Raw genomic sequence first — 72,089 nt, 5'->3', positions numbered from 1 at the left:
GGTATGAGAGGTATGAGAAGGTAATGGATCAGTAAAAATTTGAAGATTTTGGTTAGGAGGAGCTACAGATGTGTTGCCTTTATCATTCACTCCAGAAACAGAAATAGTATTATTATCAATCAAATCTTGAATTTTACCCTTTAAAGAAAAACATTTTTCAGTATCATGCCCAGGCTGACGATGAAAGTGACAAAAAGATTTGTGATCAAAATAAGGTGAAGTAATCTTTGCAGGATCAATTTGTCATATAGGAGGAAGAGTAAGCACATTTTGTCCCAATAACTTATTCATAATATCATGCAATGATTCATTCAAAGGAGTATACTTTCTTTCTTTCCTGAAAAATTTAGAAATAGGAGGCACGCCTGATGCTGCATTCACATTGTTGTTGATGATGTTTTCATTGAATTTGATGGAATCTCTATTCGGTTTAAACTTCCCAAATGGTTGTTGACTGCTATCACCCTTATCACTCGGAGCCATAGGATGTGATTGTTCCATTTGACTCACAGTCAGTTGATAATTGTGAAGAGTGGCACACAACTGTTGGAAAGAAGTAAACTCAGAAAACAGAAGTTTGTCTCGAATATCTTTTTGCAAATTAGAAATAAAGATTCTTTGAATATCATTATCAGGCACTGGAAAAGAAATTTGAGCATACAAATGCTTATATCTACCAATGAAATCAGTCACTTTTTCTTTAACACCTTGTTTACAATGCATTAAATCAATCAAAGTAACTTTAGGACTTATATTGTTTTGAAATTGTTGAATGAAAGCATTTGCAAGTTGTTCGAAAGAAGTAATAGAATAAGAAGGCAACGAGCAATACCATTGTAGGGCTTTGTCTCTTAATGTTCTGGTGAATAGTTTTGCAAGCAACCTTTGGTCATAAGCAAAATCAGTACATATTGTTTGAAAAGTCTTAACATGTGTTAGAGGATCTCCTTTACCATTATAAAGCTCCAAATGCGGGATTTCAACATGTTTAGGAGGAATAGCTCGAACAATATCAAGAGAAAGTGGGCTCGCAACATCAAATGTGGGCACACTAAACTTAGATTGATTCATAGAGGCAATTTGTTGCTGTAAAGAAGAGACAGTTTGTGCAAGATTATTAATGGTAGCTTCAGTCGAAGAGTTCATATTAGGTGTGTTAGATTGAGATGGAGGTGTGATGTTATTGAAAGAAGGTAAAGAGTAAGGTGGTGGGACCCTATGATAGTCAACCATAGGGGATGATTGGATTGGAGGAACACTACAAGGAGGAATGGAATGATTAAATGAATTGCCCCCTTGCATCATGTTCATTTGTGAAGATGTAATAGGAACACTTATTGAAGGAATGAATGAAGAAGTCGGATTGAATGAAGGAATAGGGTTAATTGAAGAAGGAGGATTGCCCCCATGACTAGTGATCACAGGAGGAATGTCTTGTATAGAGGTAGCCATGATGTTTGATGTAAAGGTAGGTATACTAGCATCAAATAGTTGGCCTGAGGCTTGGCAATAGTAGTTCAAAGTTGATTTTAGGGTGTTGGCTTCCTTTATAGCCGTTGAGCTCAGCAGAACTATGTCATCGACAAATTGTTGATGAGAACATACCCTATCAGTCGACAATGGTCTGACTCCTTTTAGATGACCTTCAGAAACAAGCTTACTGATATATCTACCCAAACTTTTAGCCAAAATAACAAACAAAATAGGGGATATAGGATCCCCTTGTCTGAGGCCCCTTGAAGATTTGAAGAAGGGGGTAGGAGAACCATTGACAATAACAAAGAGAGAGGGGGTATAAATCAATTGGAATATCAGTTGAAGCACTCTCTCCCCAAATCCAAAAGCTTTAAGGGTTTTGAGAAGAAAATACCAGTCCACCAGATTATAAGACTTCAAAAAATCAAGTTTAATTAGGAATCCTTGATTTTTTTATTCTTCCAGATAGTGAATATTCTCATGGACTGTAATGATGGAATCAAGAATTTTCCTTCCAGGAATGAATCTAGTCTGCCAAGGAGAAATTATTTTAGGAAGAAGGGAAAGCAACCTTAAGGTGAGAACCTTAGAGATAATATTATAGAAGGAGTTACATAGGATAATAGGTCTGAATACCTCTAGAGCATTAGCACCCAAAATCTTAGGATGAGGACAAGAAAAGGGGCATTAATTTCTTTCAGAATCTTCTTAGAACCAAAAAATTCTTTAATACCCTTGACAATATCCTTGCTAATAATATGCCAAAAATACTAGAAGAAGAACATCGGGAAACCATCCAAACTAGGGGCTTTATTGCCTTCAAAGGAGAAAACTACCTTCTTAATCTCATCTTTAGAGGGGATTGTAGAGAGGAATTTATTCTAGTTTTGCCTAATCATATTTGGGATAGCATCAAGGAGTAAATCTTGAGTCCCTTTATCTAAATTTCTGTCAGTCGACAAAAGAGAAGAGAAATAAGATCTAGCTTCCCTCCTTATTTCCTCTTCCTCAAAAGATAGGGCCCCCCTATAGAAATTTTTGAGATTCTATTGGTCACCTTGTGTTTCATGGCAGTCATATGGAAGAATCTAGTATTCGTATCTCCCTCCTTAAGCCATAGAGAATGAGAACATTATTTCTAGAATACCTCTTTTTTTTTTATGATATCATGATATTTAGATAGAATCTCATTCTCAGAGGTAATAGAGACCTCATTATACCCATTAGCATGGATTTTAGCCTGAATATCCTTGATTTCTATCTAGATAACAGATTTGGAGGCAAAAATATCACCAAACTCTTATTCCATTTCTTGACCTTATCCTTAAAATGTCTTAGCTTTTTAGCCACACGGAACATGGCAGAACCATCCACTGAGATATTCCACCATTCCATAATTGCCTCCTCAATCTTGGGATGGACCATGCACATTTTATCAAATCTACAGGGGAAATTTCTCCTCCCAGAGATAGGGTCTACCACAAAAGAGATTGGATAGTGATCATAACCTATACGGGAAAGAGCATTCAAGGAGCAATTGTAATGGTTGAACCAATCATTGGAGATAAGGGCCTTGTCAATTCTCACCTGTATAATATCAAAGCCAATTCTTTTGTTAGTGCAATTATAATTAGAACCCCAAATATCCACATCATGTAGGGCCTGATTACCAATGAAGTTCATCAGATCCTTTCTACTCTCAAGCTAGGAAGGAATTTGAAGCAGCCATTGGCTAGGAGGGACCTCAAAGAGATTAGTCCAGACCAGTCACCAAGAGTAAACACAATGAAAACATAGGGGCATGATTGAGGAAATGTAGAACAGATTGAATTATATCATGAAAACTGATTACAACCAACCGATAACAATCGAGTAACACAAACCGACTCACAGGCATGCTAAAACATGCTCAAAATACATAACGGGTCACAACCAGGACCTCAAATCTAAAATATATCTTCTATGCTTAGTCTAACTTATTCATTGCATTTTAATGTTGTATTACAATGACTTATACATTCCAAGGGGATCCAGTCAGCCCAAATAGGGATCAAAACCCGGAGAACAAGACCTAACGTGTAAAACCAACAAGGTCGACCTCCGCCAAAGAAATTCCTCTGGAAAATCCAAAGGATGAAGTGTAGATCATGGGGAAAGGTCGGCCACATGCTAAGGAACATTGGAATAAATTCTCAAGGATCCGCAAGCTATGGAAGGGATCTGGTAGATCACCAATGCAAATAGGTCTAGGCAACTAGTAACAAAAAATTGTCATGGAAACTGGTAGTGATAACTTGCCGAAAAACAATCCAAATGCTCCACAGTTTAGGAATAAGGAAGATGATCAATTCTTGAAGAAAAATCCTTTTCCATGGGTTCTGGTGAGCTAAATCTGGGACATACGAAAAGAAATGTTGAAACTGCCAACTAAAAGAAAAACTGAAAGAAAATATTTTTGGTTGATGCAAGATTGCAATGAACCAGGGACTCTCCTACATTAGACATCTGAGGTTGTTGAAAAAATGAGTCTCTCACTTTGGTGGGGTCAGAGGAAAACCAAGGTGGTCTACCTCTTCCTAAGAAATCTAAGATGAATCTTCAACTGGTTTGTCCTTCCACTTCACAAGATACTCCTTATACTAACTACTTCGGGTACTACACCCAATCCTACTATCCAAAATGTCTTCAATCTGATCTGGTTCCTTCTGGGGCAACTATTTCTCCAAGTCTGCAATATTGTCCTCACTGAATTTTGGTTCATGATACTCATGAAGATTTGCAATGTTAAACACGAGTGAAATACTCAAACTATCTGGTAACTCCACTTCATATGCATTCCCAAAACTAAATTTTCTCAAAATCCTACAAGGTCCAAACTTTCTCATTTGCAACTTGCTATAAGTTCCAACAGGGAATCTTTCTTTTCTCAGATACACCATCACTTCAACACCAACTTCAAATTCCTTATGTCTCCTCTTCTCATCTTCTTTCTCCTTATACTTATTGTTCATGTCCTCCAAATGTTGCTTAACTTGAATATGCAAGTCCTTCATGTGATCTTCAAATTCTTCTTCTTCTGAACTTCTCTGATCTTCACTGCTAATATCTCTTAATTCTAATATACCTCTAGGGTGTGCTCTGGTAACAATCTCAAAAGGTGTTCTTTCAGTACTCATGTTTACTGAATTATTGTAAGGCAAACCTTGCTTGTGCAAGAATCAAATCCCAACTTCTGATTTTATCTCCAACTAAACATCTCAACAAATTTCCCAAGCTCCATTTAAGTACTTATGTCTATCCATCACTCTGTGGATGAAAAGTAGAACTGGACTTCAAATATATCTTCATCTTCTTCCAAAGTGTTCTCCAAAAATAGCCAACAAACTTAGTGTCTCTGTATGAAACTATGCTCTTAGGTAATCCATGCAATCTCACTACTTCCTTGAAAAATAGGTCTGTTGCATGTAATGCATCTGATGTCTTCATACAAGGTATGAAATGAGCCATCTTTGAGAATCTATCCACTACCACAAATATAGAATCATTCCCTCTTCATGTTTTAGGCAATCCAAGTATGAAATCCATGCTTATATCCTCCCAAGGTCTTACTGGTACTGTCAAAGGTTTATACAATCCCATATTCTAACTACTACCCTTTCCAACTTGAAAAACTCTACAACTCTTGAAGCAGTTGTCTACTCCAACAATAATAATAATAACTCTAATTGAAGTCTCAACCCGAAGTTTGGAAATTCATCTAGTAAAGTTACTATTTTCATGGCTAGTGCTCATTTAGTTATCAACCCAGGGATGTAGTACTTGAAATGGGTCTGCACTATATATGCACTAAGTTCCTTCAATGGCTATTCTACGTTACTGTAGCAACTAACATTATGCAAAAAGGAAAGGCAAGAATGGAAATTATGAAAGGGTATAGGAAAAACTTATAAAAAATAATGTTGGAAAGATTTAATATAGATAACAAAAATTACTCTGTTCTGGCTTGGCTGTAGGACCAGTCAGTGGATCTGTTTCCAGTGGCTGCAGGAATAGTCAAAGCAAGAACTTCTATTGCAACTAAAGAAAAACTAATTTCAATGATCACACACAGGCTCACTCACCAAGTGGGTGCCCTTGGATGAGTGATATCAAGCTTCCAGAAAACTACCTTTAACGGATCAAAACAACATGATTTTTATTCATTGCTTCTGGAAAGTGATTACATGTTTTTGAAAAGAAACTTAAAAATGCTTATTAAAAATCCTTTGCTCTATTCCTTTCTCTTATGTCTAACCTCTGAGAAAAAGGAAGAGCTTATTAATAAATAGAAGATCAACTACAATAGACAACACAAATCATGCCCAGAAGAAGAGGCAGATGATTGACTGATAAAGAAGATAACTAGAGTTTGGCTGCAGGAAACGTGGATCTAAACCGAACCACAGTCTTTGCATGCCGTGGTGGTGTTTTGCAAATTCAATGCCTATTAAAGTTATACTTCAGTAGTGTTGCTTGGTTGCTCTGCCTATGCTGTACCTTGTGCTCACTCAACTCCTCTTCAATTTGATCTTCAGTTATCTCTTGCGAGATCTTTCCTTCTTCAAGCGCAAAAGGAGAATATCTACTGCAACTTCATTTATTACCTGCACTACAGAAAAAACAACATACAAGGACATACATACGCATTTTATTTAATTAACACATCTATTAATTCACATATGATATTACCCTAAATAATTCATATAGCAACAGGAACAAATCACATGGCTGCAAGAATAAATTCAATGGCTGTATGAATAGATCGGCAAAGTTCAAACATGATTTCATAAGTTCAGGTTTAACACATGGAATACATACAGTCAATTTACAATACATCACTACTACTATGAAAACCAAAAGATGTCAAAAACCTAAGAGTTTTGATGATAAAAACATGACAAAGTCTCAACTTATCATGCCCCCCAACTTTAAGAGTTTGTTGATCCTACAGCAAAAGGAAAATTTCTGACTCTTGTAGTAACTCTCAAATCACCAATGGTGCCCTGACCTGTCCCCCCTGAAGCCAAATTCTAATAAAATCCTTTCATTTTTTCCAGCCTGGACCATCTACTTGATTCTTCTGTGATTGCATCATAGTTTTGTTCTGTAGGCTGACATGCCAAAAGTGGCCACATAAGGATTGGAGGCTGAAAGATCAATGGTAGCCAATAGTTGGCTTTCTCCCTGCCTAACTTTATATATCTGGGGGCTCTTTGCATGGCTGCTTGAAAATTTTGTAGTGAATAAGGTTCTCCTTGTTTTAACTGTTCCGGTAGATTATTCCAGCTCTGAGTTAACCCTTCTATTGTAGTTGTCCTGTCAGTCTGAATCAAATGCTCATATGCCTGATAGATTTCTTCTCTCATTGGAAGCACTAATTTTCTAACATCATCTCTTACCAGTAATTTCTTCCACTCATAATAAAGAACTCTTGGTGCTTTTGATTCTCTCCTTAATGGTAATGGATAGTCAAACTCTAATTTTTCATATTCCTTGGCTTGTGCCCCCATGATGATCTCATTTTGGATCCATGACATTAAAGTTTTAATATGGATATCCCCAATATACAATAAAGGGTTCCACTCACTGTCTGAGGGTACAACATAGTTATGTAAGTACAATTCACATAGCAAATTCCTCACAGCTGGTGGAGAGGTTTGGTAAGCATAAAAGAATTCTTTAGGTGTTTCTAAGGAAGGGCTAATGTCCCTAATAATGCGGTCTAGTCTGAAGTTCAAATAATGCTCCTTCAAGTGCACTGAATAAACCCTTGGAGGTGACCTACACTGCATCAACTCAGGAACCATACCTACAATTATTTCTACCTTAGCCTCTAATTCCTCAATTTTGTTATCTCTCTTTTCAATTTATTTTTGTTGTTTATCAATAATCCCTTGCAACCTAGCCCTCTCTATTTCCCATTGGCTATAAAATGTTAAAGCAATAGATAAACTACTTAGGGATGAAGGAGGTCTAATAGGTGCTACCTTAGACCATGGGATTTCCTCAATAAACTCTTCAATCTGTGCTGGCATCTCTCCAATAAATTTAGGGTATAGTTTATCCAACTATATTAAAATTTTAATTCTCTATAGAATATAAGCATATATTAATTCAATTGTTTAAATAACCCTAACTATTAATTAAAATTAAATTTTTAAAACTCCCATTTAAATTTCCCATCTCTAATTTTAAATTTCTTTAAATAAAGAAATCTTTTATTCATAAAATTCTAACCCTAACCCGAAATTGGGTTAGGGTTGCATTTCTATTTATTCCCATAATTATTTTATTTTCTTTTAAATTTATGCCCTAACCCGAAATGGGTTAGGGTTTATTATACCATTTTTTTCTTTGTTTTGGAGTGTGTGTGTGTGTGTGAGATTACAAGTACGGTGGATTAGGGCACGGCGGAGGGTTTTCGGTGCGGGATCCCCCGGACACCGTTGTGCGTACACATAGTGGCGGGCAGCGCCGCCCACTGTGTGCACACAGAGTGGTGGACGGGCTTACCACCACCCACTGTGTATACACATAGTGGCGGGGCGACACTCACTGTGTGTAGCATAGTGGCGGCTGCGGCCGTTCCACTGTGTCTACACACAGTGCGGTGCCTCCCGCGCCGCCCACTGTGTGTAAACACAGTGGCTCGGCCGTGAGCCCCAATTTCCCCTATATTTTTTTTTGGATATATTTTTAAGACATAAAATATATATATATATATATTTATATGTATATATATATATATATTTATGTGCACATATTTATATATATATATATATATATATGTAAATATATATATTTGTATATATATATTTATATATATATATATATATGAACACTGCTATGACCAGAACATAAACATATGTATTTTTTTTTTTTTAAAAAGGTATCCATAGAGTATGTTTTTCCGATGTAGGGATATATATATATCAACCTGATAGGGTTAGGAACTTGTTTTGAATTATTTTTAACACAGAAGCATGCAATCCTTTATATATATTTTTTGTAATAGGAATAGACAAGTCCAAAATATGTTTCTTCTTTTGTTTAATGTTGCAAGGATATACACATATAGAAATTTATATATATTTATATATATATAAGTATATATTTTTCAATATATATATATACTTATATATTTATAGATATATATAAATAAATGTTAAGACAGTAGGGCTGGAAACCCTTATTTTGTTTTGAAGTTCTAACACCTAAGCATACAGACCTTTGTCTTTTAACAACAATATGATTAAGTCTTATTTTTCCTCTTTTTTTTTTTACAGTCTTACAACATGTTTTCTACAGCAATGTATAAATGCTAGTTCCTTTTCAGCTATGCCTAAACAGAGTTCAAAGCAATATAATAGCAGTAAATAAACTATACAAGTAAATATTTAAACCTAATGCATCCCTTTCCTTTTCCTTTAAATTGCAGAAAATAAACAAGATAACATACAAGATTTAGATGTAGTCTACAACAACATAATAGGCATCAAAATTTAAGTAAAATTTACATTGCTTATAGAATATTTAATTACAATGGCCCATGTTTAAAATGGGTACAATAATACAACCAGTCTCTCATACTTAATGATGAGGACTTGAATAAAAGAACACAGTTCTTCAAACTGAAATAAAAGAAAACATCTTAAAACTCCTTCTAATATTTTCTTGAAAAAACACATGGTATCATTTCTTTTTGCTTTTTTTGTATCTGAGTAAAATCTGCAACCAAACAAATCTGCAACTCCTAGATTTTTTTCCAGCAACCTACATGTAAAATTTTAGGGTTGTGACCATAGGATGCTCACCTCCCAGCCTAGGCTTACCAGAAGCCACCCCCGAGCTTGGAGAATCAAGACCTAGACGGGGTGACAACCAAGCCATACAACAAGCAAAGGGGAGAAGAAATCAACACAACAGACACATCCCTTCCCAAGCTAAAACTCCATCACAAAATGTGATGCCTTACTAGGGTGGAAGTGGACCAAGTACCTTAGGGGAGAAATCTGCTAGATGGAACTTACAGCCAACTCATGGCACCCATGAAAGCATAACCAAAAATCATCCTTAATCCCTACACCCTTATGACCCCCAAAAAGGCAAACATGCCATATTTGCTCCCCCTTATGACCCCCAAAAGAAATAACACAAAAGAAAGCAGCAAGGGTCTCATGGACAGACCCTTGAGATCACTCTCAAAATGAGAGCCTCTCACCCTAAGGGCTATCAAGCTCCTTCCACCCCCAAGACCAATCTTTCCTCCCAAGGAAAGGATGGTCTTGAGCACTCCCCAAACACAACAATACATAAAATAGAAATAAACAAGAAAACACATAGATTTTTACAAATACAACACAAATAAAGAGTTACAACAATTTCCATTCAAACATTCTATAACATTTTTACATTTACATAAGAGGGAAGAATAACACCAACCTTGACCTACCAAGGGAAATCTAGGGGAAAGCTTGATGAAGAGCTGCCCAATCCTCAATCTTTTTCTCCAATTCCTTAGCCCCAATTTTGCTATCCTAAAAACTACTTTTCCTCCAAAATTTCTCCAAAAATCTCCAAAGATGGAGAGTGGGTGATTAGCTCACTAAGCTTCCATTCTTAGCCTAAGAAGGCCTCTCTCACTCCTTCCAACCTCTTGGATAGAGTGAGGGATCCCCCATTGGGTTGGTCTTCCCTAGGTCTTACACACTCCCTAACCTAGGTACCTAGAGAAGGGAAATGGAATGGGGAAGAGGGATTACTCCCTTCAAGAAGGTTATCCTACCAAGGAGGGCACTCCTATAGATGGAATTCGTCCATCTTGGGAAACCCACTTTTTTGGGTGGTTAAACAAGTCCTAAGGGAAAGACACATGGCCAATTTTGACCTTCACCCATAGGTACCCCATGAGGCCTAATAGAAATGCTCTAAAATTGACTCTAGGAGTTGATTTGACCCTCAGAAAGTCCACCTGAAGTTAACCTACGGGTCAACTCTGAGTTGACCCTCCTTGTGGCTCACTAACCTAGATTTCTTGGTTCCTTCAAGGATAATTAGGAGATATAACAATTAACAAAAATAAAACTCTCCAAAAAGGTGACATGACAAATTGCCAACACAACATACTACATAGGTGTCAAGTGACACTACAAAATAATTCCACATCACAATACACACGTGGCAATTGTCCCTTAAACAATTTAAACAATTCAATAAATACAATTTACACTCATGCAACATTTTACATTTACGAATAAAATACAATACATACGGGGTGTTGCCTCTCCAAATAGACAACCCCTGGTTTTACGAACGCACATAGGCCTAGGTTTGATTCTCCATAATATTTCCATGGTCACATGGATAATTTCCTGCACATCTCAATTTAAACATTAGTACTTCCCAATAGCCTCATATAATATAAAACACATAATCAGAATACAATACATTCATTCTGCAAAGACTTGCCATTATAAAATACGATTTGTCACAAATCAAAGCAATTCATCATAATCCTCAAAATTTGATCCATCTACAAGATATGCAAACATATTTCTAACATTATAACAAATCCTGAAATTCAGATAATAACATACATCATCATAATATTACCCTAATCTAGAATCATATAATATTCTATAATCCACAAGGCATAGAAATGGAGCATCAAATATATATCAATATTACCAAAAATCGTGGGACCATATAAAGTTCTATATCCATAGTGTGTCAAAACTAGAATCCAAAATAGTTCTAATATGAAAATAACTGAAGAGATAGGATAGGTCGGGGTAGGGCCTCACACAGGGACTGTTGTACAAGTAGCTTAACCAATCCATGATGGTTAACAGAGTGATTTCCATTTTTTTGTGTCTCCTTGGCACTTGTAAAAATGAGGTGGTATAAGAAATTAGGAACATTCACTCACCGACCATGCCATAGATGACTAAGTAATTTAAAATGAGGTGAATTGAGATTTGAATATCGCCCCTCACATGTTATGTATTTCATAACATACAAAGCTACCCAAGGTCACTCTGCTGGCAGAGAAACCCTTCTAGTTCCTTGTTTGTCCACCATTAGGGGTCCATCCATGGGAATTATGAACTCTGCCCTGGTGCTCCTTGCATCTTTTGATTATAGAAATTGTTCTCCTTCCTGCGGCAACCCCATTACTTCTACTATTCACTGCTCCGTAGCAATAACCCTCAAGCCTTTAACTATAGCTTCTCCTTCATTAAAGGAATGCATAAATTCTAAAGCAATTTCTCCGTTATAATCTCTGATTTTCAAGAAATAATCCAGCCAGCCGTGGTGTCTAAAATAATGCTCACAAAGAGCATCCTATAGCAACACTTCATGAACCATTGGCTCATGGCGAATTGGATCACCACCCATCTCTTACTCTACTATTTTTTTACTCCGCAGCTGAGAAACAGAAGACCAGAATATCTAACAAACTTGCTAAATTGAAATTCCCATACATATCTCAATCTAGCGGCAGAATTTATTATTCCCTTACGTGAAATAATAGCATGATAATAAATGATGAAAATAAATCAATTCGTAGCACCAGAAAGGATGGATAATCAATCACTTTGGAAACCAAACCATAAAGCACCCCCCCAACTTAACCTACCACGTGTCCACACAAGCTGACGAGATTTTAGGGAGTGAAGTAGATTTAAAAAGGATATAATCATAATGAACTAATAAATGCATAATTAAAACAAAATACATTATACACATACCTACAGTTGTACGAAAAATGATGGCGAAATGAAGTGAAATGATAGGTAAGAACGTGGGATGGAATGACATGGATAGAATTTTATTTATGGAGAAGAATATTCCCATAGGATATGGAAATTTTTTATTATGAAGCGGCAAACATGTTCACTACAGAAGCTGTAGAAACTTTACCTTTATTACTTTGCTTAACTGCAGCAGGAAGTTGATGAGTTGTTGCAGGATCATTATCAGTTGCTGCAGGAACCTTATCTGTTGCTACAAGAACCTTTGTTTCATCATGTTGAGCAAATTGCTGCAGGAACTCCTGTTTAGTGGTCGACTTATGATATAGACGCAGTAGGTGACCATTTACTAAGAGTTTGAATCGAACAGGATTAATTGTGGATAAATGAACAACTCCATTCTGGAAAACTTCTTCTATCTCATACGGACCTAACCATCTGGTTTGAAGTTTTCCCATAACATCTTTATATCTGGAATCATACAATAGTGCCTAGTCACCAACTTTGAGTTTATTGTCCTTGATATATTTATCATGCCACTTTGCTCTTTGATTTTGAATCAATTCTGTCTGTTGAACAACTATTTTCCTCCATTCATCTAGAGCATTTAATTGTTGAATGCATTCTTTTTGTGCTTTAGATAATGTCATATTTAATTGCAAAGCTGTCCTCAGAGTTTTATGCTCAAATTCAATAGGCATCATTGTTGTTTTTCCATAAACCATCTCAAAAGGTGTAAAACCAATTGGTGTCTTCCAAGTTGTCCTGTATGCCCAAATTGCTTCTAAAAGCCTCTGAGACTAGTCTTTTTTATGAACAGATACTATTTTTGTAAGAATAGCCTCAAGCTCTCTATTTGTAACTTCTACTTGTCCATTAGCTTGTGGATGATATGGAGTAGATTTTCTATACCTTATATTGTATTCATTGACCAAAGTTGTTATCAATGTTGAAGTAAATTGAGGTCCCTGGTCTGAGACAGTTTCCCTTGGTACTCCATATCTTGTAAATATCTCTTCATAAAGAAACTCGGCCACCTTATTGTCTCTTGCTTGTGTCATGGTACGAGCTTCTACCCATTTTGTTACATAATTTGTACATACCAAAATATAAGATCTGCCATTAAAAGATGGATCAATTGGGCCAACAAAATCTAATCCCCACTTATCAAATGGTGCAACTAATATTTGTGTATATAGTGGCATCTCATCAAATTTTGTAGGTCTTCCCATTCGCTGACATCTGTCACATTTCCATGTGTATTGTGTTGCATCCTTATGTAATGTGGGCCAATAGTATCTTGTATTGAGTATTTTCAATGTTGTTCTTTTGGCAGCAAAATGGCCTCCACATGGCTCATCATGACATGCATGCAGGATGTCATACGTTTCATCTTCTTGGACACATCTTCGCATGACTTGGTCAAGTCCAGTGTAAAATAGACAATCAACAATCCATGAGAAGTTAAAACTTTTTTCAACTAGCAACCTTCTTTCCTTAGGAGAGAAATAAATTGGCATCTTAGCAGTAGCTAAATAGTTGGCAATATCAGCATACCAAGGAGTGTGAGCTTGAATGAGAAATAATTGTTCATCTGGAAAAGCATCATCTATCACTGTAGAATCTTCTTGTAATTGAAGTCTTGAAAGATAATCTACAACCACATTAGACTTCCCTGGTTTATCAACAACTGTGATATCAAATTCCTGCATCAACAATAACCAGCAAGCTAATCTACCAGTAGTTGATGGTTTATTCATGAGATATCTAATTGCAGTATGATCTGTATGCACAAATATGGGATATCCTGTGATATAATGTCTAAATTTGTTAAGTGCATATATGACAGCTAGCATTTCCTTTTTAGTGACTGTGTAATTCAACTCAGGTCCCCGCAAGTTCTTACTAATATAATATATTGCATTTTCCAATTTGTCAATTTTATGTCCTAACACTGCTCCTATTGCATAATCAGATGCATCTGTGTGGATTTGGAATGGTAGAGACCAATTTGGGCCTTTAAGAACTGGTGCTTGAGTCAAAGCGTGCTTAATCTTTAAGAAAGCTTCATTGCATGTTGGGGTCCATTTAAACTCCATATCTTTAGTAAGTAGTGAATATAAGGGGCTTGCAATTTTACTAAAATCTTTGATAAACCGTCTGTAGTATCCAACATGACCAAGAAAACTTCTTACATCTTTTTGCTTCACGGGGTCATTGATATGCTGAATGACTTCAATTTTTTCTGGATCTACCTGGATGCCTTCTACAGAGATATGATGACCAAGGACTATTCCTTCTTCCATCATGATGAAACATTTCTCACTATTTAATGACAAATTGTAGTCTTCACATTGCTGCAAAACTTTTTTGAGATTACCCAATGCTTGCTCAAATTCAGAACCATAAGTTGTAAAGTCATCCATATAAATTTCCATAATGTCTTGAGAAATATCAGAAAAGATACTGATCATTGCTCTTTGAAAAGTGGCTAGAGCATTACACAACCCAAAAGAAAGAACAAAATATGCATACGTGCCCCATGGACAAGTAAATGTTGTCTTCTCTTGATCCTCAGGGGCTATTTGGATCTGATTGTAGCCACTAAATCCATCAAGGACTGAAAAATATCTTTTACCAGCTAGAGAATCCAATACCTGATCCACAAATGGTAATGGAAAATGATCTTTTCTTGTTGCTAAGTTCAGAGCTCTATAATCAACACATACCCTCCATTTTCCTCCTTTTTTAGGTACTATGACCGGAGGTGATACCCATTGGTTGTCAGAGATAGGATAGATAAACCCAGCTTTTAATAACTTCTGCAATTCTTCTTTAACTATCTCTTTCAAGGCAAGATTGATTCTTCTTTGAGGCTGTCTGAGTGGGCAACACTCTTACTTTATATAAATACGGTGGGTGCAAACTGCTGGATCTATCCCATGCAAAAACATTTTTATGAAGTTTCAGCAAGTCCACAAGGCCCTCTTTTGAGTATCTGATAGATCTCTATTGATATTCAAACATGTATTCAACTCCACTTCTATCTTAATAGTAAGATCAATCTGGTTCATCTCAAAAAAATGAGAAGAAGATAATTCCCACGGCAACAGAGTATGCAGTATATCAGTGGCTACAAGAAAGTCCAAACCTACAACATGCGAAACCAATTCCTACAATTCTTGGTCTTCTATTAATTCATTTATCAGAACTTTATAAATAATTGATTCCTCATTATTTAATTGAATGAATGGCCCTTGATTAATCATCATAAGATGATTAATAGAGTCAACTTCCTCAGATTCTTCTCCCAAAATAGGCCAAACAACTTGTTGTTGTTCAAGCTGGGGTTGTGTTGGAGAATACAAGGCTAATGTTTTTGTAGAACTCCCATCTAAAATAGTCATATCCCTTGATCTACATCCAATATATACATGAACCGTGGCAAGCCAAGGTCTACCTAAAATCACCGGATATCCTCCCAATGTTGCTTTTGGAGATAAAATCATAAAGTCTATAGGATATTCCTAGGAATCCAAAATAACTACTACTGTTGGAATTATGTGAACCGGTATGAGGACATAATGACATTGTGTCTTGTCATTGATGTCAATATGATGAAGAGAAGAGAACTGGTATAACACGGTGAACTGGCATATGGTTATGGGAACCGGCACATGGAAGCTTTGTATGACTACCGGTTGGTAGTCACAACTTTAGGGTTTTCGGTTGAACTACTTCAAGCCTATGTGGCTCAACCGGTGACTTTGTGTGATGAGTTAGCATGGTAATGAAGAATAGATCATGTTTCCACATAATCCTTGTGTGTGTGAAGGATCTTGCATGAATGAGATTGTTCCTATCTACCTCGGGAATGTGCGAAGTTTGTAAACGGTGATAACGTGTGATGGGTTATCAGCCGTTATGAAATCGGTGGAAAACGAACGATGGAGAATGTATTGAGATTGGATCAAGTCTATTTCATTTAATGCAGTGTGATCAATGGTCAGGATTGAACCATTTGAATTCCTTAACCTAAAAGGTTTAGGGTTTAGGGTTTATGCTACCGACCTATCTGTTTTCCCTATAAGGCTGATATTGTGTTTCTTTCTGAGGTTGTTGGAAAAAGTTGTATGTGTGTATCCAAGAGAAGAGATATGTGATTCTTGCTAGAACAAAGGAGAGAAGTGATACCTACAGAGTGTAAGTGCAAAAGGTGAAGAGGATCTAAAGCGGATCTACATTGGCATTGAGTGTTGTTACCAGATCATTGTAATACTTGTTGAACTCTAATGACCTCAACAGTTGGAAAATCCCTTAACATGGTAGCTTTAACCGACTTGCTGTAAATCCTTTAACAGGGTGACTCAAAACCATTGAGTTCTTGAAATCCTCTAACAAGGTAACCTTTAACAAGGTTTAACCCTTAACCAAGTATTCTATCCATCCCTTAACCGAGTGATCCCTAACAGGATCAGTTCCTAACAGAACCTATTGTATCAGTCTTTAACCATACAAGGCTCCTAATAGAGTGGACTTCTAAAGAGTTCAAAAACAAGTTTGTGGGTATTCATCCCCATCGTGGTTTTTCCCAGTTGTGTTTCCATGTGAAAAATATGTGTGTCATATGTGATGTCTTCTTCATGTGATGCTATGTGGTTTTTTGTCAAGCGGTGAATCATGTTGATCTAGTTGTTATATGTATATCTTTGATGGTAGGTTACCTGTTCATGCACTAGGGTGAAATGGAAATGAAGTGTTAGATTGTATTAGAAGATAAGTGTCAACTGGTTTATGCTTGTATCAATTATTCAGGGTTTTGCCGGTTGTACTCTGTTTAAAGACTGGTGTTACTGTTTGTCTGTCAATGCACAGTGTCTGTTGACAAACTGGTTTAAGATTGTGTTTTTGTCTGTAGTGATTCACCCCCCCTCTTAGTACCGGTTTGGTACTATTCGCTCATCATTGAGTTATCAATTGGTATCAGAGCTCCTCCAACTCCTTTGTGTTATAATATTAACTGCTTGAGGTAAAGATCCCAGTTTAATGATGAAGAGGGAAGGTCCAAAGTTTAACAGAGAAAATTTTAGTATATGGAAATACAGAATGAAGATATACATCAGAAGCATGGGTGCTCAACACTAGAGCTATGTTGAGAATGCCTATGTTTCTCCTACTGGTACTCTCACCGATGACCAAAAGAGAGAAATGCAGGAGAATGGGCAAGTCATGGAAGCCCTAATTAGTCGTTTATCTGACATTGAGTTTATTGATGTCCAAGATAAGGTAAATCCCAAATAGGTATGGGATACTCTTGAAAATATCTATGGCGGTGATGAGCATGTAAAACAAGCTAAGGAAGAAAGCCTAAGAGGGAAGTTTGAAGACATACGGATGGTTGAAGGTGAGACCATTCAACAGTATGGAATAAGAATCAAAACCGTTGTTGGAGATATTAAGAGTGCAAGTGGTAAAATGGAAGATTCCACTATGGTAAGCAAAGTCCTGAGATCCTTATTACCGGTCTATGCAATAAAGGTTACTGCTATTAAGGAGCTGAGATCAATAAACAAGACTAAGGTATCCCTAGACTCCATCATTGCAAAGTTCACAGCCTATGAGCTAAATAGTTTTGATGGTAGTGTTCAAAAGACTAAATCAGCTTTTAAAGCTTCTATTGTACCATCCAGAAAAGGAAAAGAAGCTAGCACTAGTGGTGAACCAAGACAAAGTAGAGAAATAGATGATGAGGAGATTCTGATGGCATTTGAAGCTCTTCTTGCCAGGAAACTTCCTAAGGGAACCGGCAAATACAGGGGTAAGCTCCCTGTGAAATGCTTTTCTTGTAACCAGATAGGACATATTTCTGTTAACTATCCTAATTGTGACAACAAGGACAAACTAGAAAGGTTCAAGAAATTCAAAGGAGGAAACCGGAGAAACTATTTTGTGGTAGTTGATGAAGGTGTCACAGATGAGGAATCAGAAGATGAAGAAAATGAAGATATTGTGTTTGTTGCTATCAAGGAAGACGTGTCAGACAAGAAGGCTCTTGTCTCCCAGTTTGATAATTCCAATGAGTGGATTATTGACAGTGGTTGTTCTCACCATATGACTAGTGACCAGAGCAAGTTTCTATCCTTGGAAGAGTATAATGGTGGTGTGGTTCACTTTGGTAATGATGCACCATGCATGGTCAAAGGTAGAGGGTCCATCTCTCTAAATGAAAAGAGTAGTGCTGACAATGTGTATTGGGTCGATGGTCACAGACACAACCTTTTGAGTGTTGCCCAGCTGAATGACAGTGGTCTCACTCTGGAATTCAAGAATGGAGTGTGTAGAATCAAAAGAAAGAATGGTGAATTGGTGGCCATCGGCATGCAAACCAAAGGTAACCTATTTCAGCTGAATGCAAATATAAGTACATGTCTTATGGCTAAATTTGATGATAGCTGGATATGTCATAGGAGACTCTACCATGTAAACTTTGATAACATTATGAAGGCTAGTAAGATCAAGGCAGTTAGAGGGTTGTTGGTGCTAAGCAAACCGGATAATAGCTTGTGCAGAGAGTGTCAATTGGGGAAATGTCTTCCTCAACCTTTAAAGGTAAACCTTTCACTGCAGACAATTTGCTTGATCTTGTGCATACTGATTTGTGTGGTCCCATAAAAATTAGGAGTGTGTAGGGTGATAGGTACTTCATGATTCTCACTGATGACTGCTCAAGAATGATGTGGGTCACATTCTTGAAAGATAAGTCTAAAGCTTTTGTAAAGTTCAAAGCTTTTAGAGCATTAGTAGAGAAGGAAAGCGGTAAAAGAATCAAGTGCCTGAGAACTGATCAAGGAGGGGAATTCACTTCCAGTGAATTCAACAAGTACTATGAAGAACATGGCATCAAGAGACAAATGTCTGCCCCCAGACTCCACAACAGAATGACCTAGCAAAGAGGAATAACCGGACTATGGTTAAAGCAACTAGAACTATGTTGATTCAAGGAAAGGTAGCCCACACCTTTTGGAGAGAAGTGGTGAGCACTGCAGTCTATACAATGAACCGGGTACTCATCAAGAGAAGGTAAGGATAAAACTCCTTATGAGTATTGGACTGGTAAGACACCTATGGTTAGTTACTTTAGAGTGTTTGGTAGCAAATGCTACATCAAGAGGAGTGAACACTAGAGCAAATTTGATGTGAAATGTGATGAGGGAATATTCCTACGGTATTCAACCAAGAGCAAAGCTCTCAAGTGTTTCAATAGTAGGACTCAGAGAATTATGGAAAGCATCAATGTAAGAGTCAATGAAACCTCTAAGAAAACTAAGGAAACCAGTAGTGAGCAAGCGGTAAATGAACCGGTTGTAACCTTCTGGGAACCAGTTGTCAGTCAAATGGGTACCAGTAATAGTGTTCCTACACTGGTAGATGTAGATGTTGATACTGTTGGAGATGAGGATGAAGAAGAAAAGAAAGAGGAATCTATCAAGACCATTCCTCGATATGTCAAGCTGAATCATGATCCTAAGCAGATCATAGGAGATAAGGACGCAAGAATCCTTACAAGAAGAAAGGTCAGAGAAAACTCATGTATGATCTCTGAATTTGAGCCTAAATCATTCAAAGAGGCATATAAAGATGAAGACTGGATCAAGGCAATGGAAGAGGAACTTGACCAGATAGAGAAAAATGGTACATGGTCTTTGGTACCCAGACTGCAGCATAAAAATGTCATTGGTACCAAATGGGTTTTTAGAAATAAGCTGAATGAGGATGGTACAGTGATTAGGAACAAAGCCAGACTGGTGTGCAAAGGATATGCCCAAGAAGAAGGAGAAGACTATGGAGAAACCTTTGCTCCTGTAGCCAGATTGGAGGGAGTTCGTCTGCTTCTTGCATATGCAGCTTTTAAAGGTTTCAAAGTATATCAAATGGATGTAAAATCTGCATTCCTAAATGGTGTACTTGAATAGGAGGTGTATATAGAGCAACCAGATGGGTTTTCCCTATCTGAAGATAGTGACATGGTATGTAGGCTGCATAAAGCCTTATATGGTCTAAAGTAGACACCTAGAGCTTGGTATGAACGTTTGCATTCCCATCTTGTGAAGATTGGATTTGAGAGAACAAGTGAAGATAGAAATATCTACTTGAAGTCTGAAGGAGATCAGATCCTGATTTGTGAGGTATTTGTTGATGATATTATCTTTGGTGGAGATGACAAGATGAGTCATGAGTTTGCAGATGAGATTAATAAAGAGTTTGAGATGTCACTCATAGGGGAGATTAAGTTCTTCATTGGACTATAGATCCAGCAGATGAAAGATGGAATCTTTATCACTCAGTCCAAGTATGTCAAAGAGGTGTTGAAGACCTTTGGCATGGAAGATAGCAAACCGGTTGGTACATCGATGGTGACCAGTTGTAAACTATCCAAAGAGGATGACTTAGCATTGGTTGATGAGAAGGAATACCGATCAATGATTGATAAGTTGCATTATGTAGTGCATAGTAGACAAGATAATGCACATGTAGTTGGCATTACTGCAAGGTTCCAGAAAAGCCCGAGAGAATCTGACTTGGTTGCAGTCAAGCGGATTCTTAGGTATCTGAAGGGAATTGTTGATTATGGATTGTGGTATCCATATAGCAAGGATTTCAACTTGAAAGTATACACAGATGCTGATTGGGCAAGTAATGTAAGATGACCGGAAAAGCACAACCGATGGTGCATTCTTTCTCGGTGGTAGACTGGTCTCATGGATAAGTAAGAAGTAGAGTTGTATGTCTCAGTCTACAACGGAAGCAAAGTATGTTGTAGCTTTCATGAACTGCACTCAGACAATTTGGATGAAGCATGTATTAAATGGCTTCAAAGTTCCTATATCTAAACCGATAAGTATATTTTGTGACAATACTAGTGCAATTAACATCTCCAAGAATCCATTTTTACATTCTAGAACCAAGAACTTTGAGCTTAAGTATCATTTCTTGAGGGAAAAGGTTCAGAACAAAGAGATTGCACTGGAACATGTTTCTAGTAAGGAGCAGTTAGCAGACATATTCACTAAGCATCTCCCAAAGGCTACATTTATGTACTTAAGAGGTGAATTAGGGGTGTTGCCCCTTTAGGAGATAAACTAAAGGCATATGCTCCACATCAGTCAGGTATTGCATAGTCAATTTTTTTTTGGATTGATGTGTTGAAGGATGCTACTCCTCAGGGGGAGAAACATAATGGAATAGGGAAGCTTGTGCCTCCACTTTGGCACTGTTGTCAAAGGGGGAGAAGATGTGAAGCAGAGAAGATATTTGTAGAAATTGGGGGAGAAGATGTGAAATGGAGAGATATCTTTGTATATTGCCATCAATGCCAAAGGGGGAGACTGTTGGCATTATGTGAACCGGTATGAGGACATAATGACATTGTGTGTTGTCATTGATGTCAATATGATGAAGAGAAAAGAATCGATATAACATGGTGAACCGACATATGGTTATGGGAACCAGCACATGGAAGCTTTGTATGACTACCATTTGGTAGTCTCAACTTCAGGGTTTCTGGTTGAAGTGCTTCAAGTCTGTGTGGCTCAATCGATGACTTTGTGTGATGAGTTAGCATAGTAACAAAGAATAGCTCATGTTGTCAGGTAAGCCTTGTGTGCGTGAAGGATCTCGCATGGAGGAGATTGTTCCTATCCACCTCGGGAATGTGCGAAGTCTATAAATGGTGATAATGTGTGATGGGTTATTAGCAGCCATGAAATCGGTGGAAAATGAATGATGGAGAATGTCTTGAGATTGGATCAAGACTATTGCATTTAATGCAGTGTGCTCAATGGTTAGGATTGAACCATTTGAATTCCTTAACCTAACAGGTTTAGGGTTTAGGGTTTATGCTACTGACCTATCTGTTTTCCCTATAAGTTTGATGTTGTGTTTCTTTCTGAGGTTGTTGGCAAAAGTTGTATGTGTGTATCCAAGAGAAGAGATATGTGATTCTTGCCAGACCAGAGGAGAGAAGTGATACCTACAAAGTGTAAGTGCAGAAGGTGAAGAGGAGCTAAAGCAGATCTGCATTGGCATTGAGTGCTATTACCAGATCATTGTAATACCTGTTGATCTCTAACCACCTCAACAGTTGGAAAATCCCTTAATAGGGTAGCTTTAACCAGCTTGCTGTAAATCCTTTAACAGGGTGACTCAAAACCATTGATTTCTTGAAATCCTCTAACAACGTAACCTTTAACAGGGTTTAACCCTTAACCAGGTATTCTAGCCATCCCTTAATTGGGTGATCCCTAACGGGATCAGTTCCTAACAGAACCTATTGTATTAGTCTTTAACCGGACAAGGCTCCTAACAGAGCGGACTTCTAAAGAGTTCAAAAACAAGCTTGTGGGTATTCATCCCCACCATGGTTTTTCCCAATTGGGTTTCCACATGAAAAATATGTATGTCATATGTGATGTCTTCTTCATGTGATGCTATGTTGTTTTCTATCAAGCGGTGAATCATGTTGATCTAGCTCTTATATGTATATCTTTGATGGTAGGTTACCTGTTCATGCACTAGGGTGAAATGGAAATGAAGTGTTAGATTGTATGAGAAGATAAGTGTCAACTAGTTTATGCTTGTATCAATTATTCTAGGTTTTTCCGATTGTACTCTGTTTAAAGACTGGTGTTACTATTTGTCTGTCAATGCATAGTGTCTGCTGACAAACTAGTTTAAGATTGTGTTTTTGTCTGTACTGATTCACCCCCCTCCTCTCAGTACCGGTTTGGTACTATCTGCTCATCATTGAGTTATCAACTACATCTTCAATGATACTATCAGGTCTCACTATAGAGCTATCAACAAGCTGTATAACTGTAGGTGTAGGCCTTAAACTATTGATCTCAAGCTGTTTCATTCCTTCCCTTGTCATTACATTAATGGCTGCCCCTAAATCAATCAAAACATTTTTTATTTGACTACCATTAATGACTATACTGACAAAATGACTACCTGGATCAAAATACTTTGGAATGACAATTTTGCCTAGCATAATATCTGCCAGTTGACCCATAACATGCACTGTTTGTGGATCCTTTTTCTTCCTGCTAGATTTTTTTAGACATGCTTATCTCAGTGCCTTACTATATATGGGAACATCTTTTATTGCTTGCAACAATGAAATTTTAACACAAATATGCTTCAGGTGATCAATAATATCAAAGCTTTGTTGTTGTTCTATGGGAACTTCCTTTTCTTGCAATCTGTGGGGGAATGGTGGCAATATTTGGTTCTGAGGTATTGTATCTATTGGATGAGAGATTTCTTGCTCCTCTTGTACCTTACTGATAACTGGATGAGAGGGATTAGGTAGAGTTGTCCCAGACCAGAGGTGCATATCATTTAGAGATAAATAATAGGCTGGGTATTGATTCAGATTAGTTGAATAAGCTTGTGGTTGTTGTTGAGACTTAATATTAGGATTTGGCAACGATTGAGTAGGCAACTGCATTGGATTAGGAGGTACAACAGTGGCTGTAGGAGGAGGCATTAGCATAGGAGGTTATGGCTGTTGGATAGGTGGCTAATAACCAGAAGATTAGGCATTCCATGGTTGGCTCCCCCTCCATTGAGAAGTAGGTTGCCAATTCCCTTGAAATTGGTTTCATTGGCCCTGAGGTGGGTACCAGTTCCCTTGTGGCTGCTACCACTGTGGCATTTGATTACCAAAATGTTGCCCTTGGCCTTGAGAACCATACCAATTTTCATAATTACCAAAATTTTGAGAATATGGCAATTGCCATTGGTTATTCGATACATAAGAATTTCCACTATAACCAGAAAAAGAAAGTGGATCTAGAGGCATACCTTGCCATTGGAAATTTGGTCTTCTTTGAGCAAAATAGAAGCCTTGTGCATCCTCGCCTTGAATTGTCTTTAAGTCAGGTACCTCCACATTTTCAACCATTTTACATCTGCAATCCTTCTTTCATTGTTTACAATGAGGATAGAATTCTGCAAGAAATGCATCAGCTTCCTCAGGCTTCTTCTTAGCTGCCAGTGTATCCAACTAGGTAGCCATATTGTTTATAATGTCCTCCTTGAAGTCCTTTAATGGATGACTAAGTTCCAATCTAGAAACTCTAGTTCCAGATGCTGATAATGGTACTCCTGGTTTAAATCTCCTATTCTTCTTAGAAGCGGATCTGGAATACTTCTTGCAAATTTGTCCTATTTCAGCCCAAGTGGATTGTGTAATGTCACCTCCTCCCATAAGATCCAAGGAATAAGTGCATTCATCACTAATTCCACTCAAAAATATCAACTTGAGGGAATCTTCATTGAGAGTACTATGCTTGGACTTTTTGACACTAAACATGAACCTTTCGAGATAATCTTCAAGAATCTCCTCTTCAGTCTGTGTCATTCTAAAGATATCATCACCATGATGATCAGTACCTCTACAATAATCTTTGTATTTTGCAAGAAACAACCATTTCATCTCATCCCATGTATTGATTGTGCTACTACCCAATCTCATAAACCATCTCAAGGATGACTCCTTCAAAGTGGCAGGAAAATTTTTGAGTCTATGGGCATCTGTAGTTTAGTCAAAACTCCTACAGAGAACATCAAACTCAAACAGAAATGTGTCTGGATCCTCTGTCACCAATCCATAGAATTTAGGGAGTGAAGATGCTAGAATGTGCTTGAGATTAGCATTATCATGCTGATCAGATATGGGAAAATCAAACGTTGGACCTAGTGGTGGTGGTGGATTATTCCCACCAGGAGGTGGGTTCTCTTGCATTGGACTTGTGGGGGTTGTTACTATAGATAATTCTTCTTCTTGAAGACCAAAAAGGAACTGAAGACTACCTGCTGGAAATTCAGATTCAGGATGGTTCAAATTTTGTGGGGCTTGGTAAAGTTTAACAAACAGATTTATATTTGGGAAATTATCTTCTGCATGATTAGAATAAGTGGGCAGGAATCTACCTCTGGGGTCTCTTCTTCTTCTATGCATACAGATTCATGAAATTTTTCAAATGATCAGGTATACCAAAAATAATTAACTGAAAACTGAAAAGAATAATAACCGTAAGAGGTTCTTAGTTTGACACCATCCTCGGAAACGATGCCAAAAATGTCTACTCCAACAATAATAATAATAATAACTCTAATTGAAGTCTCAACCCAAAGTTTGTAAATTCATCTAGTAAAGTTACTATTTTCATGGCTAGTGCTCATTTAGTTATCAACCCAGGGACGTAGTACTTGAAATGGGTATGCACTATATATGCACTAAGTTCCTTCAATGGCTATTCTGCATTACTGTAGCAACTAACATTATGCAAAAAGGAAAGGCAAGAATGGAAATTATGAAAGGCTATAGGAAAAACTTATAAAAACAATGGTGGAAAGATTTAATACAGATAACAGAAATTACTCTGTTCTGGCTTGGCTGCAGGAATAGTCAGTGGATCTGTTTCTAGTGGCTATAGGAACAGTCAAAGCAAGAACTTCTACTGCAACTAAAGAAAAAATAATTTCAATGAGCACACACAGGATCACTCACCAAGTGGGCCCCCTTGGATGAGTGATATCAAGCTTCCAAAAAACTACCTTTAACAGATCAGAACAACATGATTTTTATTCATTGCTTCTAGAAAGTGATTACATGTTTTTGAAAAGAAACTTAAAAATGCTTATTAAAAATCCTCTGCTCTATTCCTTTCTCTTCTGTCTAACCTATGAGAAAAAAGAAGAGCTTATTAATAAAGAGAAGATCAACTACAATAGACAACACAAATCACGCCTAGAAGAAGAGGCAGACAATTGATTGATAAAGAAGATAACTAGAGCTTGGCTGGAGGAAACGTGGATCTAAACCGAACCACAGTCTTTGCATGTCGTGGCGGTGTTTTGCAAATTCAATGCCTATTAAAGTTAAACTTTAGTAGTGTTTCTTGGCTGCTCCGCCTATGCCATACCTTGCACTCGCTCAACTACTTTTCAGTTTGATCTTCAGTTATCTCTTGCGTGATCTTTCCTTCTTCAGGCGCAAAAGGAGAATATCCACTGTGGCTTCATTTATTACCTCCAATACAACAAAAACAACATACAAGGGAATACATACACATTTTATTTAATTAACACATCTATTAATTCACATATGATATTACCCTAAATAATCCTCATAGCAACAGGAACAAATCACATGGTTGCAGGAATAAATGGCATGGCTGCAAGAATAGACCGGCAAAGTTCAAACATGATTTCATAAGTTCAAGTTTAACACATGGAATACATATAGTCAATTTATAATAAATCACTACTACTAGGCAAACCAAAAGATGTCAAAAACCTAAGAGTTTTGATGATAAAAACATGACAAAGTGTCAACTTATCAGCAGTCACTGGTGAGGAGGGACCTCAAGGAGATCAATCCAACCAGTCAACAAGAGTAAACACAATGGAAACACACAGATATGATGGAGGTAATGCATAATAGGTAGTTTTTATTGCATCAGATGTGATTACATCCACCTGGTAACAGCTGGGTTACAAAATACTGGCACACAAGCCTAGTAGAATAGGTCACACTAGAACCTTGAATCGAAAGATCTATCTTATAGGCACAAACTATCTATCTAATACTTCTTAGTTCTCTAATTTATTACATTCTAAAGCATGATTACAAATATATATATATATATATATATATATATATATATATATATATATATATATATATATATATATATATATATATATATATATATATATATATATATATATATATATATATATATATATATATATATATATATATATATATATATATATATATAGATATCGATCCAAAGGATCCAGTCGGCCCAAAAGGGATCAAAACCCAAAGAATAAGACCTAATGTGCAAAATGAACAAGGTCGGCCTCTACCAAGAGATTCCTCCAGAAAATCCAAAGGATAAAATAAAGAAGGTCGACCACATGCCAAGAAACATCGAGACCAATGACCAAGGCTCTATAAGCTTCGAAATGGGTTTTGGTAGATCACCAGATTAGGTCTGAGGAAATTGGTAACAAAGGAACAACCGGTAACAAGAAATGTCAAGGAAACCGATAGTGTTATCTTATCGAAAAGTGATCCAAAAGAGATGCAGTTTGTAATAAAGAAAGATGATCAAGTCTTCAAGTAGAATCTAACTCCATAGGATCTAGTGAGTCAAAACTAAGACACAGAGAAAGGAAAAATGAAATTACAAACAGAAAACAAAACAAAAAATAGAATGTTTTTGGTTGATGCAAGATTGCTATGAGCCGGGGATGCTCCTGCATCAGACATCTGGGGTTGATGAAAAAGTGAGCCTCTCACTTTGCTAGGGATCAGAGGGAAACCAAGGTGGTCTACCTCTGCCTAAGAAATCCAAGATGAATCTTCAACTAGTCTTCTCTTCCACTTCACAACATATTCTTTGTATTGATTGTTCCACGTACTATGCCCAATCCTACTGTCCAAAATCTCTTCAATCCGATTTGGTTCCTTCCAAGGAAATTATTTCTCAAGGTCTGCAACACTGTCCTCATTGAATTTTGGTTCATGGTACTCATGAAGATCTGCAATGTTGAATATACGTGAAATAATTAGACTATCTTATAGGGTCCAAACTTTCTCAAAATCTTACAGGGTCCAAACTTCTTCATCTGCAACTTACTATAAGTTCCAACCAGGAATCTCTCTTTTCTCAAGTATACCATCACTTCATCGCCAACTTCAAATTCCTTATGTCTCCTCTTCTCATCTACCTTCTCCTTATATTTGCTATTCATGTCTTCCAAATGTTGTCTAACCTGAATATGCAATGCTACCATGTGATCTGCAAAATCTTCTGCTTCTGAACTCTTTTGGTCTTCACTGCTAATGTCTCTCAATTCTACTATTCCTCTAGGATGCACTCCGGTAACAATATCAAAAGGTTCTTTTCTGGTACTTCTATTCACTGAATTGTTATAGGCAAACTCTTCTTGTGCAAGGATCAAATCCCAACTTCTAGTTTTATCTCCCACTAAACATCTTAACAAGTTTCCCAAACTCCAATTAACTACTTTCGTCTATCCAACAATTTGTGGATGAAAAGTAGAACTGAACTTCAAATCTATCTTCATCTTCTTCCAAAGTGTTCTCCAAAAATAGCCAACAAATTTAGTATCTCTGTCTAAAACTATGCTCTTAGGTTATCCATGCAATCTCACCACTTCCTTGAAAAAAAGGTTTGCTACATGCAATGCATCTGATGTCTTCTTACAAGGTATGAAATGAGCCATCTTAAAAAATCTATCCACTACCACAAATATAGAATCATTCTCTCTTAGTGTCTTAGGCAATCCAAGTACAAAATCCATGCTTATATCCTCCCAAGGTCTTACTAGTACTATCAAAGGTTTATACAATCCCACATTCTGACAACTACCTTTTGCAACTTGACAAACTCTAAAACTTTGCACATATCTCTTAACATCCTAATGAATATGGGGCCAAAATTACTGCTCACTCACCAATGCAACTATTTTATCAATGCCAAAATGTCCATATAAACCTCCACTATGCTTCTCTTTTATCAGGTTCTCTCTCATGGAACTCTTAGGTGTGCATAATTGAAATCCCTTGAATAACATCCCATCCTAAATGAAACAATCCAACCATTTGCTCCTATCAACCATAACTGGTTCTCTACATGCTTTCCAAGGTTCTGCAAAATTTGGGTCTTCATCATACAAGGTCTTCAAATCTTCTAAACCTAATACTATCACTCTCATCTCTGTCAGCAAAATCCTTCTCCTACTCAATGCATCAACAACTTTGTTAGATTTCCCACTTCTATGTTTCAACACAAAGGTGTAACTCTGCAATAATTCTACCCATCTGATATGTCTCTGATTCAACTTACTCTAACTATTCAAATACTACAAAGCTTAACGATCTGTATACAATACAAACTCCTTAGGAAACCAGTAATGTCTCTATTTCTTCAAGGCTTGAACTATGGAATAAAATTCCTGATCATACACTAAATATCTCTTCCGGGCATCATTCAATTTCTCACTAAAATATGCTACTTCTCTCCCTTCTTTGACTCAAAAATACTACTATTGTTGTTCCATTTGCATCACATTCCACTTGAAATACCTTATTCAAATTTGGTAAATCCAATATAAGTTGCTTATTCACTTTCTATTTCAACAATTCAAAGCTTTTGTTTTCTCTGGTGGTCCACTTGAATTCCTTCCAATCTCCCCTCATGGTCTCGGTCATAGGGCTACAAACTAAACTGAAATTTCTGATAAACTTCCAGTAGAAACTGACCAATCCATGAAATGATCTTACCTCTCCAATGATTTTCAGTGTAGGCCACTCAACAATGGCTTTCACTTTCTCAAGGTCCATCTTCAACCCATCCTCAAATATCACAAATCCTAAATAGACTAGCTCATCCTTCATGAAAGTGCACTTCTTGATATTGAACAACAACTTCTCTTCTCTCAACCTCTACAAAACTTGTCTTAACTCATTCATCAGCCTCATGAAAGTACTCGATGCATTAGTCAATCCAAAAGGCATCATGAACCATTCATATAGTCCTTCATTTGTCTTAAATGTTGTCTTCCACTCATCACCTTCTTTGATCCTGATATGATGATATCCATTCTTTAAATCTATCTTTGTAAAGTATTTTTCTCCACTCAAATAATCCATTATGTCATCCATCCTAGGCAAAGGAAACTAGTATTTCACTATGATCTTGTTTATTGCTATTGAATCGGTACACATCCTTCATTCTCCATTATTCTTAGGTGCTAGTACTGTTGGTACTACACAAGCGCTCAGACTTCCCCTGATCAAACATTTCTTCAATAGCTCCTACACTTGTCTATTTAGTTCTTCAATCTTTGTCGGTGTCAACCACTATGCAACTTTGTTAGGTAAACTAGCTCCAGGAACCAAGTCCATGAAATGACTAATACTTCTAATAGGTGGCAATCCATCAGGTACATTATCTGAAATGATGTCCTCATATTCTGACAACAAATCTCTTATCTCTGTCAGGTGCTCTCCTTCTGGTTCCAGTCTCTTAGTCTTCTTAGGAATTAAGGAAAAACGCACATTCTCATGTCTCAGTCCATCCATGAATTTCCTTCCATAGACTAAAAAGATTATGGTATTTGTACATACTTCACTCTTCAAAGGTTCCTCCAAAGATAACAAGGTTTTCTTCATCCCATTGGCCACAATAGTGTATGTATTCTTCCTCCCATCATGTATTTCCTGTCTATCAAATTGCCAAGGTCTTCCCAAAAAAATATGACAAATATCCATAGGCATAATATCACACAAAACTTCATCATGATAATTTTCAATTTTACCAAACATTGTTCACTTACTAATAGCCTATGTTCATCCGGAATCCATGCTATCTGATAAGGCTTAGGTTGTTTCAATCTCTCCAATTTCAACTTATTCACCATCTCTTATGAAACAAGATTATCTGAACTACCACTATTGATAACAACTTTATAGCACTTGTGGATACCTTACATCTGGTCTTGAATAGGTTTTTCCTCTGCAAGGGTTCTTCATCTCCTTCGGTATAACACAAATCTCTCCTCATCATCAACAATTCTCCATCTTCCAGTTTATTGTCTGATCTGGTGGGGTTCTCTTCCACCACTGCTGCTCTTCCAGTAGCCTCAGTCTTCTTAATGCTCGGTGTCCTTCTCCTCCACACTTAAAGCAAGTTCCTCTAAATGTCCTCTTGTATTGTCTTCCAAAGCTCTCATTCCGGTAACCATCTGGTTCTCTCCTTTGGTATATCCTCTTCCTCCTTGAAATCTTCCTCTGGTAAATCTTCTACCTCTACCTCTTTATCTCTACTCATGTCTTTTGTTCAATTTCTCTTCAGCCTTTATTGCATACTAGTAAGCCTCTTCAACACTCTCCAATTTGATAATACCGAGTTCCTCTTGTATAGACATCCACAATCCATTCAAATATCTTGCAATCTGTTTAACATCATCAGCAACATGTCCAGATCTAATGTTCAACTTGTAAAATGCTTTGGTGTACTCCTTCACACTAGATTCTTTCTATCTCAGACTCTACAACTTCTAGAACAAATCTACTTGATAATTCATCAGGACACTTTGATTTTAACTTAGCAATCATCCTATCCCATCTCTTAATATTTTCTTTACCTCTTCTTTGTCTATCAGCTTGCAAATGCTCCCACCAAATAGATGCATGATCTTTCAACCGAGTACAAGCATACTTCACCTTCATCTCTTTTGCAGTGTTTTCAAAATCAAAATACTTCTCCATCTTCAAGATCCAATCCATAAATTCATCTAAATCTAACTTCCCATCATATTCTGGTGGGGTAAAATGAGGTTTAGTGTTCACCCTACTTAAAACCCTTAAAAAGCTTTCCTCCTCTAGATCAACTGCTAGTAGGTTCACTTGTTTTATTGGGGCTTCTTCTCCTTCATCTTCGCTCACATCCTCAATATATTGGCCTCTTCTCTGGGCTATCTCCACGGCTTCCAATTGGGCTTCTATTCATCGCAACATCTCCATCATAGTAGGGTCTGCATTCCCATGCACTACACCATTCCTAGTTCCTCTTCACACCATTGATCCACACTAGTCCTCTGCAATCTACCACCCTACAACAAAATTTAGGACACGCAACCTTCGGAATGAAACTTCACTCTGATACCACTTGAAGTAGTCACCGGTGAGGAGGGACCTCAAGGAGATCAATCCAACCGGTCAGCAAGAGTAAAAACAACGGAAACACACATATATCATGGAGACAATGCAAAATAGATAGTTTTTATTGCATGAAATGTGATTACATCCAGCTGGTAACAACCGGGTTACAACATATCGACACACATGCCTGGTAGAATAGGTCACACCGAAACCTTGAATCAAAAGATCTATCTTCTAGGCACAAACTATCTAGTTAATACTTCTTAGTTCTCTAATTGATTACAATATATATATATATATATATATATATCAATCCAAAGGATCTAGTCGGCCCAAAAAAGATCAAAACCTGAAGAAAAAGACCTAATGTGCAAAATGAACAAGGTCGGCCTGCACCAAGAGATTCCTTTGGAAAATACAAAGGATGAAACGTAGAAAGGCAAACGCACACTAGGAAACATCAAGATCAACGTCAAAGGCTCTACAAGCTTTGGAATGGGTTCTAGTAGATCACCAAAATAGGTCTCAAGCAACCAGTAACAAAGGAACAACTGGTAACAAGAAACTGTCAAGGAAACCGGTAGCAATATCTTGCTGAAAAGTGATCCAAAAGAGATGCAGTTTGAAAGAAAGAAAGATGATCAAGTCTTCAAGTAGAATCCAATTCAATGGGATTTGATGAGCCAAAACTAGGACACATAGAAAGGAAAACTGAAACTACAAACAAAAAACAAAACAGAAAAGAAAATGTTTTTGGTTGATGCAAGATTGTTGTGAACCGAGGATGCTCCTGCATCAACTTTGCAAATATTTCCTAACATCCTTATGAATATGGGGCCAAAAGTAATGCTCACTCACCAATGCTACTATTTTGAAAATACCAAAATGCTTGGCTAATCCTCCACTATGTTTCTCCTTTATCAGATTCTCCCTCATAGAACTCTTAGGTATGCATAACTGAACTCCTCTGAATAACATCCCATCCTAAATGAAGTAATCCAACCACTTGCTTCTATCTACCATAACTAGTTCTCTACATGCTCCACAAGGTTCTACAAAATCCAAGTCATCATCATACAAGGTCTTCAATTCCTCAAATCCTAATGCTACCACTCTCATCTCTATCAACAGATTCCTTCTCCTACTCAATGCATAAACAACTTTGTTAGATTTCCCACTTCTATGCTTCAAAACAAAGTTGTAACTCTGCAAAAATTCTACCCATCTCATATGTCTCTGATTCAAGTGACTCTAACTATTCAAATATTGTAAAGCTTGATGATCTGTATACAACACAAACTCCTTAGGCAGCATGTAATGTCTCCACTTCTCCAAGGATTGAACTATGACATAAAATTCTTGATCATACATTGAATATCTCCTTCGGGCATCATTCAATCTCGCTAAAATAAACTATTGCTCTCCCTTCCTGACTCAAGATTACTCCTATTAATGTTCCACTTGCATCACAATCCACTTGAAATACTTTATTGAAATTGGTAAAGCTAACACAAGCTGCTCAGTAACTTTCCATTTCAACAATTGAAAACTTTTGTTTTCTCCAGTGGTTCACTTTCCTTCTGATCTCCTCTCATGGTCTCAGTCATAGGGTTACAAACTAAACTAAAATTTCTGATGAACTTCTGTTAAAAACTAGCCAATCCATGAAATGAACTTACCTCTCCAATGCTTTCCAATGTAGGCCACACAACAATTGCTTTTAATTTCTCAGAGTCCATCTTAAAACCATCCTCTGATATCACAAATCCCAAATAGACAAATTCTTCCTTCATGAAAGTACACTTCTTAAGATTTATCAACAACTTTTATTCCCTCAACCTCTGCAAAAATTTTCTCAAATGCAACAAATGGTCCTCTTTTGTCTTATTGAAAATCAAAATGTCATCCAAATATACAATAAAAAACTTACTCAAGAATTTCTTTAATACCTCATTCATCAGCCTCATGAAAGTACTCATTGCATTAGTTAACCCAAAAGGCATCACCAACCATTCATACAGTCCTTCATTTATCTTGAATGTTGTCTTCCACTCATCTCCTTCTTTGATCTTGATCTGATGATATCCACTCTTCAAGTCTATCTTTGTAAATTATTTGGCTCCACTAAAATAGTCCATTATGTCATCCATCCTAGGCAAACAAAACTGGTATTTCATTGTGATCTTGTTTATTGCTCAGGAATCAGTACACATTCTTCATTGTCTATTCTTCTTAGGTGCTAATACTGTTGGTACTGCACAAGGGCTCAGACTTTATCTAATCAAACATTTCTTCAACAACTCCTACACTTGTCTATTCAACTCTTCATTCTCTGTCGGTTTCTTCTGGTGTGCAACTTTGTTAGGAAAAATAGCTCTGGGAACCAATTCCATGCAATGACTAGTACTTCTCAGAGGTGGTAATCCATCAAGCACATTATCTGAAATGATGTCTTCATATCATGTTAGCAAATTTTTTATCTCTTACGGTTGTTCTTCTTCATGCTCTAAAATCTCAGTCTTCTTAGTAAGTAAGGCAAAACACACATTCTCATGTCTCAATCCATCCAAGAATTTCCTTTGATCCACCAAATAAATTCTAGCATTTGTATAGACTTCACTCTTCAAAGGTTCCTCCAACGACAACAAGGTTTGCTTCATCCCATTGGCCACAATAGTGTATGTATTCTTTCTCCCATCATGTATTTCTTGTCCATCAAACTGCAAAGGTCTACCCAACAAAAGGTGACAAATATCCATAGGCATAATATCACACAAGACTTCATCATGATAATTCCCAATTTTCAATCACCAAACATTGCTCACTTACTAACAACTTATATTCATCCTGGATCCATGCTATTTGATAAGGCTTAGGGTGTTTCAATATTTCCAAATTCAACTTATTCGCCATCTCTTTTGAAACAAGATTATCTGAACTACCACTATCAAACATTTCTTCAATAGCTCCTACACTTGTCTATTCAGTTCTTCAATCTTTGTCAGTGTCAACCAGTATGCAACTTTGTTAGGTAAACTAGCTCTGGGAACCAAGTCCATGAAATGACTAATACTTCTAATAGGTGGCAATCCATCAGGTACATTATCTGAAATGATGTCCTCATATTCTGACAACAAATCTCTTATCTCTGTTAGGTGCTCTCCTTCTGGTTCCGGTCTCTTAGTCTTCTAAGGAATTAAGGAAAAACACACATTCTCATGTCTCAGTCCATCCATGAATTTCCTTCCATAGACTAAAAAGATTATGGTATTTGTACATACTTCACTCTTCAAAGGTTCCACCAAAGATAACAAGGTTTTCTTCATCCCATTGGCCACAATAGTGTATGTATTCTTCCTCCCATCATGTATTTCCTATCTATCAAATTGCCAAGGTCTTCCCAAAAAAATATGACAAATATCCATAGACATAATATCACACAAAACTTCGTCATGATAATTTTCAATTTTACCAAACATTGTTCACTTACTAATAACCTATGTTCATCCGGAATCCATACTATCTGATAAGGCTTAGGTTGTTTCAATCTCTCCAATTTCAACTTATTCACCATCTCTTATGAAACAAGATTATCTGAACTACCACTATTGATAACAACTTTACAACACTTGTGGATACCTTACATCTGGTCTTGAATAGGTTCTTCCTCTACAAGGGTTCTTCATCTCCTCTGGTATAACACAAATCTCTCCTCATCATCAACAATTCTCCATCTTCTAGTTTATTGTCTGATCTGGTGGGGTTCTCTTCCACCACTGCTGCTCTTCCAGTAGCCTTGGTCTTCTTAATGCTCGGTGTCCTTCTCCTCCACACTTAAAGCAAGTTCCTCTAAATGTCCTCTTGTATTGTCTTCCAAAGCTCTCATTCCGGTAACCATCTAGTTCTCTCCTCTGGTATATCCTCTTCCTCCTTGAAATCTTCCTCTGGTAAACCTTCTACCTCTACCTCTTTGTCTCTACTCATGTCTTTTGTTCAATTTCTCTTCAGCCTTTATTGCATACTAGTAAGCCTCTTCAACACTCTCCAATTTGATCATACCGAGTTCCTCTTGTATAGACATCCGCAATCCATTCAAATATCTTGCAATCTGTTTAACATCATTAGCAACATGTCCAGATCTGATGTTCAACTTGTAAAATGCTTTGGTGTACTCCTTCACACTAGATTCTTTCTGTCTCAGATTCTACAACTTCTAGAACAAATCTACTTGATAATTCATCGGGACACTTTGATTTTAACTTAGCAATCATCCTATCCCATCTCTTAATATTTTCTTTACCTCTTCTTTGTCTATCAGCTTGCAAATGCTCCCACCAAATAGATGCATGACCTTTCAACCGAGTACAAGCATACTTCACCTTCGTCTCTTTTGCAGTGTTTTCAAAATCAAAATACTTCTCCATCTTCTAGATCCAGTCCATAAATTCATCTGAATCTAACTTCCCATCATATTCCAGTGGGGTAAAATGAGGTTTAGTGTTCACCCTACTTAAAACCCTTAAAAAGTTTTCCTCCTCTAGATCAATTGCCGATAGGTTCACTTGTTTTATTGGGGCTTCTTCTCCTTCATCTTTGCTCACATCCTCAATATATTGGCCTCTTCTCTGGGCTATCTCCACAGCTTCCAATTGGGCTTCTATTCGTCGCAACATCTCCATCATAGCAGGGTCCGCATTCCCATGCACTACACCATTCCTAGTTCCTCTTCGCACCATTGATCCACACTAGTCCTCTGCAATCTACCACCCTACAACAAAATTCAGGACACGCAAACTTCGGAATGAAACTTCACTCTGATACCACTTGAAGCAGTCACCGGTGAGGAGGGACCTCAAGGAGATCAATCCAACCAGTCAGCAAGAGTAAAAACAATGGAAACACACATATATGATGGAGACAATGCAAAACAGATAGTTTTTATTGCATGAAATGTGATTACATCCAATTGGTAAAAACCGGGTTACAACATATCGACACACATGCCTGGTAGAATAGGTCACACCGAAACCTTGAATCAAAAGATCTATCTTCTAGGCACAAACTATCTATTTAATACTTCTTAGTTTTCTAATTGATTACAATACATATATATATATATATATATATATATATCCATCCAAAGGATCCAGTTGGCCCAAAAAAGATCAAAACCTGAAGAAAAAGACCTAATGTACAAAACGAACAAGGTCGGCCTCCAGCAAGAGATTCCTCTGGAAAATACAAAGGATGAAATGTAGAAAGGCAAACGCACACCAAGAAACATCAAGATCAACATCAAAGGCTCTGCAAGATTTGGAATGGGTTCTAGTAGATCACTAGAATAGGTCTCAAGCAACCAGTAACAAAGGAACAACTGGTAACAAGAAACTATCAAGGAAACCGGTGGCGATATCTTGCTGAAAAGTGATCCAAAAGAGATGCGGTTTGAAAGAAAGAAAGATGATCAAGTATTCAAGTAGAATCCAACTCAATGGGATTTGATGAGCCAAAACTAGGACACATAGAAAGGAAAACTAAAACTACAAACAAAAAACAAAACAGAAAAGAAAATGTTTTTGGTTGATGCAAGATTGTTGTGAACCGGGGATGCTCCTGCATCAACTTTGCAAATATTTCCTAACATCCTTATGAATATGGGGCCAAAAGTAATGCTCACTCACCAATGCTACTATTTTGTCAATACCAAAATGTTTGGCTAATCCTCCACTATGTTTCTCCTTTATCAGATTCTCCCTCATAGAACTCTTAGGTATGCATAACTGAACTCCTCTGAATAACATCCCATCCTAAATGAAGTAATCCAACCACTTGCTTCTATCTACCATAACTAGTTCTCTACATGCTCTCCAAGGTTCTACAAAAGCCAGGTCATCATCATACAAGGTCTTCAATTCCTCAAGTCCTAATGCTACCACTCTCATCTCTATCAATAGATTCCTTCTCCTATTCAATGCATAAACAACTTTGTTAGATTTCCCACTTCTATGCTTCAAAACAAAGTGGTAATTCTGCAAAAATTCTACCCATCTCATATGTCTTTGATTCAAGTGACTCTAACTATTCAAATATTGTAAAGCTTGATGATCTATATACAACACAAACTCCTTAGGCAGCATGTAATGTCTCCACTTCTCCAAGGATTGAACTATGGCATAAAATTCTTGATCATACATTGAATATCTCCTTCGGGCATCATTCAATCTCACTGAAATAAGCTATTGCTCTCCCTTCCTGACTCAAGATTACTCCTATTAATGTTCCACTTGCATCACAATCCACTTGAAATACTTTATTGAAATTGGTAAAGCTAACACAAGCTGCTCAGTAACTTTCCGTTTCAACAATTGAAAACTTTTGTTTTCTCCAATGGTTCACTTGAATTCCTTCTGATCTCCTCTCATGGTCTCAGTCATAGGGTTACAAACTAAACTAAAATTTTTGATGAACTTCTGTTAAAAACTAGCCAATCCATGAAATGAACTTACCTCTCCAATGCTTTCCAATGTAGGCCACACAACAACTGCTTTTAATTTCTCAGAGTCCATCTTAAAACCATCCTCAGATATCACAAATCCCAAATAGACAAATTCTTCCTTCATGAAAGTACACTTCTTAAGATTTATCAACAACTTTTATTCCCTCAACCTCTGCAAAATTTGTCTCAAATGCAACAAATGGTCCTCTTTTGTCTTACTGAAAATCAAAATGTCATCCAAATATACAATAAAAAACTTACTCAAGAATTTCTTTAATACCTCATTCATCAGCCTCATGAAAGTACTCATTGCATTAGTTAACCCAAAAGGCATCACCAACCATTCATACAGTCCTTCATTTATCTTGAATGTTGTCTTCCACTCATCTCCTTCTTTGATCTTGATCTGATGATATCCACTCTTCAAGTCTATCTTTGTAAATTATTTGGCTCCACTGAAATAGTCCATTATGTCATCCATCCTAGGCAAACAAAACTGGTATTTCATTGTGATCTTGTTTATTGCTCAGGAATCAGTACACATTCTTCATTGTCTATTCTTCGTAGGTGCTAATATTGTTGGTACTGCACAAGGGCTCAGACTTTATCTAATCAAACATTTCTTCAACAACTCCTGCACTTGTCTATTCAACTCTTCATTCTCTGTCGGTGTCTTCTAGTGTGCAACTTTGTTAGGAAAAATAGCTCTGGGAACCAATTCCATGCAATGACTGGTACTTCTCAGAGGTGGTAATCCATCAGGCACATTATCTGGAATGATGTCTTCATATCATGTTAGCAAATTTTTTATCTCTTACGGTTGTTCTTCTTCATGCTCTGAAATCTCAGTCTTCTTAGTAAGTAAGGCAAAACACACATTCTCATGTCTCAATCCATCCAAGAATTTCCTTTGATCCACCAAATAGATTCTAGCATTTGTATAGACGTCACTCTTCAAAGGTTCCTCAAAGGGCAACAAGGTTTGCTTCATCCCATTGGCCACAATAGTGTATGTATTCTTTCTCCCATCATGTATTTCCTGTCTATCAAACTGCCAAGGTCTACCCAACAAAAGGTGACAAATATCCATAGGCATAATATCACACAAGACTTCATCATGATAATTCCCAATTTTCAATCATCAAACATTGCTCACTTACTAACAACTTATATTCATCCTGGATCCATGCTATTTGATAAGGCTTAGGGTGTTTCAATATTTCCAAATTCAACTTATTCACCATCTCCTTTGAAACAAGATTATCTGAACTACCACTATCAGTAACAACTTTACAACACTTACCAGATACCTTACATCTAGCCTTGAACAAATTCTTCCTCTACAAGGGCTCTTCATCTCTCCCGGTATCACATAAAGCTCTCCACATCATCAACAATTCTCCATGTTCTTATTTATTATTTGATCCAGTAGGGTTTTCTTCCACCACTATTGTTATTCCGGTATTTTCTATCTTCTTACACTCGAAAGAACGATGTCCTTCTCCTCCACACTTATAGAAAGTTCCTCTGAACACTCTTTTGTCTTGTCTTCCAAAATTCTCATTCCGGTAGCCATCCAATTCTCTCCTTTAGTAGAAATTTATATCATCTTTCCAGTATGAATTACCTTATTTTCTCACTTCTTTGTCCTTGTTATGATCCATACAGGTTCCTCTACCTCCGATATATCCTCTTCCTCCTTGAAATCTTCCTTCGAAAAAACTTCCACCTCTGCCTCTCTGCCTCTTCTCATGTCTTTTTTTAAGCTTCTCTTCTTCCTTTAGGGCATATTGGTAAGCCTCTTAAACACTCTGTAATTTGATCAAGCTGAGTTCATCTTGTATAGACACCCGCAATCCATTCAAATATCTTGCAACTTGTTCAACTTCATCATCAACATGTCTGGATTTGATATTCAACTTGTAAAATGCTTTTGTGTATTCCTTCACACTAGACTTCCTTCTGTCTCAAATTCTGCAACATCTGGAACAAATTCACTTGATAATATTCTTTGTTTATCAACCTAAAAATGCTCCCACTAAAGAGATGCATGACCTTTCAACCGAGTACAGGCATATTTCATGTTCCTTTCTTCTATAATGTTTTTAAAATTAAAATATTTCTCCATCTCTGAGATCCAATCCATCAATTCATCTAAATCTAATTGTCCATTATATTCTAGTGGGGTAAAATAAGATTTAGTATTCACCCTACTTAAAACCCTAAAAAAAAATTCCTCATCTAGATCAACCACTAGTGGGCTTACTTGTTCTGTTGGGCTTCTTCTCCTTCATCTTCACTTACATCTTCAATGTGTCTACCTCTTCTCTGGGTTGTCTCCATGGCTTCCAACTGGGCTATTATTCCTTGCAACATTTCCATCATAGCAGGGTCTACATTCCCACATGCTCCACCATTCCTATTTCCTCTTCGTTCCATCTTTATGCCAGTCCTTTGTAGCTATGGGTTGTATCCACAGTCTGCAACCCTACAACAAAATTCTCAGGACAACACAATCTCCAGAGTAAAAGCTCTCTCTGATACCACTTGAAGTAGTCACCGACTAGAAGCGACCTCAAAGAGATCACTCCAGACTGGTCAGCAAGAGTAAAGAAAACAGAAACACAAGGACATGATGGAGGAAATGCAGAACAAATTGAATTATATCATGAAAATTGATTACAACCAACCGGTAACAATCGGGTTACAGAAACCAGCTCATAGGCCTGCTAAAACATGCTCAAAACACATAACAGGTCACAACTGGGACCTCAAATCTAAGATCTATCTTATATGCTTATTCTAACTTCTTCATTGGATTATAATGCTCTATTAAAATGATTTATACAATCCAAGGGGATCTGATCCGTCCAAAAATGGATCAAACCTCGAAGAATAAGACCTAACGTATAAAACCAACAAGATCGACCTCTGCCAAAGAAATTCCTCCAAAAAATCCAAAGGATGAAGTGTAGATCATGGGGAAAGGTCGGCCACATGCTAAGGAACATCAGAATCAATGCTTAGGGCTCTGCAAGCTACATAAGGGATCCAATAGATCACCAATGCAAATAGGTCTAGGCAACTGGTAACAGAAAACTGTCATAGAAACCAATAGCGATAACTTGCCAGAAAATGATCCAAATCTCCATGGTTTGGGAATAAAGAAGATGATCAAGTCTTCAAGCAAAATCAAACTCCACAGGTTCGGGTGAGACAAATTCAGGACACATGGAAAGAAATGTTGAAACTGCAAACATAAAGCAAAACAAAAAGGAAATATTTTTGGTTGATGCAAGATTTCTATGAACCGGGGATGCTCCTACATCAGAATCCTACCATATTTCTCATTCTCCTTGAGAGGCATGTTGAAGTCTCCCATGACCAACTATCCTTTATTTTTGAATTGATCTTTGATAGATTCTATCTTTTTCAAAAAATTGTTTCTCCCTTGTCTTGTATATGGGGCATAGATATTAGATAAAAGCCAAGTAGTTCCATCTTTAATATGATGAAATCTAACAAACACCATATTATTGTCAAGCCAAACAAGATTCCCCTGTACATGCTGGAGGTTCTAGAAGAGATATATGCTACCAGAGGCACCATCCAAACTATCCCCCAAAGCCCCACAGTTCTTAAACACTTTGATTTTTTCCACTTTATCCTTAGGCATTTTAGTTTCTTGAATAAAAAAATATTAGGTTTGTGATACCTAACAAGGTTCCTGAGAGTCTCCTATTTATGCAAACCATTAAGTCCACGTATGTTCCATGAAATAATATTCATATTCATTTAAAAGAACATACCTCATGGATGGTTCGCTGGGTTCCATCTGTTATATTCTTATTGGATTCTAGCTCTCTCATTTGAGTAGTTGATTTCATTCGTAGCATTGATGGGTTTGAGCCCACATCAGCTTTGGCTCTTCCCCTAGTTTTCATAGTATTTTGGGGTGTAGATTTAGGTTTTCCCTCCGCGCTTTCTCTCTTTGATGTCATTAATTTGGATTTCATCATCCAGAGGGTTCTGAGCAGTAGTTTTATGCATAGCATCAATTTCTTCTTCTTTATCTACCCATTTAGAGCTTATATTGAGAAGAGAAGTTGTCGATGATGTCAGCAAGGTAGACTTTACATACTCAATCATCTTCTGGGACTTAGAGGAAGAGGCCCCTCCAAGGATATTGCATTGTTGGGCATCTTCAAAGATGGGAAAAGAATCCTCACTATTCAAGTCCTTTATGGCTGAGATTAAATCCTCCTCCCTATTATTTACTTGCAGATCCACATGGATTTCCCCTTCCTCCATATCTTCTTCCTTCTACTCATCACAGTTAGGGCTTGGCTTTTCTCCTTCATCAGATCTATTTTGGGCTCCTTTATCTTCTTTCTTTGATTCCTCTATGCATGCCTTATTATCATTTTCCTTTTGCTTAAAGGTATAAGGAATGATAACATTATGTATCTCTTCTTCCACCTTCTCATTGGAATTTTTAGCTTTCCACTGTATATTTCTCTCTTTTTTGGCTTTCTCCTCTTCATCCTACAATGGGAATTTCTTAGCAATATGTCTAGATTTTTTGCAGTGGAAACATACAAAAGGAACACTCTCGTATTCTAGCTGTTGGATCCATTTCCCAAGCCTGGAGTTAATCTCAATTGAGAGAGGCATATTCATTCCTTGAGAGACACCCACATAAATTCTTGCGAAAGTGAGTCTTCATCTAGCTATTGTTGTTGGGTAAATGGATAAGAGTTCACCAAAAGAGCTTGCTAGGTCATTAAAGACATCTTCAACCCCGAATTATAGGGGGAGACTCGAGAGTCTTACCCACACAAGGGCCTGAGCACAAAAGGAAGCATTAAGATCCAACAATGGCGACCACTTCTGAAGTGCCAAAGAAGTTTTCCCTATCACCCAAGGGCTACCAAAAAGAATCTTAGTCATGTCTTCCTCATAGGAAAAAGTGATGGGAAGAGCTCCTTTCAGCATATTAGAGATTTCAACCTGTCCCTTGAGAGCCCACTTTTTTCTAGCATGCCCCCTAACAATATCAATATTAGGTCTAGGACCTAGGACTTTACCGACCAGAGTTAGGGCCATCAAAGTGATATTGTGATCAATCACATGATCCAAAACTTCTATTGCAAATCTCCCTTTCTCAAGGTTGTTAATATTGTGTACCTCAGGGAAAGAAGACTTCCTACTTGGTTTAACACCAAACAAAGAGGACTAGGGGCGAGAAGCATCCACCTAATTGGGTCCATGTCTTGGGATATCACCAGCACATTTCATTCCCCCTCCACCTGGATCCAAGGGTTTGTCACCTCTTTGTGGGTCCCAATGACTGGATCCTTGCCATTCGCCTGAGGATCTATAGTCTCAGGAGCATCCTGTGATCCATCCTTACCGCTTGCGTCCTGGATTTCAAGGCCTACATAGGGCTTCCCGCCTAAACTTGAATTCAAAATTCCTCTCTGCATCTTCACCTTCCCTTACAATTTATTCATAAAGGGGATGTTCAATATTAAATTCATGTTTCTATAGATGAATATGATCATATCAAAATCAATGATTTTGAGAGACTACATCTAGTTGACAATTTATAGAGGTTTAGGTCTTAATATGTCAATCCATGGCACATGGGATTGGATACTTGGAGTAATTTCCCTATGTTTTGTGATGAAGAGGTAATAAGGATTGTGTTGACTATAATACATGTAGATTTCCTATCATTGGATCAACTGTACTTAATTTCCAAGGAATCCCTACTGGATGTGATTGGTTTGTGTTCTACTAGAAGGTGCTTGTTTTGAAATTTGTAAATAATGAGGATGTGAACAATCTAATTGGATTTGTATCTAATAAGTGATCCCTTTTAATTAACAACATTGTTGATTTGGGTGTGAGGTATGCAACAATAGGAATTTGTACAAAGTTTATTTCAAAAATCCAGAAAGATCTTCCTCTAGGACAATCTATGTTGCTTATCAAATGTAAAAGGAGAAAAGGGACTATGATTTGTGTGAACTCTTGAGTTGTCAACTACTAGACAATATCTATATGAAAAAGAATGAAATGTACCCCTTTCAACATGGCTCACTCATTGTTTTCTTGGTATTTTATTTCTTGAATGCATTTCCCATAATGAAAAATGTTGTGTGGAGAAAAGGTGTGACTATTGGTGCTCAAATTAAAGAATATCTAGATAAATTGGATGATAGCAATGATGCTTGCTATAAATTCTTCTTGGATCTTTGGAAGGAGATGATTATCAGAAATGATATTTATTTGAAATGTGGTAGATTGGTACAAAAATGAGATAACTTTCATAGTGGACAAGGAAAAAAAAATTATAGAGGTGATAGTGTCGAAGACTTCATGGGTATCCAAGCTTCCCTATGAAGTTCTTGAGGATGAATGTATGGGAATTGTAGAGATTCTTCTTAAATTATCAAAACATATGAGTGTAGAAAGATTCATAATATTTGACAAGATCATGGGAAAAATTAGTGGAAAAAGAGTTGATGATGTAGGAAGTGTTTCAAAGGTGAAAAGGACTAGGAAGCTATCTACAAAGTCCTCTTCCCCTATTTCTAAGGTATTGGAATATAAACTTATGAGTCCACTTGAGAAAGAAAGTGCAGACACCATAGTTGTGGAAAGTGATAAAGGAGAATTCGAGAATGATAGTGTGCAATATGATGTTGAGAAAGAAGTAAGGTTGGCTACTTCTATTACTTCTTTTGGGGAAATTTCTCTTGAGGTCGATGAAGTACTTGATTTGATTGGATGACCTAATGTTTTGAAGGACACCAGTAGTTTGTATCTTATAGTTCCTACATATGATCAGGATATTATTGAACAAGCAATGGTTACAAATCTATGTTGGAACAATCTTGTTCTTAATAATGTTTTTTACTTTCTTCCAAAAGTGCTAGTGAAAATTTTGATTGAGCATATGGCTTTAGTTAATAATGATAGTAGTGGTTCAAATGAACCATGTACAGAGATGAACCTATTTGACAAGATGAAAAAAAAAATGTAAGGGCACATCAAAATCTTAAACTTAAATTGGAGGATTTCATAAAAAATGATTGATAATGTTGTATGGTTATATCAGTACTGCTTGAGGTGACAAACTACTATGAAGAAATTTAAGGATGAAATAGACTCCATTGAGTCTCAACTTACTGAGTTGGCTTATTCTTTTAATATCTATAAATAATGTATTGGTGTTGTGAGATCAACGATTCAAGAACTTCATTCACAATTATCTCTATGGTAGAGATAGAAAGATGGATACATGAGACCATTCTATGATCTTAAGGATGCAATGGAGTTGCAAATGTGTTCATTTATTAGGTTATTGGCATATGTTGAAAAGGTTAAATGGAGTGTGCAATATTTTGATATTTTTAATATTGTAGTAAATTTGTGTCTTGAGTGTGAGTGTGAGAGTAGAATTATTTTTACTATTATTCATTTATGAGAATATTATTTTATAGATGATAGTTTCAAGGACATTTAGCCCGATAATGTATGATATTTTCATGGACAACTATTGGGTAGTCAGTTATTTAACAGTATTTTGTATTTTTTCTATTATTTTTTGAAGATCTATGATGTAAGTGTTTATTTTTTATAAAGAGAGTGATAGACTTGTATAGTTCATTGGTGAGTAGACTTGTCGTTTGTCTTTGATGTCAAGGGGGGCGAAGTATTTTGTATATGGGGGAGAAGTATTTTGTGTTTCCATCAATGACAAATGAGGATATTGTTGCACATATGAGTCTTTGTTTTCATTGATGTCAAACTTGTTGGTGCTTCTTGGTGGTCTTTATTAGTGGTACTTCTTAGCAGTCTGGATGTTGGTCTAGAAGAAATATAATGTATGGATTTATTGAGTATATCATTGATCTAGTTGTTGTCTTGTTGGTGGTCTAAATGTTTGTTTGAAAATGACATGATGCAAATGTGTATGTTCTGATAGCATTCTGGTTGAGTCTTTGATATTGAGTAAATCCGGATGTTTACTTGCAAGTGATAGGATGCAACGATATATGTAGAATATGTGTAGGATGATGAGTTTATTTAAAAAATATGTGGATATTATGTAAGTGTTGATGATATGCTTGATGAATCAATGATGAACAGTTAATACCAAACCGGTACTGAGAGAAGCACTTTTCTTTAAACCGGTTTGACTAAGAACCCTGCACTTTGACTACCAAGCAATAACACCGGTCTAAACCAAATTACTACCGGTCAAGCACAGTGAAAGACATAAACCGGTAGCTTAGTTTTCCACACAATCTAACATCTTATTTCCACTTCACCCATATGCATACACTAGTAATACTACAACAGAAATGTAAAGACTTAATGGTTCAAAATGCTTTACCGCTTAACAAAGAATAACAAAGCATCACATGAAAAGCATTACACATAACACACATATTTTTCACATGGAAACCCAACTACGAAAAACCACGGTGGGGATGAATACCCACAAGCTGTTCTTGAACTCTTTAGAATTTTTCTCTGTTAGGAGCCAAGTTTGGTTAAAGACTGTTACAACAGGTTCTGTTAGGAACTGATCCTGCTAGGGATCACCCGATTAAGGGATGGCTAGAATACCTGGTTAAGGGTTAAACCCTATTAGAGGTTACCTTGTTAGAGGATTTTATGAACTCAATGGTTTTGAGTCACCTTGTTAAAGGATTTACAACAAGATGGTTAAATCTACCCTGTTAAGGAATTTTCCAACTGTTGAAGTGGTTAGAGGTCAATAGGTATTACAATGATCTAGTAATAGCACTCAATGCCAGTGCAGATCCGCTTCAGTTCCTTCCATCTGTACTCACACTCTACAGGTATCAATTCTCATATATGGTCTGGCAAGAATCACGTATCTTTGCACTTAGATACACACACAACATTTTCCAACAACCTCAACATGAACCACAACATCGACCTTATAGGAAATAGGTAGGTCGGTAGCATAAACCCTAAACCCTAAACATTTAGGTTAAGCGATTCAGTTGGTTCAATCCTAACAGTTGATCATATTGCATTGATTACAACAGTCTTGAACAAATCTCAAGATGCTCTCCAACATTTGTTCTTCACTGCTTCTTGGAGGTTGATAACCCATCACGCATTCTCCACCATTTACAGAGACTTTGCACATTCTTGAGGTAGATAGGATAAATCTCCTTCATGTAAGATCCTTCACGGGCACAAGGCTGACGTGGCAACACAATCTGTTCTTTATTACAATGCTAACACATCACACAATGTCATCAGTTGAATCACATAGGCATAGAATACTTCAACCAAAAACCCTGAAGCTAAGACTACCAACTGGTAGTCATACCATATGAAACCTTGATACAAAACATTCCATATACCGGTTCACATTCCAACATACCGGTTCACTTGGACAAACATACCACTTCACTTTTTCACATATATCGGTTCTCTTGCAGGTGCTTACTTCAATATACCAGTTCACTCTTCATCATATTGACATCAATGACAACATACAATATCATCATGTCAACATACTCTGCACATATGCCAACAATCTCCCCCTTTGGTATTGATGGCAATATACAAAGATATCTCCGAGCTTCACAACTTCTCCCCCAATATTGCAAATATCTTCTCCACTTCACATCTTCTCCCCCTTTGACAACAATGCCAAAGTGAAGGTATAAGCATCTATGGTCTACTATGTTTCTCCCCCTAAGGAGTAGCATCCTTCAACACACCAATCCTGAGAAAAATATATCAAAGTAAGTCCTGACTGATGTGGAGCACACACCTTTAGTTTACCTCTTGAAGGGGCAACACCCCTAATTCACCTCTCAAATAGGTAAAGGTAGCCTTCGATAGAGGCTTGGTGAATATGTCTACTAACTGCTCCTTACTAGAAACATGTTCTAGTACAACTTATTTCTTCTGAACCTTTTCCCTTAAGAAATGATACTTAAGCTCAAAGTTCTTGGTTCTAGAATGTAAAAATGGATTCTTGGAGATGTTAATTGCACTTGTGTTGTCACAAAATATGCTTACCAGTTCAGATACAGGAACTTTGAAGCCATTCAATACATGCTTCATCCAAATAGTCTGGGTGTAGTTCATAAAAGTTGCAACATACTCCACTTCTGCTATAGACTGAGAGATACAACTATGATTTTTACTCCTCCATGAGACTAGTCTTCCACCAAGAAAGAATGCACCACCGGTTGTGCTCTTCTGGTCATCCACATTACCAGCCCAGTTAGTATCTATAAACACTTTCAAGTTGAAATCTTTACTATATGGATACCATAATCCATAGTCAATAGTTCCCTTCAGATATCTCAGAATCCACTTGACTGCTACCAAGTGGGATTCTCTTGGGATTTTCTAGAACCGTGCAACAATTCCCACTGCATGTGCAATGTCCGGTCTGCTATGTACTACATAGTACAATTTACCAATCATTGATCGGTATTCCTTCTCATTTACTAACCTTGAGTCATCCTCTTTGGATAATTTACAACCGCTCACCATCGATGTACCAACCAGTTTGTTGTCTTCCATGCCAAAGGTCTTCAACACCTCTTTGACATATTTGGACTGAGTGATAAGGATTCCATCTTTCATTTGTTGAATATGTAGTCCAATGAAGAACTTAATCTCCCCTATAAGTGACATCTCAAACTCCTTTTTCATCTCATCTGCAAACTTATGACTCATCTTGTCATCTCCTCCAAAGATTATGTCATCAACAAATACCTCATAGATTGGAATCTGATCTCCTTCTAACTTCAGGTAGATATTACTATGCTCGCTTGTTCTCTCAAATCTAATATTCACAAGATGGTAGTGCAAGTGTTCATACCATTCTCTAGGTGCTTGCTTTAGTCTGTACAAGGCCTTATGTAGCCTACACACCATGTCATTGTCTTCTGATAGGGAAAACCCATTTGGTTGCTCTATATACACCTCCTCTTCTAGTATTACATTCAGGAATGCAAACTTTACATCCATTTGATATACATTGAATCCCTTGAATGATGCATATGCAAGAAGCATACGAACTCCTTCCAATCTGGCTACTGGAGCAAAGGTTTCTCCATAGTCTTCTCCTTCTTCTTGGGCATATCCTTTACACACCAATCTGGCTTTGTTTCTAACCACTGAGCCATCTTCATTCAGCTTATTTTTGAAAACTCATTTGGTGCTAATGACATTTTTATGCTTTGGTCTGGGTACCAAAGACCATGTACCATTCTTTTCTATCTGGTCAAGTTCCTCTTCCATTGCCTTGATCCAGTCTTCATCTTTATGTGCCTCTCTGAATGTTTTAGGCTCAAATTCAAAGATCATGCAAGAGTTTTCTCTGATCTTTCTTCTTGTAAGAATTCTTGCATCCTTGTCTCCTATGATCTGATTTGGATCATGATTCAACTTTACATACCTAGGAATGATCTTAGTTGTTTCCTCTTGCTTTTCTTCTTCATCCTCATCTTCATCAGCATCAGCATCCACTAGTGTAGGAGCACAATTCCTGGTGCTTGGCTATTTTGCAATCGGTTCCCAGAAGGTTACTACTAGTTCATCTCCTACTTGCTCACTGTCGGTTTCCTCAGATTTCTCAGAGGTTTCATCAATTCTAACATTGATGCTTTCAACAATTCTCTGAGTCCTATTATTGAAACATTTGAGAGCTTTTCTCTTTGTGGAATACCCTAAGAATATTCCCTCATCACATTTAGCATCAAACTTGCTCTGATGTTCACTCCTCTTGATATAACATCTACTACCAAACACTTTGAAGTATCTTACTACTGGTGTCTTACCGGTCCAATACTCATAAGGTGTTTTGTCCTTACCTTTTTTGATGAGTACCTGGTTCATTCTGTAGATTGCAGTGCTCACCGCTTCTCTCCAAAAGGTGTGAGAAACCTTTCCTTGGATCAACATAGTTCTTGCTGCTTCAACCACAGTCTGGTTGTTTCTCTCTTCTAGGCCATTCTACTATGGAGTTTGGGGGGCAGACAGTTGGCTCTTGATGCCATTATCTTCATAGTATTTGTTGAATTCATCGGAAGTGAATTCTCCTCCTTGATCAGTTCTTAAGCACTTAATCCTCTTACCACTTTCTTTTTCTACAAGTGCTCTGAAGGCTTTGAACTTTCCAAAAGCTTTAGATTTGTCCTTCAAGAATGTGACCCATATCATTCTTGAGCAATCATCAGTAAGAATCATAAAATACCTATCTCCCTGCACACTCCTAGTTTTCATATGACCACACAAATCAGTATGCACAAGATCAAGTAAATTGTCTGCAGTGAAAGATTTACCTTTGAAGGTTGAGGAAGACATTTTACCCAGTTGACACTCTATGCACAAAGGATTTTCTTGTTTGTTCAGCATAGGCAATCCTCTAACTACCTTGATCTTACTGGCCTTCACAATATTGTCAAAGTTTACATGGTAGAGTCTCCTATGCAATATCTAGCTATCCTCAAACTTAGCCATAAGACATGTACTGACATTAGCATTTAGCTGAAATAGGTTACCTTTGGTCTGCATACTGGTAGCCATCAGTTCACCATTATTTCCTTTGATTTTGCACACTCCATTTTTGAATTCCAGAGTGAGTCCATTATCATTTAGTTGAGCAACACTCAAAAGGTTGTGCCTGAGACCTTCTACCCAATACACATTGTCAGCACTGCCTTTTACCATACATGGTGCATCATTACCAAAATGAACCACACAACCATCATACTCTTCCAGAGATAGAAACTTACTCCGGTCACTAGTCATATAGTGAGAACAACCAGTGTCAATAATCCACTCATTGGAATTATCAAAGCGGGAGACAAGAGCCTTCTTGTCTGACATATCTTCCTTGACTATTACAAACACAATATCTTCATTTTCTTCATCTTCTGATTCCTCATTAGTGACACCTTCATCAACTGCTACAAAACAGTTTCTTTGGTTTCCTCCTTTGAACTTCTTGAACGTCTCCGGTTTATCCTTGTTGTCACCATTAGGGTAGTTTACAGCAATGTGTCCTATTCGATTACAAGAAAAGCATTTCAAAAGAAGCTTACCTTTGTATTTACCAGTTCCCTTAGGAAGTCTCTTGGCAAGAAGAGCTTCAAATTCCATCAGGATCTCCTCATCATCCATTTCTCTACTTTGTCTTGGTTCACCACCGGTACTGGCTTCTTTGCCTTTTCTAGATGGTGCAACAAATGCTCTGAAGGCTGATTTAGTCTTCTGAATACTACCATCATAATTATTTATCTCATAAGTTGTTAACTTTGCAATGATGGAGTTTAGCGATACCTTTGTCTTGTCTACAGACCTCAACTCTTGAATAGCAGCAACCCTTATTGCATAGACCGGTAATAAGGATCTCAAAACTTTTCTAACAATAGTAGAATCTTCCATTTTACCACCTGCACTCTTGATATCTCCAACAATAGTTCTGATTCTTATTCCATATTGTTGAATGGTCTCTCTTTCAACCATCTGCATGTCTTCAAACTTACCCCTAAGGCTTTCTTCCTTAGCTTGTTTCACATGCTCATCACCGCCATAGATATTCTCAAGGGCATCCCAACTTGTTTGGGATTCTCTTTGTCCTGAACAACAATAAATTCAATGTTAGATAAACTGCTAATTAGGGCTTCCATGACTTGCCCATTCTCTTGAATCTCTCTCTTTTGGTCATCGATGAGAGTACCGATAGGGATAATATAAGAATTCTCAACATAGTTCCAATATTGAGCACCCATGCTTCTAATGTATATCTTCATTCCATCCTTCCATATTTTAAAGTTGTCTCCGTTGAACTTTGGACCTTCCCTCTTCATCATTAGAGTAGGATCTTTTCCTCAAGCGGTTAAGCTTACAACACAGAGGACCTGGAGGATGCTCTGATACTAATTGATGAATCAATGATGAACAGTTAATACCAAACTAGTACTGATAGGGTGGGGGGGGGGGGGGGGGGGGGTGAATCAGTACTGACAGAAACACTTTTATTTAATTTGACTGAGAACCCTACACTTTGACTAGCAAGCAATAACACCGGTCTAAACCAGATTACTACCGGTCAAGCGCAATGAAAGACATAAACCGGTAACTCAGTTTTCCACACAATCTAACATCTTATTTCCACTTCACCCATATGCATACACCAGTAATAATACAATAGAAATGTAAAGACTTACTGGTTCAACATGCTTTACCGCTTAACAAAGAATAACAAAGCATCACATGAAAAGCATTACACATAACAAACATATTTTTCACGTGGAAACCCAACTGGGAAAAACCATGGTGGGGATGAATACCCACAAGCTGTTCTTGAACTCTTTAGAAGTCCGCTTTGTTTGGAGCCTAGTCTGGTTAAAGACTGTTACAACAGGTTCTATTAGGAACTGATCCTGCTAGGGATCACCTGGTTAAGGGATGGCTAGAATACCCAGTTAAGGGTTAAACCCTGTTAGAGGTTACCTTGTTAGAGGATTTTATGAACTCAATGGTTTTGAGTCACCCTATTAAAGGATTTACAACAAGCTGGTTAAAGATACCTTGTTAAGGGATTTTCCAACTGTTGAAGTGGTTAGAGGTCAACAGGTATTACAATGATCTGGTAACAACACTCAATGCCGATGCGGATCCGCTTCAATTCCTCCCTTCTGCACTCACACTCTGCAGGTATCAATTCTCATATCTGGTCTGGCAAGAATCACATATCTTTGCACTTAGATACACACATAACATCAACCTTATAGGAAACAAGTAGGTTGATAGCATAAACCCTAAACCCTAAACATTTAGGTTAAGCAATTCAGTTGGTTCAATCTTAACCATTGATCATATTGCATTGATTATAACAGCCTTGAACAGATCTCAAGATGCTCTCCAATGTTCATTCTTCACCGCTTCTTGGAGGCTGATAACCCATCACGCGTTCTCCACCGTTTATAGAGACTTCACAAATTCTTGTGGTAGATAGGATCAATCTCCTTCATGCAAGGCCCTTCATGCGCACAAGGCTGACATGGCAACATAATCTGTTCTTCATTACAATGCTAACATATCTCACAATGTCATCGGTTGAATCACATAGGCATAGAATACTTCAACTGGAAACCCTGAAGCTAAGACTACCAACCGATAGTCATACCATATGAAACCTTGATACAAAACATTCCATATACCGGTTCACATTCCAACATACCGGTTCACTTGGAAAAACATACCGCTTCACTTTTTCACATATACCAGTTCACATTTCAACATACCAGTTCACTTGGACAAACATACCGCTTCACTTTTTCACATATACCAGTTCTCTTGCAAGTGCTTACTTCAATATACTGGTTCACTCTTCATCATATTGACATCAATGACAACATATAATATCATCATGTCAACATGCTCTACACATATGCCAACAATGTTGTGTTTTCAGAGGATTGATGTCTTTTTGCTTGGTCTAAAAATTGTGCGACTATCTGTGGTGACTATTCGGGTGGACGATATCTTTTTCTGGTTGTACTGGATATGTATCAAATAGATTTTTAAGTTGGAGTAGTATGGTTATGAGGATAGATGTTTTATTGCGAGAGATATCTATGTTTTTATTTAGAGTTTGTGCGGTTTTAGGATATTGTGGAGGAATGTGTTGCATTCCTCATTTTTCTAGTACTCTAAGGATATTGTAGATTATTGCATTATGTTCCCAGAGCATTGTGATTATTTTAATGTGGTCCATATATCTTATTTTTGGGTCAAAATTAAATGTTTGGGTGAGATAGATTGATATGAGCCAACTTATGTGTCTTTGGTTCATGTGGTTGTGTGTAGAACCATTTTTGGAGATAATTGGAAGGTGTAATAACATGTTGTGAATCTTCACGTCTCTTCTTCCTTTTTCTTGTAATGTTTTGGGTTGATGATGCATATACATACTACATCTTTATGCTAACCTAATAGAGGTTATTGATGATTCGGTTGGTATATAAAGGATAGATCAATTATGTTAGGAAGTGTGTATAAGGCATGAAGATGAAGTGTATGTGAGAAATTATAGATGGTGTGTAAGAATATGATGCAAGTTTGAGGTGATACAGAGGTTTGCATATATTACAATGTAGAGATGGAAGTTGGTCAGATGAGTATTAAGTTGTGAACTATTATCTACATATTGATAGATGCTATTCTCTTTTGTAATTCAATCTTATAATTTTTATTGTATCTAGATATATTTTGTATCTTGCCCTAAAGAAGTTATCTTCAATTGAGCAAGTCTTTCTTTTGTATCTTTCTCTAAGGTTGTGTGACTTAGCCTTCAAGTATCGAGTAGTGCGCTCCCTCACCTATGGCCAAAATATTTGTAAACACTTATTGTGAGTTTGATTCTCATCGTGGTTTTTCTCAATTTGGGTTTTTCACATAAAAATCCTAGTGTTCTTGTGTGGATGTATTTGTTGTTTTAATTATTCACTTTCATGTATATCTTGTGATCAATGTTGTGAAGACTTAATGGAGTAAATATTCTTAATCTAATCAAAGTTTTAGTATATGTTGATTCACCCCCCCTCTCAGCACGTGTATATAGAGGATGTTAGAGAATACACTCATGTATAAATTGGAGAGGTAAGTCATGCATGTTTTAATGACCTTTGGGAGATAATGTCTGAAATAGTGAAATTAATGGAATTTCTCTTAAAAGTGAATACAAGAACATTATCGAGTTAGGGTTAAACATTTGGAGGGTGTTTCCTAATTTTTCTTATAATGCCAACTAGATAAGGGTTCTTCTAAAAATAATTTATGAAGATACAATGTATCTCAATAATCCCTATAAGATTATGAAGAATAAAATTAGAGCATTGACTGGCTTATGTGAAAAGGGTACCATTCTAGCAAAAATGTCTACGAAGAATGATATGGTAACTGAACTAACAGGTGCTAAATGGGATGAAAGATCCATGACAGTTGAAGTTATTACTGACCCTAGAGTTAAATATATCTCCAGGGAACTTTCATAGAAGATTTACTTCTAGAACTGTGAAGGCACTGCGAATGTGATTTCTATCCACACTACTTTTGGGATGGTTGTGTGCAGAGAAAAATTTGATCTATGAAAATTTTTGCGAGAGCAATTGATGGAGAACCTAGAGAAAACAACAAAAAGTAAGTACCCATTCAAATTTGGTTCTTTGATCATTTTTTTTGTATTCATGTACTTAAATGAGCTTCTCAGAAGTGATAACTATGTTTGAGAAAAATCCACATCTATCAAAGCACAGATAGGGTTGTATGTTAAGGATTTTGACGATCAGATTTTAGAAGGACATTTGGTGGATGGTCTGTGGATTTTAAAGCTAAAATGAAATAAATATATATGTTTCCACCAAATTTGGTCTAGATATATAAAGAGACATTTACCTTCTTAGTTAGCAAAGACAACTATTATATCATGGCTGTTGAACCAAGAGTTTCTTGGATTCTAGAGTTACCTTATGAAGTTTTTATACAATTGGAAGAGTCTAAGATTTTTGCAATTATCAATTTGGACAAGGATCCCAATGAATCTTGCTTTCGGACCGAGTTAGAAGAAATCTTGAGAGACAAAAGGTCCAAGAAGGGACTTGATAAGAGGATGAAGAAAGTATTCAATGACATAGGGTTTCCCAGAGTTGCAGAGATTGACTAGATCAGCTTCTACATCACCCCAAGTGATATAGAGTTCCTCCAAAAATCCTACTCTATCTTAATCAAGTGAGAAAAAGACACCAAGGAAAAAAGCAAAAGTGCAGAGAAAATTCAATGTTCAAGAAGTTGAGGAGGTTGGTAGCAATACCAATGAAGAAGAAAATAAAGAGAAATTTGTCATAAGTCCAAGGACTAAAAGAACTAAAATAAAGGATACTAAAGAAAAAGATGTTGCTCTTGATATCAAGAAGACTATAGGATAGTCCGTTGTTGAACACAAGAAGAGTACTGAAAAGAAGTCAAATCTGAAGAAAGGTGAAAAGCAAAAGGAACAAAAGGTAGAACCATCTTTTAATATGGATAGTCTCATTAATTCAATGTATGAAATCAAATATGTAAAATATGCCATAGACATCTTTAATGAGGCTTGACCAGTTGGTAAAGAAGTGATTGAGAGTGGTAACATATTAGATTACTTGTAATCAAAATTTATGTGATATTCAAGATTTTGTTCATAATAGTTTGTATGAAGCATTGAAAAAGAAGAAAAGAAAGGTTGTGCAGAAACAAAATGATATTCACATTGTATCTATTGATAAAGTTTGTAGTCAATTGTGTGAGGATGCTAGAAATAAAATTCAATTGGCTCATAATATAAGATTTTGCAAAAAGGAGAGTAAATATGATAGTGGTTGCAGACTTGAATGATATTAAATGAATTATTAAAAAAAAAACTAATGGTATTGCAGCTAAAGTTGCTTTGGAAGTTGTGAATTACTTATTAGCTCCTCTGGAGAATAAAAGAAAAAAATTGTGTGCCAGTGAATCCAGTGGATGTCCTTGTGTTAGAGAATGAAGGAGAAAAATAAAACATAGATAAAGGTCAAATGGAAGTAGTTATAGATAATGAAGTTCATTTTGAGTAGGTGTTTATTGTAGTTCAAGAACTGATGGCTGAAGCAAAACAACATAATGTGAATATTAGTACTCTAGAGAATGTTCCTGAAGATCCATGTGATCAAGCTATAAATTAAGTATTGGAAACACTAGCAAATACTTATAAGGACATAAATATGCAAGAGGATTTTGAAATAGGCATGTTACAAAATGAAGTGTATAAGCCTGTTACAAATAAAGAGAAGAGAACGGATGAGAAACGTCTAAAAGATGTTCAAGTTGAGAAAGGAAAAGAGATAGAAAGAGCATGCGTGAAGGAACCTCATATTGTGCCTAAGACAACAAAAAGAAAGATGGTTATTAAACCATAAATTTCATCTGAGGTATCACAGGTACCTAATACTTAGGGAAGATTGGATTTGGGTGAATTATCCCCTTGACAAATGCTTTATTTGAGTAGTGTCTTACACTTGGAAAAAAGGAAGAAAAAATGAGTCTAGAGATTTAGTCGAAGACATACTGAAGTTTCTCCATGGGAAAATAATGATTTCGTCAACTTGATGAAGATCAATTGAGAGTGTTATTTGAGAAACTGAAAGGATAGGCTTCAAGCCTTGAGACAGTAATTTCAAATGCTTTGAATTTTTTTTTGAAAGGTAATCATCTTGTAGTGTCCACCCTTGACTTGACTTGTTTTGACTAGAGTTGACTTTTAATTCGTGCATGATAGGCATTATTGGGCATAGGCTATTTCAGATGATTTATATGATATTGATACTATCATTATTGATCACGTGATTTATTAGACAATATATATACTTATTATGTGATTGATTATCGAAAGATTATATTGATCATGTGACTTGATGAGCATAAGTGTTGATGGATTTTACATACCTTACTATAATCATGAGTTATACTAATCATGCACTTGATGGTGTTTGTATGTACTGACCATATTTAATGATTATTTATGATGAGTTGATCATATGGTGTGTTTGATTATTGCTTGACTGTCTTCGGGATAGAGATAATGCCACATCACTCATTTTGAGCGGGATGTGTCATTGTGATTCTCTAACCCTTGTTTGTTATAATATATATGCATATGTCATCTCGTTGCTTTGTGGATGCAAGATTTGTAGGTACAAGACATCGACTCCACCTGGCTCCACAGGTCTGAGTATGTCTTTAAATCCCAATGGCATGTGGTTCAGAGTTGGCACAAGTTCCCCTCACATACTCTAGGTCTAAGATGTTCACCTTGTTAGGTTATCTTGATGTTAGCTGATTTGTTGATGTCTTATGTTATTTTGATTTTCCTTTTTGTTGGTCAAGTAAGCATTGTGGTGTATTGGTTAAGTCTCTTCGTCATGAGTTGGAGGTTTGGAGATCAAATCCCTCTAGCTTCTTTTGTGTGAGTTTTGAGGTATGGATTTCTCATTGTGTATTTGGATTTCCCCTTATAAGGAATTAATTTAAGTGAATAAGGTATTTATTCTAATTGGCTTGATCTTTTATTTATTTATTTAATGAAGATTTATTTATTATTTGATCTATTTAATTTAAATGTTGAGTATTTGATATTTAATTTATTAGCTTTTATTTATTGGAGTTTTATTTATTTAATTTTATGTATTGATTTCCTATTTTTATTAATATTTATTTATAAATGTCTATGGTGGGAAATTATTTATTTAATGTTGAAGTGAATTTTATTTATTGAGTAATATTATTCTACCCATTAAGTAATTAAAAGGGGGTAATTTGTATTCTTTTATTTAAAAGTCATTTTCACCCCAGGTCATTGGTTTAATTTATTTTACCTACCCTTGGATTTGATTGGCTGGAAGTTTATGGTAGGTAGAAAATATATTTTATTTTCTTGAACTTTGGGAAGGTAGGTATGGAATATTTTGATTGGAGGATGGTTTTGCTTGGTTTTGTTTTTTGATAAATAGGCCTTCCTATGCATTCATGGGGGTTGGCATCTTTGGTGAATGAATTTCTGAGATTGATTTGGAGATTGCTAGTGGTTGGATTTGAATTGGTTTAAAGGCTTGGACTGGTTTTTTTGGATTCTTCCATTTTCCAGGTTGGTGGTTTTACTGGCACTTCGCATTGTTTTTTTTTTAAAAGATTGTCTGCAAGGTGTTGAAAGATTGTTTGGGGATTTAGAAAAGAATTTTAAATTGATTCTTATTTTCGGAAATCAGATTTGGAAGGGATTATTTTATTCTTCTTGTTTTTGAGAAATCAAGTTAGAATGTGAGAAATGGTTTCGTGTGGTTTTTCCTATAATTTTTCCTGTAGTTTTTCCTGTAGGTTAATTTGCTATTTGTTTGCTTGTGTGGTACTTTCCAGATTAATTCTTGTACCAGAGGCATTTTTTAGGGTGTTGATGATTTCTAGTTTTATATCTAATTTTATCTGATGTATTTTGTTGGTTTCAAGCATATTTACCTTCCTAAGTTATTGGGGAAAGAATTGTGCTTTCATCCATATTGATGTGCTATGGTTGGTGAGTTGGAAGTGTTGTTGTTTTGGGGCAACAAGTGAGTTGGCCTTGCTGTGGTTTTAATTTCATTAATGATAACAAATTTTATGGCTTGATATGCCTATGTTTATTGTTGGCCAAGAGGCTCATTTTTTTTATGTTGTTGTAGTTTTGACTGTGTCAAGTTTCCTTGTCATAAGGCTTTATGAATATGAGTTTGGTTGCTGTTTTGTTTTCAGTTTTGTCTCAGATTTAAATTAGATTTGAATTAAGAGGCTTTTATGATATTTATGATGCTTTTCGTTGATGGTTAATTATAGTTTTTGATGTGGTATTGCCAAGAGGTTCATTGTGATTTTGGCTACTCGAATATCCTTGTTTTGGGGAGTAAGCCATTGGATGCATATGAGTGTTATGTTGCAGATTGGTATTTTGTTTTAGAGCCTCTTGTGATTTATTGTTGGGCCATGTTAGGAGGACTGGGCTTCCTTGTGATGACCGGGGTCATGAGAGATAGGCTGGCATGAGGTTCCTTGTAAGCATGCATGAAGTCTAGACCACCAAGTCACATTGGAGTTTTTCCATGATTTGTAAGCAAGTGATAACACTGATAATGAATTAATTGGGATGGGAAAATTATAACTCATTTAAACAGGATAATGAATAGTTTTGAGCCTCATGGCTTAGTCCTAGGGAGGATGTTTTAGGATAAGCATGAGAAGGCCGTGAAGACGGTAAGCTAATCTCCCTTGGTCTCTCATAGGTTGAGATGGCTCCACATGTCCATCAGGCTAGTGTCTTGTGTTATTATGTTATGAGGATGACATGTGATGAAACTCCACTCCTACATGTGTTCCCCTTTATGATTTATGATTATGCTTATTGGATGCATTTATGTCTTGATGAGTTTTATGCCTCTGGGAATTTATTCTTGTGGCTTTGTGTGAGATCTTGCTTGAGAGTCCTTGTTGGTTAGTCTCTTTGGTTTTGAGTGTCAGCCTAGATGTAGAGTGTGTGTTGGGACCTTGTGTCATCTCCTAGCATGGGGGGTGGTTCCTTTGGTTCCACATGGTCGGGTGGTTGGTGCTTTTAAACCATTGGGATGTTCCTATCTTTGGATTCTTCTTGTGTGGATGATGATGCTTCTTCAAATAGTTCATGGATAATAATTGCAGCAAGAATGTAAATGATGGTGTGATTTATTTAATGAAATTCTTATGTAATGGTTGTAAAAGAAATCATGCTTATGAGAAATGATTATGCTGTTCTAGTTATAGTGATAGATTTTGATTATGGTAGATGATTGTAATGATGAACCTTGAGTTGTATTGTAACATATTTATATTAAATGAAATGGATGCATGAGATGTGGATAAGTATTGTTGTTCGAAACTAAATGGTGTATTTTGTATTCTTGATGAACCATGTTAAAAGTAAATCGGGTAAATGTTATGATAATGGTATTAGATTTGAAATGATGTCTTTAACTAATGATTTAAGTAGAAGAAATGTTATGTCTTGATAGGATGTCTGAGTTTGAGTAATGTTGGAAGATATCTTAGGACATGTTTATGAGTTGTGATTAAAGAATTTGAAATTATAGTATCATACTTCCTAGACAGTGATCTAATGATTGAATTTGAAATCTTATATGATTGGGGTGTAATTGAAGGTCCCTTATGAAATATTGTATGGATCTTCTTAATGAATGAATTGCTAACCTTATTAATGGAAATTACTAGTAGGTGTATGAGTAGACGGTAAAATGAATGCTTGTATTTTAGGGAAGGTTTAGGATGTATCATGTGTTATGGTTTAAGATTATATCCCCATTTGGTGGATGCTATTAGTGGTTATTGAATTAGCATATTGTATCATAGTTTGTGTTGAGATGAATTTGTGTAGTTACCTGATTTGTAATGAGATGATTGTTGGTTAGTTGATATAGTGTAAGAGAATTTATGAGTATTAAATGAGATATGGGTTAGATGTTTAAAGAGACTTTGTGAGTATTGCATTATGTACTTTTGGAATCATGATGAAGTAATAAGTATGCTAGGAGCATAGAATTATAAATGACTATGTAGAAGTTAATTGTAAATGGAAATAATGTTAACGCAATGTAAGGGATTAATCTTGGTATGTGTATGGTGATGTTTATAGTCAGAGGTTGGTTAATGGTAATAGGAACATTTGGACTTGGTGTATAAAATGAATCGAAATGAAAAAGGAAATAGTGGTGCATTGAAAGATAGAATCTCATATTAAATGAAAGATCAAGAAGGTTGCATATCATGAGTGTTAGGTATTGCTATGTTGCACCTATGTGTGTATAATGATTAAGATTATGAGGTATTGAACTGGAAGAAAGTAAATGCTTATTTCTTATGTAGGTAGATTAAGTAATGGCATTGAGATACCCTAGGGAGTAGTAGAAATGATTTATTGTATTCCACTTGTGTAATTGTTTGAATAGCTTGAGTGACATATTCTATGTTCATAACACTTAATTGTTGTTGTGTGCTCACTGCATTGCTTAAGTGATGTTATGTGTTGTATTGTTTAAAAAAATAAAATTTAATTAGCTTGTTTTTAGCTATATTTCTCTAGGGTATTTTGGTGGGCATTACACATCTATTGTGGTTAAAGAATAAGTGTGCTAAGACACACAATCATCTAAAGGAATACACTACAAAACTTGATTAGAGTGTGGATGGTGTAATTCAATTTTATAGGTTTTGTCATACATGGCTTGATTCCACTAGTTAGATTTAGAAGGAAATTGAAGCAATTGAGGGTAAAATATTGAATTCATCCAAAGTCATTAATCAAAATAATGACGAGGACTCAAATGGAATAATAATAATTGAGGATCTATACAAATAGTTGAATGACATGGTAAGACAAAGAGAGCATGTGAAGAAATATTTCTACAGATTGTGAGATATTTTGGATATGGATCTCACTAGTATGGTGAAAATTATAAAAGACTCACAAAAACCTATGTCCATCTTGTTAGCATTATGTTATATGTTGTCACTGATGTCAAATCATGTGGTTCAATTAGGTTTGGATATGGTATATTAAGCAGCAGTGGAAGATAGGTATGTATGTGATGTTGATGATAATTTGGTGATTTCTCAGAACTGTTGGCTTCTCGGTGGCTTCTTGGCAGGTTTGTTTTTTATGTTACTCGGTGCTATGTTTGGGTTTGGTTTGATCTAGAAGTTGAGGTGCTGATTCAGAAGTCAAGGTGTTGATTTGAAAGTTGAGGATGTGTAATGACATTTTTGTTTTGGGTCTGGCATTGGTAATGTATGTAACATGTTGATATGATCGATGAAAGAAGTTGTGATGTGGTCTACTTCTCATTCCTTCCCACCACCAAAATGTTTAGCAGTTATGTATTTTAGATCTTTGTCTTGGTCGACTTGGAAGATTATGTTTTTTTCTAAAGAAGGTATATGCATGCATATGATCTTAATGGGTTAGCATGGCAATTTTTTGAATGGAAAATTGTGTTGAGGATATAAGAGATTGAAAAAACCATTTGTTGTTGTGAAGAGTGTTGTGGATTGTTACCGAAAGTATTTTTAGTCGTGCAGACTATGTTTCAGTGGTGGGTTTTCTTTTCTATCTTTCTTTCTTCGGTACTGAGCCTTTCTGAGTAGTGAGCCCTTCGGCAATGAGCCTTTCTAGGCAATGAGAATTCTTGGTAGTGATCCATCATTGCAAAAATAACCTTAATTGATGTCACCTTAACCATTGTTTTCATATTGAGAATTAACATTCTTTGTGGTTTTTCCCTTCTTGGGTTTTCCACGTAAATTCTGGTGTTCATTGTGTCTGAGCTATTTTGGGCATGTGCTTTCATGTTATATCTATATTGATTATTTTTGCTAAATGTTTCAGATCTTTGAATAAATTTTTAAAGAATATTTTAGTTGTTAACTGATTCACCCCCTCCCTCCCTCTTAGTTTCCTAGATATTCAACAATTGGTATTAGAGCTTTGGTTCCTTGATATAGAGCTTAACCACTTGAGGTAGATCCTGATATGATGGCACACAAATCATCTATCCCTCTTTATAGGATTTGATTATAGTTTCTCGAAAGTAAGGATGAGAGGTTATCTAGATTCTCTAGGTTACAACACTTGGAAGGCGGTGGAGACTAAGTATGTATAACTGGCAAATAGTCTTACTACTCCAAATGAGATTCAAGCCTATGAAGAAAATAAAAAGGTAGGGTATGTTATCTTTAGTGCATTATCAAAAATTGAATTGAAAAAAGTTATTTCCTTGAATACTTATTATGAGGTTTGGAAAAAGCTAAAAGATATCTATGAAGGAAATGAGAGAGTTAAGTTGACAAAGAGGCTAATAGCTAAGCGAAGGTATGAAAATTGGAATATGGAAGAAGGAGAAGATATAGTAAGCTATTTTGAGAATGTTGATAGCACAGTGAATGAAATCAGAGAACTTGGAAGTACTTTGAATGTTGAAGATGTAATTGAAAAAATATTGACGACTCTACCAATGAGTTACAGTGATAAGATCTCAACCATTGAAGAAACCTATGATCCAAACAAGTTCACTAGAGAGAAACTGTTTGGTACCCTAACTGCATTTGAAGTGAGAAAATTTGGAAAGGACAAAGACAAATTAGAGATAACATTCAAAGCATTTGAAGATGGTCCAAATGAATGATGATATCTCGGATGAGATGGAAAGCAATTTTGTGAGGAAACTAAAGAAAGGCACCAGCAAGTACAAAGATATGTTACCCTTTAATTTTTTTAGATATGGAAAGATTGGGCACATAGCTACCAGATGTTCAAAAAGGGGATCAAGACAAAAGTTTAGGGAAAACAAAGGAAAGTTCAATAAGAAAGCCTATTATGTTAAGGATGATGTTGGCATTTCAGATGATGAATCAGATTACGAAGAAGGTGATTTTTTGTTTTAGGTAGAAAAGGATTCACCTAGGTTTGATATTTCTAAGAATATTGCTACTGCATTTCATTCTAGAAGAGATAAGAAAGAATTATTGATTGATAGTGGATGCTCAAATCAAATTACTAGTGATAAGAGTAAGTTAATAAAGCTTGAAAAATATGATGGAGGTTTTGTTAGGTTTGGAGATGATCAGACAACACAAATTATTGGAATTGGTTCAATTACTTTTGATGAAAAGCATAACACTGAAAATGTATACTATGTGAAGGGTTTACATCATAATATTTTGAGTGTTAGATAGATGTGTGAAAATAGATATAATGTTTATTTTTTGGATAATGGATGTGAAATCCAGAAGGAGCCTGAAACAGTTATTGTAGCTGGAAGAAGGACAAATGGAAATATGTATCAGCTGGAAGGAGCTACAAGGCATTGTTTGTTATCTCAACTTGATGACAACTTGCTAAGGAAATAGAGGATGTGTCATATCAACTTTGATGATCTGGTACAAATCAGTTCAAGGAGTGCACTGAGAGATTTACCAAGATTGATCAAACCGGATAACAACATCTACAAGGAATGTCAATTAGGAAAGCAGACAAAGAGAACATTAAGACGAAAGGAGTATTCATCCATCGAATGACTCGATTTGGCACACACAAATCTATGTGATCTGAATAGAAAAAGGATCTTGCAAGGTGAGAGGTATTTCATGTTATTGATTGATGATTGTTCTAGAATGACTTGGGTTGCATTTTTAAGAGAGAAGTCTGAGGTATTAGAGAAATTCAAGATATTCAAGGCAAAAGTTGAGAATGAAGTTGATAAGAAAATCATTTTTTTAAATTCTAATAGAGGAGGAGAATTTATTTTTGATGAGTTTAATGATTATGTGAGAAATATGGCATTAAAAGATAGATATTTGCCTCCAAAACCCCACAAAAAAATGGTGTAGTAGAAAAAATGAACGAAAAAATATACAAGAGGCAATTAGAACAATGTTGAAAGGAGCATAATTATCAAAAGTCTACTAGAGAAAGGAAATTCATACAATATCATACACTCTTAATATAATTCTATATCGGAGGAAATATGGGAAGACATCCTATGAACTTTGGTATGGTAGAACTTTGACAGTCAAACGTTTCAAAGTATTTGGAAGCAAGTGCTATATCCGAAGAGATGGGGATAATCTTGGAAAGTTTGACACTAGAGAAGATGAAGGCATATTCTTAGGATAATCAACAAAGAGCATGACATGTCAGTGTTACAACAAGAGGCTGAATAAGATTATTGAAAGTGTAGATGTGGAAGTTGATGAAAGTACTTCAAAAGACTCGGAGATATTGGCAAGATATAAATTTGATTAGTTCAATGAAAAGAAAAAGGAAGAAGAGATTAGAAGGGAAGAAAAGAATAATCAAGAGGCTAAGACATCTACAAATTGAAGAAGAGCTTGTATGAACTAAAACAAGCCCCTAGAACTTGGTATGGAAGGCTAGACAAGTACCTAATTGATCAAGGATTTTAGAAAGGTTTGGTTGATAACAATTTATATTTCAAGACTGATTCAGGTAAAGTCCTATTTATTGTAGTGTATGGTGATGATATAACATTTGGAGGAAATGAAGGTATGTGTGGAAGATTTGCTAATAACATACAGAAGGAATTTGAGATGTCCATGATCAGTGAGCTAAATTTCTTCCTTGGTTTGTAAGTTAATCAGAATGACAAAGGAATTTGCATTTCTTAGTCTAAGTACATCAAAGATTTGTTAAATAAGCTTGGGTTGGAGAACTCCAAACCGGTGTGTACACCTATCACCATCGGATGCAAGTTAACCAAAGATGATAAATCTCCTAAGATAGATGCAAGTCAGTACAGGTCAATGATTGGAGGAATGTTATAGTTGACTGCTACTAGACGAAATATCATGTATGTAGTTTGTCTTGCAGACATATTTTAACAAGAACCAAAAGAATCACATGTTGTGTTAGTAAAAAGGATTTTTTAGATATCTGAAATGTATAGAAGAGTTTTGTTTGTGGTAACCCAGGAACTCAAATTTTACCCTAACAACTTATACAAATGCAAATTGGGTTGGAAGTGTTGATGACAAGAAAAGTACAAGTGGAGGAGCATTCTTTCTTAGCTCCCGGTTGGTTGGTTGGTCAAGTAAGAAGTACGATTTTGTGGCTCTATCTATAGCTAAAGCACAATATATTGAAGTGTCTTCATGTTGCACATAGATTTTATGGATGAAGAAAACTCTAAAGGACATTGGTGTAAATTTTGATGATCCTATATCAATCACGTGACAATAACAATGCAATTAATATCTCAAAGAATTTGGTTCAGCATTCCAAAACAAAGCATATAACTATTCGGTACTATTTCTTGAGGGAAAAGGTGTTGGAAAATGAAGTAAGACTTGAATATATACCTACAAAGGAACAAATTGTAGATATCTTTACTAAGGCATTGTGTAAAGATACTTTTGAGTATCTCCGGTAGAAGTTGAGGGTATTAACCCTATCCAGTTTGAACTAATGTGCATTTGGATGTGTTGACCCTACTTGTTATTCATGATGCCGACAAAGAACTTAATAGGTCTTTAAATAAAATCAAAATGGTGTGTTGATAATGAGTCCCAAATTGCCGAATATTTTTGTGCAAATCAATAATGGAGGCCACGAAATAAGGATAAGTGATTAGTTTTTAAAACAAAAGAGGTGATATATTTGAAGCCAAATTATTCTCAACTCATCTACCACCTATGGATTTTTTCTAAACTACCGATGAAGTAATTAATAGTTTGTCAAATTCCAATCATCATTACCCATTTTACCAGGCAGCTTGTTTGATCTCAAGTTTGTGGTTTTAGTTGGCAATTATACAAAGTGTTATCGGCAAGTTGGTTGAATGGATAAAGACACCGATACACTTCATCCCATTCAAAAGCTCTAGCTAGCATGCAAAACTCAACTCATCTCTTTAAAACTGATTCAAGATACTTAGTAACTGATTCATGAAGTGATAGTGATGAATTTACCAAGTTATCGACAAGTTGGCCAAATTAATAAAGTCATCGATACGTATGGTGAGTATTCAATTCACATTCAAACTCGAAGTTATCTCTCCAATCAAACCGGTAGTTGCATCAAACTTACTGATGCATGAGATGATATCGGTGAGGTTGGTCAAAAAGATAAATAAGCCAAGTACAAATATCAGCAACCAACTTTCAAATTTAAGTCGACTAGCAAGCAACGTGTTTGAGCGAAGTATGAATTGGTAATTATCAACAACTTGGAAAAGATGATCAACATGCCCATACTCTTCTATTTGAAAATTTGTGCCTCCACAAAGTTTGCATGAAGCTCCAGTTGGTGTAAGGAACTCACCACGTGGCCCACAAATGAATGCAAAAGTTAGTTTTAATAACTACCTCTCAAAGTCCTTCTCTACATATCTCTTTTGAAAGTCATATACAAGCAACTCTATCATAGGTGATCTCAAGCATCAATGCAGATTGTCTTCCAAATATCTAGACATATCCTTACACAAGATTTGGTGACATCATAAAGAGATAGTTTTAGTGATGAAATCTTCTTTGGCAAGGTGCTAGTTGATATCAACTCAAACATATCACTTTCAGGATTCGTTCATGTAAGCCAACATTCTCTCCACCAGTGCTGAAATTAGAATCTTGGAAGTAGATGTGGGCATTCATAAAAGCATATAACTATAGTTCTGATTGTCTTGCCAACCTACATGTGAACATACCATACAATAGATGGGATTGAAATAAGTTATTAAACACTTCGAAGAGGCTTTTAGGTTACAATTGATACATATAAAATAAAAATATTGTAGCATAGAGACAAGGTGAGGTTTATTTGAAACAAGAATGTCATCACATATAATGCCATAATTGTGGAAAGGGGGCGAGGTTTTTGGTGTCATATTAAAATTAAAATAATGTAGAACATTCTACACACACTTAGTTTCTTTTGTTTTCCAAATTTTGTCCTGAAGAAGCGTAGTCTCATCTCAAATATTAATATTAGCTTCTTGTGACCATGTTGATGTAACGAGATATGAGTACCAAATCATGTAATGGGAATTCATTGAAATATAAAAGCTAAAGGATAGAAGAATATGTTCAGATGTTGTGATAATTGTAGGAGGTCTAGAAGATCTTTAAAAATTTCCTTGCTAAACATCCAACTGGAATAAAGGAGGTTATTAAAGATATTTTCAAAAGTTTCATGTTTCTGCAATTAACACTAAATCAAAGCACATGTTAAAGAAGAATTATTTTTAGAAAATGTTCTAGAGACAAAGATTTTGTTACATCAATAAAGAAGATTTCAACGTCATCATGAAATACAAAGCACAAGCGTATGAGTATGATCCAAAGATCAACACTATGCTTCCCGAAGTTCTGGATATCAAAATAGGGCATATTAATCTACAAGATATCAAAAAAAAATTGATAGAAGGAGATAGATCAAAATTATCCCACAAGATAGCTAACAGTGGGTTGGTTGATGCAGCTTGTTTCCCCATAGCGGTGCAATGTCCAGAATTGGTGGTAGAATGTGCAAGAGGATATAACCCTGATGCCATATAAATAAGAACTATTGATGGATGTATGATGGCTAAAATAGATGGAATTTCCATTGTCGTTATTCTCTGATTGCCATACAAGGAGAAATTCACTTGCATTGATAAGCAGAAGCCTTACAAGTATTTTAGTTACAATAGAAGTAAATGCTTGAATAACTTAGCCAAAGAATGGATGGTGACATCATGAGGAGGACAATATCAACTTCCTAAGATGCTTCACCATTCTCTTTTTATTAAAGAGATATTTCATCTGATAGTCCTACTCCACAGAGTAATAGGCAGCCCTGATTCTATTGAATTCAAAATGTGGATGTACCTTTTCATCACAATCATATCAGCAAGAAAACAATTCATTGATTGGGGCCATCTTATTAGTGATTGCATACATAATCAGTTGATCCATTTCAAGATGAGTCAACTCTTTCACATGTCTTCCTATTTGATATATGCAATCGCTAATTTAAGGTGATGGCCAGGTTTGAGTACAATTGGTGTTCTGAATCCAGAAACATAGATCTACAACTACTACAAGTAGCTGCAATTGGAGGAGATCTTCATGCATTTCAGATGAGTGAATGATTCCTTTACAATCCTAAAAGTGAGGCTAATTCAAGGAAATATAGCTATTAAAATATCGAAAGAAGCAAAATCATTGATAAAGAAGTATGAAAGTTACTTCATTCAATTCCCAAAATTCAACTACCTTCGAGTAGGGGGGTTTGATGGCTATCCTTATAGGTTGCCAAGGTATGTGGATGATAATCTCTTCTTGATTGATCTTTGTAGACAACTGATTTCATTCTAGAAGAAATGCAGAGATAGGAAGAACAAAGGAGTTACCCTCCCTATTTGCCTTGGTCATTATAAATGTGAGTCTAGCTCAAAAGTAGAAGATGTGGAAAGGGCTCTAGCCAAAATCAATTTGTACACCTACCAGATGAGATTCCCCTTTGATAGTAATGGATATATCAAGAATAATTTGAGACTTGGTCCTGGGTACCTCCATTTCCCATATATTGAAGACTTCTGGGAAGATTGCGAGGATGAATCTGAAGCTAGGAAAAGAGATTGGACAAGATTCACCTTGAAACAAATTTGTGATTTCAAGATGGAATAGATCATTAAAGGTATTGAAGATGATGAATTGGATCTAATTGATCCCTTTTATTTTGAGAAGATCCAGGCTCAACCTATTCCTACTATTAATTGGGCAAATCTAGAGGTTAGAGATGTCAGAGAAAGAACCAGTTTCATGATCAAGAAGTCAGAAGCTTGGGTCAAAAAGAGGATAGCACAAATGACTGCTACAAAGCCAACAAGTAGAAAGGATACACCAAGGAGAAGCAGTCATCAAGATGATTCTCTTTCATCAGTTTCTTCTCATACACCAGTTGCAAATATTATTTCTCACTAGAAATCTCAAGGAAGCGACGGAGATGAAGATCCTCCAAGAAGAAACAATCTCCAAAATACATGCAGAGATGAGCCCAAACAAAAGAAGAAGAAATCAAGATCAAAAGACAAAAAAGAAAATTCTACTTCAAGAGAAGAGAAAGATCAAAACCCAGTAGAAGTCTGGGATGATCCAAGGCTTGATGAAGGTATACCAACTATGTCACCTTCAATCCTCATTGAATCTCCTCATCATGAAGTACAATACCCCACTTCAACAATGGAGCCATCTTTTCCTAAGGAATTCAGTTGATCAAATATAAGAAGTTAGAAAGGAAGCAACTTGACTAGTACCTGAGCAACAAAGTCTTCAACAAAGTAATGTACATGAGCCCTTAGAAAGTCTTTCCTTCCCATGGTTGGAACAAAGCCTATCAAAAAAGAGAAGATTGGAGGAGTTAGTGGTTCTTGAATTAAACACAATATTTGATCTTTTTAGGAGTCCTGAGAAGCCAAAGAAAATCAAAGTAACTTAAAGAATAAAGACCGATTTGAATTCAGGGAATATGTGCCTAGAGATAGCTCAGCCCATCTCTGAAAAAGATGTAAATGAAGCCACTCCTGTAGATTTTTTTATGGTAAAAATTGATATAGGTTCATCTACTCATCAAGCTAACATACAAAATTTCAATGTGGTAGCTACAAGGCTAGTGGAGAGAACTGAAAAAGAAAAGAAGTCAAAGGATCAACTGAAACAACAAGTGCAGAATGTGTCCTCCTACTTGAAGTCCGTAGTTGACACTTCTACCATGCCACTTAATGTTGCTCACCAATCAGTTGTTTTAGGCCCAAAAGGAGAAGTTGAAAGAGGTTTTATTGAAATTCTCCAAAAATATCAATTTTATGGGAAACTGACCGAAATCTAGATGGAGAAAGTCAAATCCCTTGCATTTGATTTCGTTGTTAAGGCCAAAGTTGTTCATGATCAATCCTTAATCAAGAAAAAGACTATTGAAAAGGACTTGAAAAATGTTAAGAAAGAAGAAGTGGCTTGGAAGGAAATCATAAATGATTTCAAATAAATGATGGAGATTAAAGTGGACATCCTTATAGTAGAGAAGATCCTACCTAATACTAAAGAGAACTACTTAGAGATATGGACAGAAAGAATAAGCTGGAAACTAGTAATCATCGATCAAGTTTCAACAAAGCAAGAAATGCTTATGCTTTCTTGTGATCAAGTGTGTGAAAAACTTCAAAGTCAGCTCATCGTCATCCTTCCAAGTACATCATTGATGGAAGACTCGCAAGTGTTACAAAATGGTTTTCAGAGCATGGTTGATCAATAAATTTTTAATAAAGAAGTCTTCAATGAAAACACAATGGATAAGTTGATTGACACATTCACTTCCTTGAAGATTTATATT

Source organism: Cryptomeria japonica, chromosome 2 (assembly GCF_030272615.1).
Source record: "Cryptomeria japonica chromosome 2, Sugi_1.0, whole genome shotgun sequence".
Classification (NCBI taxonomy): Eukaryota; Viridiplantae; Streptophyta; class Pinopsida; order Cupressales; family Cupressaceae; genus Cryptomeria; species Cryptomeria japonica.
The sequence above is the reverse complement of the archived record's forward strand: the minus strand, read 5'-3'. Positions refer to the sequence as shown.